This window comes from Arachis hypogaea, chromosome 17, assembly GCF_003086295.3.
Source record: "Arachis hypogaea cultivar Tifrunner chromosome 17, arahy.Tifrunner.gnm2.J5K5, whole genome shotgun sequence".
In the NCBI taxonomy this organism is placed as follows: domain Eukaryota; kingdom Viridiplantae; phylum Streptophyta; class Magnoliopsida; order Fabales; family Fabaceae; genus Arachis; species Arachis hypogaea.
Genome location: NC_092052.1, coordinates 79054336 through 79126424, shown reverse-complemented (window position 1 = coordinate 79126424; position 72089 = coordinate 79054336). Strand labels below are relative to the sequence as shown.

At 38.1% G+C, this 72089-nt stretch overlaps 1 protein-coding gene and 2 non-coding genes across 4 annotated transcripts; all 3 read left to right on the top strand.

Annotated features, from left to right (window-relative positions):
- The first annotated feature begins 13091 nt into the window (after nucleotides 1-13091).
- LOC112767968 (small nucleolar RNA R71) lies at nucleotides 13092-13200 on the top strand. The gene has a single exon (XR_003185408.1). It is a non-coding gene; the product is annotated as a small nucleolar RNA R71 (small nucleolar RNA).
- Nucleotides 13201-26173: 12973 nt separating this feature from the next.
- LOC112765551 (uncharacterized) lies at nucleotides 26174-31375 on the top strand. Of its 2 annotated transcripts, none has more exons than XM_025811448.3 (9): nucleotides 26174-26605; nucleotides 27610-27759; nucleotides 28086-28300; nucleotides 28453-28523; nucleotides 28601-28763; nucleotides 28996-29167; nucleotides 29904-30062; nucleotides 30178-30266; nucleotides 31146-31375. In XM_025811448.3, the coding sequence occupies exons 1-9, from the start codon at nucleotides 26299-26301 to the stop codon at nucleotides 31239-31241; spliced, it is 1422 nt and encodes a 473-aa protein (XP_025667233.1). In that variant the 5' UTR covers nucleotides 26174-26298; the 3' UTR covers nucleotides 31242-31375. The 2 variants fall into 2 exon arrangements, with proteins under 2 accessions (XP_025667233.1, XP_025667234.1); XM_025811449.3 differs by having other exon boundaries at nucleotides 26202-26605; nucleotides 27615-27759.
- Nucleotides 31376-56367: 24992 nt separating this feature from the next.
- LOC112767988 (small nucleolar RNA R71) lies at nucleotides 56368-56476 on the top strand. Its single transcript, XR_003185427.1, has one exon. It is a non-coding gene; the product is annotated as a small nucleolar RNA R71 (small nucleolar RNA).
- Nucleotides 56477-72089: the final 15613 nt, after the last annotated feature.

The window sequence follows — 72089 nt, the reverse complement described above, 5'->3', positions numbered from 1 at the left end:
TAAAGGTGATTTTCGGACTTATTAGGTCTTTCTGAGTCAGAAAATGTGCTTTCTGCGAAAAACATAAAAAATGGTAACCGGCAGTTGAACGATTGAACTGGTTCAAGTCTGCCAGTACCGCAAGAGAAAAGTGAAAATGGAAAAACATTAGAAAAATGTTAGAAATGAAAAATCGGGCGTTAATTTAAAGGTTTGCCGAAGTGGGCCAAACGGGCTAAAAAATGCTAACGGGTTAGACGACCCAAGTTGGGCCCAAGTCCAACATATAAAAGGCTCAATTAATGAACCAACCAGCATCACAACACACTAACAAGCACACACAATCAGAAATTAAAGGAGGAGAAGAGAAGAGATTGAGTACTATTCATCTCAATCTTCAAAGCTCATATCTTGAGCTAGAGAGCTCTGATCGCTGCACCGTTTGTGGCTACGCGTTTCTCGTGGAGAGCTCTAAAAAACCCATATAAGAAATTGGTAAGGAAAGATCGAATGCCTCTCAGTTTCTCTCCTCAAAATTTGGGTATATAGGGTTTTTGATTAAATGAGTTTTTGTGATTCTTGGTGTTTAGGTTTGCTCTAATCCTTGCTTAGCCTTGAATTCTTGCTAGTAAATCTATTGGAGAAGGTAAGGGCCACTAAACCCTTAAGAAATTTGGTTTAGTTGGAACCCTAGGTTGATTTGAGGTGATTTATATGTATATAGTTTGATTATTGTGGCTTTGGGAGCTCTTGGAACTTATTTGTGCTTATTGGAGTGGAATTGAAAGCATGGATTGTGGTTGGAAGCTTGTTTATGCTAAGTTGGAATTTGGGTGCATAAAGAGAATCGACCAAGGTATGGTTTTGGTTTTCTCTATGTAGTATATAATATTCATGGACACTTAGGCTAGTGACCTATAGGATAGGTTTGAAATTAAATGGTTGTTGAGTTGGTAAATGATGATATGTGGTGATTTATGATGAATTAATGATTTTGGGTTTAAGTATGATGAATGATGAGAATATGATAATGATAATTGATTGTGTAAATTGAAAAGGCATAATGATGATATAAGTGATGTTGAATTGGATGACTTGGCATTATGGTTGTAAAATTGTAGTATGATGATATTGATGTTGAAAATGATAAGGTATGATGAGAGATTGGTATAAATTGTGGTTGTGACCCAATAGGGTATTTTTTGGTGAAAAATGGATCTTGGAGTGACTTTAAGTGCTTTGGTATGATTTGAAACGTGTATGGTAAGAAATTGTGTAAATTGGGAAGTTTGGAAAAATTGAGTTTTTGGTAAACTTTGCTCGATCATAACTTTTGCCTTGGTTTTTGAAATTGATTGAAATTTATTTATTATTAAAGATCTTTGAAAACTCTTTAAATCGATATAAAATTTATGAAAATTGGAATTTTCTAGAGGAAGTTATGATCCTTCAAAGTTGGTGTTAAAAATCTGAAATTCTGCAAAGTTGCAGAATTTCATGATTACTGATATGTGCGGGTGCACACCCTCGTGCTAACGCACGCCTTGCAAATATTTTGACCTGTGCGGATTCACACACCCGTGCGCATGCACAGGTAGGGGAGTGCGTTCTGTTCGCAGCGCTAGCACAGCTTGTGTGCGCACTAAGGAAAAACTTCAACCTGTGCAGACACACACATCGGGAAGGTCAGTTTGTTGGGGACGCTGGCACAGGTTGTGCGAGTGCACAGATCCTTGTAAAAATTGACACCTGTGCGTACGCACGCATTTTAAAACTCTCAGGAGTGTGGGAACGCACAGACCCTTGTGCGGCCGCACACGTCCTATTTCTCAAAATTTTATTTATTTTCAACTATTCTACCTTCCCAACAAGGTTGTAAGCTTCTAAAACACCATTTTAGGACTTATGGGCTTAATTTTGAGTATTAGAACATGGGATGTAACTTAAGGTTGCTAGACAACGGTTTTATGATAAATTAGAAAACGGAGGCCTAGGTTTCTGGCGTGCTGAGAATGATTTGCCGATTGGTGGAGGATGAGTGATATATGAGATAAGGAATGATGAACTTTTGACATTGGAAACTGAGTTATGAATGGACAGTGGTTGAGATGAGTCGAGGACTTGGATTGAGATGATGGATCTCTGTATATTGAAATTGTTTTCTAAAAACCACTGAGATATTATTTTTACTGAGATCATGAGACGCTATACACCCAGCAGAGATGGCGGTTGGATCCCGCCTGTCGAGGTAGCGGTGGCGGTGTAAGGGCGGTGGTTCGTCCCGCTTGCGTTGAGATGTGAGGTCTGTGGCAAGAGTATCCCGTTCGCATCCCTTCGGATCTATAGGCGAGAAGGCGCCGGTACCTGGACAGTGATCCAGGCACTATATCTCAGGGGTTCCCATATGAGAAATCCGAAGGGCGACGTCTCCATGGAGATGTGTCGGGTTGGCAGTTGAACCAACAATGTGATATCACAGCCAGTAGGGCAGGCATTCATCATATGCATTTTCTATCTATTGGTATGCTTTGTTTACTTGTGATGGTTTGCCTAATTGAATAACGTGCTTACTTGCTATCTGAACTATTTGCCTTATATGCTTCTACTTGTGTTTTACTTCCATTGTATATTACCTGTGTTTTCTACTGGGATTGAGGAGATTCGGAAGGCGGTGGCGATGGGATCGCATGGAGGATAGGTTGGAGAAGGCTGTGGGACAGCGGTCTAAGGAATATGGCTAGATTAGTGGAGGAGTATGCCAAGACCGTGGCGGCATCTAAGGACACTCATGGAGGGAGCTCTAGTCAGGGGCGTGGCAAGTATTTCCATCTTAGAGGACAAAGCTTCAATAGAGGAGGATATGCGCCTCACGGCCAAGGGGGCTTCAGAAAGAACAATCAGAATCAGTTTCAGTATGCTAAGGGGAGAGGAAATCAGAGTAAGAGTTCTCCGGATTTAGCTTGTAATCGTTGCGTACATTTTCACCCTTATGACTCATGAAAGGTTGGTTTAGGTGGTTTCTTCAAGTGTGGGTTGCCTAGCCACATTGCTAGGGATTGCCCTCGTTGGAGGAATCAGAATGCGGGCCAGAGTCAGCATCAAGGTCGAGTCTTTGTTGTGAATGCCAAGGATGCTTCCAAGACGGATGCATTGATGAGAGGTATATGTCTAATTGGTGATATGTCCTTGGTTGCATTATATGATACTGGAGCTTCGCATTCGTTTATTTTGTTTGCTAAAGTTAAGGGATTAGGCTTGAAAGTGTCAGAGTTACCTTTTGATTTGCATGTACATACTCCGCATCAAACAGTTATGACTAGGTCAGGTTGTAGACAAGTAGGTTTCAAGCTTGAGGGTAGAGACTTTGTGCACGATTTAATCTATTTTCCAATGATTGGATTGGAAATAATTTTGGGGTTTGATTGGTTGTCGAAGTATCGGGTTTTGTTGGATTGCTTTGAATGGACCATTCGGTTTATGCCAAAAGGAGAAAATGGAGCAGTGGTAGCTATAGGATATTACCTGAATTCTGTAATGGTGCATTATAGTGGGAAGGAGTGTCAGGGTTATATTCTGTTGGCTGCGAATACGTTGGGTGATGCCCAGGACTTAGATTAAATATCGGTGGTTAAAAATTTTTGAGAAGTGTTCACAGAAGATATCCCGGAGTTCCCACCTCAAAGGAAAATTGAGTTTGCGATCGAATTAGTGCCGAGAGCTGGGCCAGTGTCAATTGCGCCATATGGAATGGCTCCGATAGAGCTGGCAGAGTTGAAGACTCAGTTGGAAGAGCTTCTGAATAAGAGGTTCATTCGACTGAGTGTATCACCGTGGGGGGCGCCAGTTTTATTGGTGAAGAAAAAAGATGGAGGAATGCGCTTGTGCATGGATTATCGACAGTTGAACAAGGTGATTGTGAAGAATAAGTACCTGCTGCCAAGAATAGATGACTTGATAGATCAATTGTAAGGAGCTTGAGTGTTTTCCAAGATAGATTTAAGATCTGGTTGCCTTCAAATCAGGGTGAAAGAGGATGATATCCCTAAGACGGCATTTAGGACACGCTATGGACACTACGAGTTTGCGGTAATGTCCTTTGGGTTAACGAATGCACCTACTATTTTCATGGATTACATGAACAGAGTGTTTCGTCCCTTTTTGGACAAATTCCTGGTGGTTTTCATAGATGACATCTTAGTTTATTCTAAGGCGGTGAAAGAGCATGAGGAGCACTTCAGGATTGTGTTGCAAATCTTGAAGAAGCGGAAGTTGTACGCTAAGTTGTCAAAGTGCGAGTTCTGGAAGGAGGAAGTGAAGTTCTTAGGCCACGTGGTGAGTAAAGGAGGAATAGCGGTGGATCCTTCTAAGGTAGAAGCGGTGATGGAATGGGAAAGATCGACGACTGTGATGGAAGTTAGGAGCTTTTTGGGTTTAGCCAGATATTACCGGAGATTTATTGAAGGATTTTCCTGGATTGCGCTACCAATGACGAAATTAATGAGGAAAGAGGTGCCATTTGTGTGGACGTTGGAGTGCGAAGACAGTTTTCAGACGCTAAAGCAGAGATTAACTTCAACACCTGTTCTAATCTTACCAGAACCGCATGAACTGTTTGAAGTATATTGTGATGCGTCACTGAAAGGTTTGGGTTGCATGTTGATGCAACACCGAAACGTGGTGGCTTACGCATCACATCAGCTGAGACCGCATGAGGTGGATTACCCCACTCATGACTTGGAATTAGCGGCGATTGTGTTTGCATTGAAGATTTGGAGGCACCACTTGTACGGAGTAAGGTTTAGCATCTTTTCTTATCATAAGTGTCTCAAGTATATCTTTGATCAGAAGGATCTAAATATGCGCCAGAGAAGGTGGATGGAGTTGCTTAAAGATTATGATTTCGAGTTGAGTTATCACCCTGGAAAGGCGAACGTGGTAGCAGACGCTCTGAGTCGGAAATCTCTAACGATAGCTTGGATGAGGATCAAGGAAGAGGAGCTAGTAGATAAGTTTGTGGATGTTAAGCTAGATATTGGTGAAGTTGCTGGGAAAGCTTGTTTGAACCAGCTACAAATCCCAAGCACATTTAAATCAGAAATACAAAGGGCTCAGCAAGATGAGCAGAGGCTTCAGCAATTATTTCAGCCAGTTAGTGATAAGAGGCGCGAAGAATTCACTAAGGATGATGAGGGGTTATAGAGGTACAAGAGAAGAAGTTGCATACCAGATGTGGGGAGTTTGAGACAAGATTTGTTGTCAGAAGCTCACAACAGTGGATTTTCTATTCATCCCGGGAGCACAAAGATGTATTATGACTTGAAGAAAATGTTCTGGTGGCCTACTGGGATGAAGGGTGATGTAGCAACAGTAGTATCCAAGTGTTTGACTTGTCAAAAAGTGAAGATAGAGAATCAAAAACCGTCAGGAATGCTACAACCACTTGAGATTCCTCAGTGGAAGTGGGAAGGAATTGCGATGGATTTTGTGACCGGTTTACCGAGGACTAGGTCGGGATTTGATGCAATTTGGGTGATCGTGGATCGCTTAACCAAATCCGCTCATTTTCTGCCTATCCGAGTAAACTGTTCTATGGAGGAGTTGGTAAGATTGTACATCAGGGAGATAGTAAGGTTGCATGGTGTGCTGTCAAGCTTTCCAAAGAGCTTTCGGTAAGAAGCTATCTCTTAGTATCGTATATCATCCGCAAACCGATGGACAATCGGAAAGGACTATTCAGACATTGGAAGATATGCTAAGAGCATGTGTGTTGGATCAACCCGGGAGTTGGGATCGTTACATGCTGTTGGTGGAGTTTGCATATAATAACAGCTTTCATGCGAGCATTGGGATGGCTCCGTATGAAGCCTTGTATGGACGAAGGTGCCAGTCTCCACTTTGTTGGTATGAATCTGGTAAAGCAAGTGTATTAGGTCTAGATGTGGTAGCAGAGACTACTGAGAAGATTAAGAGAATACGAGAAAGGATTTTGACTGCTCAGAGTCAACAAAAGAGTTATGTGGATCAGAGAAAGAAACTGTTAGAGTTTGAAGTAGGAGAACACGTATTCCTTAGGGTTACACCGACAACTGGGATTGGAAGAGCAATCAAGACTAAGAAGTTGAACCCAAGATATATATGACCATTTGAGATTCTAAAGAGATTCGGGCCGGTGGCGTATCAAGTCGCTTTGCCACCTCATCTATCTAACTTGCATGACGTATTCCACGTGTCACAACTCCGTAAGTACACGTCGGATGCGGCTCATGTTTTGGAGCATGAATCGGTCGAGTTGATAGAGAACTTGACTTTCTAAGTGACACCAGTAAGGATCGATGACAGTAGTATGAAGAAGCTGCGAGGAAAGGATGTCCCAATGGTTAAAGTTGCTTGGGAACGAGCCAGAGTAGAAGAGCACTGGTGCACAAAATTGTGATCTCAGGCAACGGCGACAAAAACTCTGTACGCACGTCTTAATAAATCGTTTTTCAGTCACAACTTCGATACAACTAACCAGCAAGTGCACTGGGTCGTCCAAGTAATAAACCTTATGTGAGTAAGGGTCGATCCCACGGAGATTGTTGGTATGAAGCAAGCTATGGTCATCTTGTAAATCTCAGTCAGGCAGATAATAATTGATTATGGGGTTTTCGAAAATAAATAATAAGTAGATAGAAAATAAAGATAAAAATACTTATGTATATCATTGGTGAGAATTTCAGATAAACGTATAGAGATGCTTTCGTCCCTCTGAACTTCTGCTTTCCTGCTGTCTTCATCCAATCAGTCTTACTCCTTTCTATGACTGGCTTTATGTAAGGACATCACCATTGTCAATGGCTACTTTTCATCCTCTCTGGAAAATGGTCTGATGCGCTGTCACTGCATGGCTAATCATCTGGAGGCATCACCATGGTCAATGGCTGCATCCTATCCTCTTGTGAAAATGGTCCAAATGCTCTGTCACAGCACGGCTAATCATCTGAGGTTCTCGATCATACTGGAATAGGATTCACCCTCCTTTTGCGTCTGTCACTACGCCCAGCACTCGCGAGTTTGAAGTTCGTCACAGTCATTCAATCCCAGAGTCCTACTTGGAATACCACAGACAAGGTTTAGACCTTCTGGACTCTCATGAATGCCGCCATCAATCTAGCTTATACCACGAAGATTCTGATTAAGAGATCCAAGAGATACTCATTCAATCTAAGGTAGAACGGAAGTGGTTGTCAGGCATGCGTTCATAGGGAATGATGATAATTGTCACGTTCATCACATTCATGTTGAAGTGCGAAAGAATATCTTAGAAGCGGAATAAGTTGAATTGAATAGAAAAACAGTAGTACTTTGCATTAATTCATGAGGAACAGCAGAGCTCCACACCTTAATCTATGGAGTGTAGAAATCTACCGTTTGAAAATACATAAGTGAAAGGTTCAGGCATGGCCGGCCAACCCCCATGATCTAAGAACCAGACGTCCCCAAGATGATCCAAAGATGTCTAATACAATAGTAAAAAGTCCTATTCATACTAAACTAGTTACTAGAGTTTACAGAAGTAAGTAATTGATGCATAAATCTACTTCCGGGGCCCACTTGGTGTGTGCTTGGGCTGAGCTTGAATGTTACACGTGCAGAGGCTCTTTCTGGAGTTGAACGCCAGGTTGCAACGTGTTTCTGGCGTTCAACTCTGGTTCGTAACGTGTTTCTGGCGTTTAACTCCAGACTACAGCGTAGAACTGGCGTTCAACGCCCTTTTACATCGTCTAAACTCGGCCAAAGTATGGACTATTATATATTGCTGGAAAGCCCTGGATGTCTACTTTCCAACGCAATTAAAAGCGTGCCATTTTGAGTTTTTTAGCTCCAGAAAATCCACTTTGAGTGCAGGGAGGTCAGAATCCAACAGCATTAGCAGTCCTTCTTCAACCTCTGAATCTGATTTTTGCTCAAGTCCCTCAATTTCAGCCAGAAAATACCTGAAATCACAGAAAAACACACAAACTCATAGTAAAGTCCAGAAATGTGAATTTAACATAAAAACTAATAAAAACATCCCTAAAAGTAACTAGATCCTACTAAAAACATACTAAAAACAATGCCAAAAAGCGTATAAATTATCCGCTCATCACAACACCAAACTTAAATTGTTGCTTGTCCCCAAGCAACTGAAAATCAAATAGGATAAAAAGAAGAGAATATACTATAAATTCCAAACTATCAATGAAACATAGCTCCAATCAGATGAGCGGGACTTGTAGCTTCTTGCCTCTTGAATAGTTTTGGCATCTCACTTTATCCATTGAGGTTCAAAATGATTGGCATCTATAGGAACTCAGAGTTCAGATAGTGTTATTGATTCTCCTAGTTCAGTATGTTGATTCTTGAACACAGCTACTTTATGAGTCTTGGCCGTGGCCCTAAGCACTTTGTTTTCCAGTATTACCACCGGATACATAAATGCCACAGACACATAACTGGGTGAACCTTTTCAGATTGTGACTCAGCTTTGCTAAAGTCCCCAATTAGAGGTGTCCAGGGTTCTTAAGCACACTCTTCTTTTGCTTTGGACCTTGAATTTAACCGCTCAGTCTCAAGTTTTCACTTGACACCTTCACGCCACAAGCACATGGTTAGGGACAGCTTGGTTTAGCCGCTTAGGCCGGGATTTTATTCCTTTAGGCCCTCCTATCCACTGATGCTCAAAGCCTTGGGATCCTTTTTATTTACCCTTGCCTTTTGGTTTTAAGGGTTATTGGCTTTTTGCTCTTGCCTTTTGGTTTTAAGAGCTTTTGGCTTTTTCTGCTTGCTTTTTCTCTTTTTTATTATTTTTTTTTCTGCAAGCTTTGTTCTTTTGCTGCTTTTTCTTGCTTCAAGAATCATTTTTATGATTTTTCAGATTATCAAATAACATGTCTCCTTGTCATCATTCTTTCAAGAGCCAACATATTTAACATTCTAAAACAACAACTTCAAAAGACATATGCACTGTTCAGGCATTCATTCAGAAAACAAGAAGCATTGTCACCACATCAATATAATTAAACTAAGTTCAAGGATAAATTCGAAACTCATGTACTTCTTGTTCTTTTGAATTAAAACAGTTTTCATTTAAGAGAGGTGATGGATTCATAGGACATTCATAACTTTAAGACAAAGTTACTAAAGACTAATGATCATGTAATAAGACACAAACATGGATAAGCACTTAACATAGGGAAAACGAAAAACAGAGAATGTAAGAACAAGGAATGAGTCCACCTTAGTGATGGTGGCGTTTCCTTCTTGAGGAACCAATGATGTCCTTGAGCTCTTCTATGTCTCTTCCTTGTCTTTGTTATTCCTCCCTCATTGCTTTTTGATCTTCTCTAATTTCATGAAGGATGATGGAGTGCTCTTGATGTTCCACCCTTAATTGTCCCATGTTGGAACTTAATTCTCCTAGGGAGGTGTTGATTTGCTCCCAATAGTTTTGTGGAGGAAAATGCATTTGAGGCATCTCCGGGATCTCATGGTGATGAGCTTCATGTGTCTCTTGAGCTCCATGAATGGGATCTCTTGTTTGCTCCATCCTTTTCTTAGTGATGGGGTTCTCTTCCTCAATGGGAATGTCTCCTTTTATGTCAATCCCAGCTGAGTTGCATAGATGGCAAATGAGGTGGGAAAAAGCTAACCTTGCCATAGTGGAGGACTTGTCAGCCACCTTGTAGAGTTCTTAAGGTATAATCTCATGAACCTCCACCTCTTCTCCAATCATGATGCTATGGATCATGATGGCCCGGTCTATAGTAACTTCAGACCGGTTGCTAGTGGGAATGATTAAGCGTTGAATGAACTCCAACCATCCTCTAGCTACAGGCTTAAGGTCCAGTCTTCTCAGTTGAACCGGTTTGCCTTTTGAGTCAATCTTCCATTGAGCTCCTTCCACACATATGTCCATGAGGACTTGGTCCAATCTTTGATCAAAGTTGACTCTCCTTGTGTAGGGGCGTGCGTTCTCTTCCATCATTGGCAAGTTGAACGCCAACCTTACATTTTCCGGACTAAAATCTAAGTAATTCCCCCGAACCATAGTGAGATAATTCTTTGGGTTCGGGTTCTTACTTTGATCATGGTTCCTTGTGATCCATGCATTAGCATAGAACTCTTGAACCATTAGAGTTCCGACTTGTTGGATGGGGTTTGTTAAAACTTCCCAACCTCTTCTATGGATCTCATGTCGGATCTCCAGATACTCATTTCTCTTGAGTTTGAAAGGGACCTCGGGAATCACCTTCTTCTTGGCCACAACATCATAGAAGTGGTCTTGATGAGCTTTGGAGATGAATCTTTCCATCTCCCATAATTCGGAAGTGGAAGCTTTTGTCTTCCCTTTCCCTTTTCTAGAGGATTCTCCGGTCTTGGGTGCCATCAATGGTAATGGAAAAACAAAAAGCTTATGCTTTTACCACACCAAACTTAGAATATTGCTCGTCCTCGAGTAAGAGAAGAAAGAATAGATGAAGAAGAAGAAGAAAATATGGAGGAGAGGAGGGAGAGGTGTATTCGGCCAAGAAGGGGAAGAGAGGGTTGTTTTGTGTGACAATGAAGAAGAGTGGAGGGCTTTATATAGGGAAGGAAGGGGGGTTAAGGTTCGGCCATATAGGGTGGGTTTGGGTGGGAAATTGATTTTGAATTTTGAAGGTAGGTGGAGTTTATAAGGTAGGTTTATGGGGAAGAGTGGATGGATGTGAGTGGTGAAGTGGTGATAGGGAAGAGAGATTGAGGTGATTGGTGAAGAGTTTTGGGGAAGAGTGTTTATTGGGAAGAGAGGATGAACATTGAGAAGAGGGAAGAGAGTGAGTGGTGGTAGGTGGGGATCCTGTGGGGTCCACAGATGCTTAGATGATCCTGTGGGGTCCACAGATCCTGAGGTGTCAAGGAATTGCATCCCTGCACCAATTAGGCATGTAAAATGGCTTTGCATGCAATTCTGGCGTTTAAACGCCGAACTGATGCTTGTTCTGGGCGTTCAATGCCCAGATACAGCATATTTCTAGCGTTGAACGCCAGCCAGATGCTTGTTTCTGGCGTTCAGCGCCAGCTCTTCCTCAGTGTGCATTTCTGGCGTCTGAACGCCAGGATGCTGCTTGTTTCTGGCGTTCAACGCCAGAAACATGCTCTGTTCTGGAGTTGAACGCCAGACAGATGCTCCTTACTGGCGTTTAAACGCCAGTGAGATCCTCCTCCAGGGTGTGATTTTTCTTCTGCTGTTTTTGATTTTGTTTTCAATTTTTATATTTATTTTGTGACTACACATGATCATGAACCTAATAAAACATGAAATAACAATAAAAATAAATTAAAATTAGATAAATAAAAATTGAGTTCCCTCCCAACAAGCGCTTCTTTAATGTCAATAGCTTGATAGTGGGCTCTCATGGAGCCTCACAGATGTTCAGAGCATTGTTGAGACTCCCCAACACCAAACTTAGAGTTTGGATATGGGAGTTCAACACCAAACTTAGATTTTGGTTGTGGCCTCCCAACACCAAACTTAGAGTTTGACTGTGGGGACTCTGGTTGACTCTGTTTTGAGAGAAGCTTACTGTGCCTCTTTTCCATGTTTACAAAAGGATGACCTTGAGTTTTAAACACAAGGGAGTCCTCATTCAATTGAAGGACTAATTCGCCTCTGTTAACATCAATCACAGCTCTTGCTGTGGCTAGGAAGGGTCTTCCAAGGATGATGAATTCATCCTCTTCCTTTCCAGTATCTAGGACTATGAAATCAGCAGGAATGTAAAGGCCTTCAACCTTTACTAACACGTCCTCTACTTGTCCATAAGCTTGTTTTCTTGAACTATCTGCCATCTCTAATGAGATTTTAGCAGCTTGCACCCCAAAGATTCCCAGTTTTTCTATTACAGAGAGGGGCATGAGGTTTATCCCTGAACCAAGGTCACACAGAGCCTTTTCAAAGATCATGGTGCCTATGGTACAAGGTATTAAGAACTTTCCAGGATCCTGTTTCTTCTGAGGCAATGTCAGTTGATCCAGATCACTTAGTTCATTGGTGAACAAGGGAGGTTCATCTTCCCAAGTTTCAATACCAAATAATTTGGCATTCAGCTTCATGATTGCACCAAGGTACTTGGTAACTTGCTCCTTAGTAACATCCTCATTCTCTTCAGAAGAGGAATACTCATCAGAGCTCATGAATGGCATAAGGAGGTTTAATGGAATCTCTATGGTCTCTAGTTGAGTCTCAGATTCCTTTGGTTCCTCAGAGGAAAACTCCTTATTGATCACTGGACGCCCCAGGAGGTCTTCCTCACTGGGATTCACGTCCTCTCCCTCCCTTACAGGTTCGGCCATGGTGATCAATTCAATGGCCTTGCACTCTCCTTTTGGATTTTCTTCTGTATTGCTTGGGAGAGTACTAGGAGGGATTTCAGTGATCCTTTTACTCAACTGGCCCACTTGTGCTTCCAAATTTCTAATAGAGGACCTTGTTTCATTCATGAAACTCACAGTGGCCTTAGATAGATTAGAGACTAAGTTTGCTAAATTAGAGGTATTTTGTTCAGAGTTCTCTGTCTGTTGCTGAATGGATGATGGAAAAGGTTTACTATTGTTAAACCTATTTCTTCCACCATTATTAAAGCCTTGTTGAGGCTTTTGATCCTTCCATGAGAGATTTGGATGATTTCTCCATGAGGGGTTATAGGTGTTTCCATATGGTTCACCCATGTAATTCACCTCTGCTATTGCAGGGTTCTCAGGATCATAAGCTTCTTCTTCAGAAACTGCCTCTTGAGTACTGTTGGATGCAGCTTGCATTCCATTCAGACTCTGAGAAATCATATTGACTTGCTGAGTCAATATTTTATTCTGAGCCAATATGGCATTCAGAGTATCAATTTCAAGAACTCTCTTCTTCTGAGGCGTCCCATTACTCACAGGATTCCTCTCAGAAGTGTACATAAACTGGTTATTAGCAACCATGTCAATGAGTTCTTGAGATTCTGCAGGCATTTTCTTTAGGTGAATGGATCCACCTGCAGAAGTATCCAATAACATCTTAGCTAGTTCAGACAGACCATCATAGAATATATTCAGGATGGTCCATTCTGAAGGCATGTCAGAAGGACACTTTTTGGTCAGTTTCTTGTATCTCTCCCAAGCTTCATAGAGGGATTCACTTTCTTTCTGTCTGAAGGTTTGAACATCCACTCTAAGCTTACTCAGCTTTTGAGGAGGAAAGAACTTGGCTAAGAAAGCCTTGACAAGCTTATCCCAAGAGTTCAGGCTATCCTTAGGTTGAGAGTCCAACCATATTCTAGCTCTGTCTCTCACAGCAAAAGGGAAAAGCATGAGCTTGTAGACTTCAGGATCTACTCCATTAGTCTTAACAGTATCACAGATCTGCAAGAATTCAGTTAAGAACTGAAAAGGATCTTCAGATAGAAGTCCATGAAACTTGCAGTTTTGCTGCATCAGAGAAACTAATTGAGGTTTCAGCTCAAAATTGTTTGCTCCAATGGCAGGAATTGAGATGCTTCTTCCATGTAAATTGGAATTAGGTGCAGTGAAGTCACCAAGCATTCTCCTTGCATTATTATTATTTTCGGCTGCCATCTCCTCTTCCTGTTCGAAAATTTCTGAAAGGTGCTTGCTGAATTGTTGTAATATAGCTTCTCTTAGTTTCCTCTTCAGGGTCCTTTCAGGTTCTGGATCTGCTTCAACAAGAATATTCTTGTCCTTGCTCCTGCTCATATGAAAAAGGAGGGAACAGAAAAATAATAATAGGGATCCTTTTTGCCCAGGTATAGAGGTTCCCTTAGGTGAGTGGAAGAAGAAAAGAATGTAATGTAAAGAAAGAAACACAAGGGTGAGGAGAGCAGAGATGTGAGATGAAGAGAAGTGTTAGTAGATGAATAAATAAATAGAAGGAGATGAAAGAGAAAGAGAATTTTTGAAAATTATTTTTGAAAAATGGTTAGTGATTTTCGAAATTAGTTTTTGAAAAAGGTTAGTAATTTTTGAAAATTAGGAATAAAATTAAAATCAAAAAATAAAAATAATTAGTTAATTAAAAAGAATTTTTGAAAAAAAATGAGATATTTTCGAAAATTAGAGAGAGAGGGTTAGTTAGGTAGTTTTGAAAAAGATAAGAAACAAACAAAAAGTTAGTTAGTTAGTTGAAACAAATTTGAAAATCAATTTTGAAAAGATAAGAAGATAAGAAGTTAGAAAAGATATTTTAAAATCAAATTTTTGAAAAAGATAAGATGAAAAGATATTTTTAAAAAAGATTTGATTTTTTTAAAATCACAATTAATGACTTGATTCACAAGAAATTACAAGATATGAATCTAGAACTTAAAGTTTGAATCTTTCTTAACAAATAAGTAACAAACTTGAAATTTTTGAATCAAAACATTAATTGATGATGTTATTTTCGAAAATTATGTGGTAAAGATAAGAAAAAGATTTTTGAATAATATTTTAAAAATTTTCGAAAATAAATAAGAAAAGTGAAAAAGATATGATTTTTGAAAAAGATTTTGAAAAAGATAAAATTTGAAAATTTGATTTGACTCATAGAAAACAACTAAATTTTAAAAATTTTTGAAAAAGTCAACTCAAATTTTTGAATTTTATGAGAGGAAAAAGGGAAAGATATTTTTTTTATTTTTTTGAATTTTTTTATGATGAGAGAGAAAAACATGAAAATGATGCAATGCATGAAAATTTTTAGATCAAAACAATGAATGCATGCAAGAATGCTATGAATGTCAAGATGAACACCAAGAACACTTTGAAGATCATGATGAACATTAAGAACATATTTTTGAAAAATTTTTGATGCAAAGAAAACATGCAAGACACCAAACTTAGAAATCTTTCATGTTCAGACACTATGAATGCAAAAATGCACATGAAAAACAAGCAAAGATGCAAAACAAGAAAACATCAAGATCAAACAAGAAGACTTACCAAGAACAACTTGAAGATCATGAAGAACACTATGAATGCATGAATTTTTCAAAAATTTTATGCAAGAATTTAAAAAAAATGCAATTGACACTAAACTTGAAATTGACTCAAGACTCAAACAAGAAACACAAAATATTTTTTTTTATTTTTTTATGATTTTATGATTTTTTTTTTGGATTTTTCGAAAATTAATGTGAAAAAGAAAAATAAGGATTCCAAAAATTTTTAATATGAATTCTAGGAATCGTGTACTCTTAGTCTAAAGCTCCAATCTGAGGGTTAGGCATGGCTTACTAGCCAGCCAAGCTTTAGAAGATATTGATACTTTCCATGTATAGAGCAACTAAGTGTGTGAAGATCAACAAGCTCTTGTGATGATAAGTTGAAACCCCAGTCCAAAAGATTAGACATGGCTTACAGCCAGCCAGGATTCGACAAATCATCATGAAACACTAGAATTCATTCTTAAAAATTCTGAAGAAAAATATATTTTTGAAAACATTTATTTTAAAATTTTTTTTTTCGAAAACAAAGGAGAAATTTTTGAAATTTTTTTTTTGAAAATATTTTTGAAAATAAAACAAAAAGAAAATTACCTAATCTGAGCAACAAGATGAACCGTCAGTTGTCCAAACTCGAACAATCCCCGGCAACGGCGCCAAAAACTTGGTGCACGAAATTATAATCTCAGGCAACGGCGCCAAAAACTCTGTACGCACGTCTTAATAAATCGTTTTTCAGTCACAACTTCGATACAACTAACCAGCAAGTGCACTGGGTCGTCCAAGTAATAAACCTTACGTGAGTAAGGGTCGATCCCACGGAGATTGTTGGTATGAAGCAAGCTATGGTCATCTTGTAAATCTCAGTCAGGCGGATAATAATTGATTATGGATTTTTCGAAAATAAATAATAAGTAGATAGAAAATAAAGATAAAAATACTTATGTATATCATTGGTGAGAATTTCAGATAAACGTATAGAGATGCTTTTGTCCCTCTGAACTTCTGCTTTCCTGCTGTCTTCATCCAATCAGTCTTACTCCTTTCTATGGCTGGCTTTATGTAAGGACATCACCATTGTCAATGGCTACTTTTCATCCTCTCTGAAAAATGGTTCGATGCGCTGTCACTGCATGGCTAATCATCTGGAGGCATCACCGTGGTCAATGGCTGCATCCTATCCTCTTGTGAAAATGGTCCAAATGCTCTGTCACAGCACGGCTAATCATCTGAGGTTCTCGATCATACTGGAATAGGATTCACCCTCCTTTTGCGTCTGTCACTACGCCCAGCACTCGCGAGTTTGAAGTTCGTCACAGTCATTCAATCCCAGAGTCCTACTCGGAATACCACAGACAAGGTTTAGACTTTCTAGACTCTCATGAATGCTGCCATCAATCTAGCTTATACCACAAAGATTCTGATTAAGAGATCCAAGAGATACTCATTCAATCTAAGGTAGAACGGAAGTGGTTGTCAGGCACGCGTTCATAGGGAATGATGATGATTGTCACGTTCATCACATTCATGTTGAAGTGCGAATGAATATCTTAGAAGTGGAATAAGTTGAATTGAATAGAAAAACAGTAGTACTTTGCAATAATTCATGAGGAACAGCAGAGCTCCACACCTTAATATATGGAGTGTAGAAACTCTACCGTTTGAAAATACATAAGTGAAAGGTTCAGGCATGGCCGAATGTCCAGCCCCCATGATCTAAGAACCAGATGTCCCCAAGATGATCCAAAGATGTCTAATACAATAGTAAAAAGTCCTATTTATACTAAACTAGTTACTAGGATTTACAAAAGTAAGTAATTGATGCATAAATCCACTTCTGGGGCCCACTTGGTGTGTGCTTGGGCTGAGCTTGAATGTTACACGTGTAGAGGCTCTTTTTGGAGTTGAACGCCAGGTTGCAACGTGTTTCTGGCGTTCAACTCTGGTTCGTAACGTGTTTCTGGCGTTTAACTCCAGACTACAGCGTAGAACTGGCGTTCAACGCCCTTTTACGTCATCTAAACTCGGCCAAAGTATGGACTATTATATATTGCTGGAAAGCCCTGGATGTCTACTTTCCAACGCAATTGGAAGCGCACCATTTTGAGTTCTGTAGCTCCAGAAAATCCACTTTGAGTGCAGGGAGGTCAGAATCCAATAGCATCAGCAGTCCTTCTTCAACCTCTGAATCTGATTTTTGCTCAAGTCCCTCAATTTCAGCCAGAAAATACCTGAAATCATAGAAAAATACACAAACTCATAGTAAAGTCCAGAAATGTGAATTTAACATAAAAACTAATAAAAACATCCCTAAAAGTAACTAGATCCTACTAAAAACATACTAAAAACAATGCCAAAAAGCGTATATTATCCGCTCATCAAGCACACTTGGGAATTGGAGTCTAAGATGTGAAAGAATTATCCCAAACTTTTCTAAGGTAATTCAAATTTTGAGGGAAAATTTTCTTATTTGGTGAGGAGAATGTAAGAACCGCAACTAATCAACCGGTTAATTAAGTGATTCATTGCCCAAATTAGGTTCCAAAAAGTTGAAAGAGAATTTGAGGATTTAAAGGGGATTTTCGGACTTAGTAGGTCTTTCTGAGTCAGAAAATGTGCTTTCTGCGAAAAACTGTGAAAAACTGCGAACCGGTAGTTGACCGGTTGAACCAGTTCAAGTCTGCCCGGTACCACAAGAGAAAAAGTGAAAACCGGCAAAAACCTTAGAAAAATGTTAGAAATAGAAAACCGGACGTTAATTTTAAAGGTTTGGCCCGAAGTTGAGCTAAACGGGCTAAAAAACGCTAACGGGTTGGACCGGGCCGAAGTTGGGCCCAAGCCCAACATATAAAAGGCTCAATTAATGAACCAACCAGCATCACAACACACTAACAATCACACACAATCAGAAATTGAGAGGAGGAGAAGAGAAGTGATTGAGTACTATTCATCTCAATCTTCCAAAGCTCATATCTTGAGCTAGAGAGCTCCGATCGCCGCACCATTTGCGGCTACGCATTCCTCGTAGAGAGCTCCACAAAATCCATATAAGAAGCTCGTAAGGAAAGCTCGAATTCCTCTCAGATTATCTCCTTAAAATTTTGGGTATATAGGGTTTTTGATTAAATGAGTTTTTGTGGTTCTTGGTGTTTAGGTTTGCTCTAATCCGTGCTTAGCCTTGGATTCTTGCTAGTAAATCTGTTAGAGAAGGTAAGAGCCACTGAACCCTTGTGAAATTATGTTTAGTTGGAACCCTAGGTTGATTTGAGGTGATTTATATGTATATAGTTTGATTATTGTGGCTTTGGGAGCTCTTGGAACTTATTTGTGCTTATTGGAGTGGAATTGAAAGCTTGAATTATGGCTGGAAGCTTGTTTGTGCTAAGTTAAAATTTGGGTGCATAAAGAAAATCGGCCAAGGTATGATTTCGGTTTCCTCTATGTTGTATATAATATTCATGGACACTTAGGCTAGTGACCTATATGATAGGTTTGAAATTAAATGGTTGTTGAGTAGGTAAATGATGATATATGGTGATTTATGATGAATTAATGATTTTTGGGTTTGAGTATGATGAATGAGGAGAATATGATAATGATAATTGATTGTGTAAATTGAAAAGTCATAATGATGATATAAGTGATGTTGAATTGGATGACTTGGCATTATGGTTGTAAAATTGTAGTATGATGATATTGATGTTGAAAATGATGAGGTATGATGAGAGATTGGTATAAATTGTGGTTGTGACCCAAGAGCGTAGTTTTTGGTGAAAAATGGATCTTGGAGTAACTTTAAGTGGTTTGGTATGATTTGAAAGGTGTATGGTAAGAAATTGTGTAAATTGGGAAGTTTGGTAAAATTGAGTTTTTGGTGAACTTTGCTCGATCATAGATTTTGCCTCGGTTTTCGAAATTGATTGAAATTTGTTTATAATTAAAGATCTTTGAAAACTCTTTAAATCGATATAAAATTTATGAAAATTGGAAGAAGAAGAAGAAGAAGAAGAATAATGAAGAAGAGGCGGCGGCGGGCGGTGGTGCGGCAGGTATGGCGGAAGAAGAAGAAGAAGAACAAGAAGAGGCGGCGACGGGCGGTAGTGCGGCGGGTATGGCGGAAGAAGAAGAAGAAGAAGAGGCGGCGGCGGCGAGCGGACAGTGGCGGTGTGGCGGTGAACTCGTCCCCCTTCTCTCCTCCCTCCTCCCTCCCCCCTTGTCGCGCCCCAACCCCCCTTCTTTCTCTCCCCACTCCCGCTTCTGTACCATTTCTTTCCTCTTTTTTATTTATTTTATATTTAGTTTATATTTATTTTATTTTATTTTATAATTTTTTAATGAGGGGTAATTTGGTAATAAAAAAATAAAATTGGTGAAAGGGATGGTTTTAAAACAAACTGAAACTTTGGGGACCATTTTGTAGCAAAAAAAAGTTAAGGACAAAAATCGAACTTAACCCATCCTTTAAAGTTGGTATTAAAAATCTGAAATTCTGCAAAGTTGCAGAATTTCATTATTACTGATATGTGTGGGCGCACACCCTCGTGCGGACGCACACCTTGCAAATATTTTGACCTGTGCAGGCACGCACAGGTAGGGGAGTACGTTCTGTTCGCAGTGCTAGTACAGCTTGTGCATGCACATATCTAAGAAAAAAATTTAACCTGTGCGGACGCACACGTCGGGAAGGTCAGTCTGTTGGGAGCGCTGGCACAGGTTGTGTGAGTGCACAGATCCTTGTAAAAATTGATAACTGTGCGTATGCACACCCTGTGCGTACGCACGCATTTTAAAACTCTCAGGAGTGTGCGCACACACAGACCCTTGTGCAGCCGCACACGTCCTGTTTCTCAAAATTTTATTTGTTTTCAACTATTCTACCTTCCCAACAAGGTTGTAAGCTTCTAAAACACCATTTTAAGACTTATGGGCTTAATTTTGAGTATTAAAATATGGGATGTAACTTAAGGTTGCTAGAGCACGATTTTATGATAAATTAGAAAACGGAGGCCTAGGTTTCTGGCGTGCTGAGAATGATTTGCCGATTAGTGGAGGATGAGTGATATATGAGATAAGGAATGATGAACTTTTGACATTGGAAACTGAGTTATTAATGGACAGTGGTTGAGATGAGTCGAGGACTCGAATTGAGACGATGGATCTCTGTATATTGAAAATGTTTTATGAAAACCACTGAGATATTGTTTTTACTGAGATTATGAGACGCTATGCGCCTGGCAGGGACGGCGGTTGGATCCCGCCTATCGAGGTAGCGGCGGTGGCGTAAGGGCGGTGGTTCGTCCCGCTTGCGTTGAGATGTGAGGTATGTGGCAAGAGTATCCCGCTCGCATCCCTTCGGACAGTGATCTGGGCACTATATCTCAGGGGTTCGCATATGAGAAATCCGAAGGGCGACGTCTCCATGGAGATGTGTCGGGTTGGCAGTTGAACCGACAATGTGATATCACAGCCAGTAGGGCAGGCATTCATCATATGTATTTTCTATCTGTTGGTATGCTTTGTGTAAGACCTCTAAATTTTTTAAAAGTTATTAATTAATTATTTACGATGCATTATATTTGTTTAAGACTATATTTTGGAGATTTTTATATAAAAATTGAGTAAACTCTTATTTTTGCTTAGAGTTCTTATAATTGAAAAAAAATAGTGAATATTTTATATGCCTTAATTTTAAATATTTGTATTTTTAACTTTATGTTATAAATGAAGGAGAATTAATTTATCTATCTCCAATTTTTATTTAATTAGCATTTAATTGAAACTAATTTACAAATTTGTAATTGAAAGGTATTTTAAAGATGGATATTTTATATTTAATTTGATTTTTAATTATTATCCTATCTTTTATTTATTTTATAATATTACACCACTACACCTAAAATTTTAATAAAATATCTAACCTAACCCTAATTTTATCTAAACCTAATTTTCTACCCTTACCCACACTAACACACACACGTCGCACCCTCTCTCACTCACGGTTACCCACTCAACAACTGAAGAAAGAAAGAAAGAAAGAAAAGAAAGGAAGAAAAAGAAAGAAAAGAGGAAGAGGGAAGTGGGAAGTGGGGCCGCAGAGAGCAAGGAGAGGGGGAAGAAGGGAAGGCGGCGCGGTGGGCGTCACTACCACAGTCACCGCCGCTGCTGACGGAAAAGAGAGAAGATCTGAGAGGGAAAGAAGGAGTGCGGGGTTGAGGGAGCAGAGAAGTCGCGTCGCTGCTGCACCGCACCTCACCGCCATCGTCGCGTTGTCGTCGGACCTTGGAGGGGGACCGCGCCACCGAGTCGTCGACGCCGAACCACCCGCGAGTAACAGAACCGCAAAGAGGAAGAGTGCACGAAGAGAGAGAGGGAGTCGATTCTGCTATCACCGTCGCGTTCAGCCGCCGTTCCCCGTCGCCGCTCGTGTCGCCGGTGCCATCCTCATCTGAACTGTCGCCAGATCCGCCGCTGCTGTAGCTTCTGGCTGCGCCTCTGCGTCGCCAGAGCTCCACGCCACCGCTGCCACCGCCAAAAACCATCTATGAAGCCTGTTTGCTTGGTAAACTCTAAACCTTGCTTTAGCTTCCTTGTCTATTAAGTCAATTTTCACCGTTAGAGTGGTAGCTTGGGTTGTCTATGTCAAGATATACGGTCACCGCGAGTTTCTCTGCCGCCGTCCAAGCTGCCACCAGAAGGATCCACCACAGCCTCCTCTGTTCTTGTTTTCGAATCAGAACTGCCCTTTTCCACTTTTAATCTCAATTCTGCTATTTCTGAATATGTAACTCCTCTATCCTTGCTCTGCTGCCATTTTATTCCTCTATTATGATCTTTTAATTATGACCTTGTATGTCTCTGTTTTAGTTCTGCTAAGGTAAGTCTGAGAAATTAAAATTGGTGCTGCTGCCACCGTTTCGGTCACATTGGAATCACTGCTGCTGCCATAAAACAAAAAGGGAAGGGAGTTACTATGTTTAACCTTTGTGAATTCAGCTAGTTGAGGTAGGGGCGTCTTTCTTAAACTTGTTTTTCTTTCCAGAGTTGTTATAAATTGATATTAATGCGTGAAATACATTTTTGTGATTTCGTAAGTCTTATGAATTGGATTGAGTTGTTTTGGATGAACGAGATTATTAGTTTGATCGATAGGTTGATCGATTGAGAAAGTTGGGTGTTTTGATTAGTTGAATGATATTGTTAAAATAGTTTTCCCTGAATTATCGGAGGAAATATATTATTGGCATTTAGTTTAACTTTAGAAATGGTTTGATTTTAGAAAAGATTTAATATTGAAATTTTGATTTGATGTTGGAATCCGATTTTAAAATAAATTTGGAAAGGATTTGATATTTGAAAACGGTTTGTTTACCGAGAATAATTTACTATTTTGAAGATGGTTCAAACAGGGTTTGAGGAATGGTTTGGTTTGAAACTGTTTGAGAAAAACGAGAGTTCTTAATCATTGACTGGATTCTGGATTTTATAGTTTCCTTGGATTGAGTATGGTTGTTGTGAAAATGGTTATTAGAAATGGTTTGAATGATTAAAAGGCGCTTGGTTTGATTTGGTTGGGACCCGGAAAGGGTGGCAGAGTCTGAGTTTTAAAGGAGATGCTGCCGAAATTTTATAAAATTAGAAGTTTTGTTTGAAGTAATTGTTTAAAAAGATTTAGTTCTTAAACGTTATTTATTTGAGATTGATTTATTTAGAAAAGAAAGAATTATGTTTTGGATTGAGTTGTTGATTAACGGAAAGAAGGATGATGAGGATTGATTTGAAATATGATTTTTGAATGAATTTGGAAATGGGATATGGATTGACGAATGATGATGATATTGAGAATGACTTAAATATTGATGAATGATGAATGAATTATTTATATGGCTTATGAATTTGAAATATCTGAGATACGAGGTTCCCTGGATTAAGTGCCGTGACTTGCCAACACGTGTACCAGGTTGAAAACTCGATACTCTGTTGACCCTACGACGTAAGTGTGTGACCGGGCACTATATAAATTCCCAGGAATGTTACCCCCATTGAGTAATATTGATTATTTGAGAAAAAGCTATGCATAGACTCTTGGGGATGCACGTCGGGGGACAGTCTAAGTACAATTCAGACTTGTCGGGTTGGCTGGATAACCGACAGATGAGCCTCATCAGTCATAGGACAGGCATGCATCATATGCATTTGTATGCTTTGCTTGGGTTTGAACTTGTTTTGGTTTACCTAATTGCTAAACTGTTCGTAACTGCTACTTGAACTATTTGCTGTAACTGCTGCCTACTTGTGCTTTCCTTGTCTGCCTTGCCTGTGTTTGTCCTGGTGTGCTACATTTGAGATTGAACTTTGGTGCTGAATTAATGATTGTGTTGTTTGATTGTGTGGTTGGTTTCTGATTGAGATTTTCTTATAAGAAAGGAAATATTTTGGATTTCTGAAAGATTAAACATTGTTTCTTTGAAAAAGTTTTGAACGATTTCTTATTGGTTTTAAAAGATTCATAAGGCAATGATAATCACTGAGCTTGAAAACAGTTTTCTTATTAAATATCTTCTTATGACAACTTTGAAACTCCGTGGTGAGACCGTGTGGTTAGGTTCTCACCCCCTACAGCTTTACCTTTTCAGGAACTGGATGAAGAAGCATTAAGAAGAGTTATACTGCGTTTGATTTGTATGCTGTAGTATTAATTAGATTATTTTTTTCCCTCGTCTTTGTTATTACAAGTTTGTAAGAGGGATAGGAATTGTATGTTTTATATGTATAGTATATTGAATTATTATGTAAGGAGTCTTGTATATGAATCTATGCCTGTTTGTATTTTTCTTAAGATAAAGTATTTATTTCTGGTTTTCAAAGAAATCAGCGATATAGTGTCGAATCACAGGGTCCTATTTTATTATTTAGTATGTAAAGTAGTCGTAATACTTCTTGCTATCAGAGTAGTGCAGCCGGAAGCGTGACTTTTGATAGTGAGGGTGTTACACTTTGTTTACTTGTGATGGCTTGCCTAATTGAATAACATGCTTACTTGCTATCTGAACTATTTGCCTTATATGCTTCTACTTGTGTTTTACTTGCATTGTATATTACCTGTGTTTTCTACTGGGATTGAGGAGGTTCGGAAGGCGGTGACGATGGGATCGCATGGAGGATAGGTTGGAGAAGGCTGTGGGACAGCGCTGTTTGGTTAGAATAGAAATCCCTTAAGATAGATTACCCGGTTTAATGGTGATAAGGTTTATATTATGCTCATATTGTTTTAGAATGCTTTAAGCTTGAATCTTGTGATGGATATGGAGCTTAGGATTGCCTTTGGCGTCCCGGGGTCTTATATCCTACATCCCATACTGAGAACCTCCGGTTCTCATACCATATCTTTGTTGTGTTTTTCAGATGCAGGTCGCAACCCACCTCGGTGAGTTTCTTGGGATGGTGACAGAAGCGGAGGATCCTGGATTATTTTGTCGTCTTTTTGGTTTATCTGTTTATACATCTCTCTTTTGTATTTTGTTTAGCCTAGAGACTTGTATTATGAGAGAAAAACTTGTATAAGTTGTTTTTAAACTGTCAGTTTTCTATATAATTCTGTATACTTGTGTATGGCTAGCCGGCTTAAACTCCGCGAGTCGAGGCTAGTTTCCTATGATATTATATACTTATTTTGTTGTATCTTATCTGTTTCTTGTGCCTTAAGCTAGTAGCTCGATAGTACGGTTTGCGCTTTTCAAATCCTGTTTTTGAGCTATATCTTTCATCGGGCTTCTAGATTATACTATTCTTTCTATATATGTTATGTATGAGCTTAGAACTGTCGTAACCTCTGATTTACCTTTGCTTTATGACGCGAGGTAAGGCTTAGGCTAATTAGGGTGTTACACTCAACGCATAAGAAGCAGAAGCAATGGCAAGTACTTAATCTGAAGAAATGAAAACGAAAAGGCTCAGCAGAAGAAAAATATACATAACAGGAAAGCGGTTCGCAAGGGGGAAGTACGAAGGCTGGAAGGAGAACGATCGCAGGGAATAGGCCAATGCAAGCAAATCCAGGAAACGCGAGAGGGAGTAGAGAATGCAGTGCAGGGGTAGTTTAGAAGCAGGGAAAAAATGGAAAAGAAAGGGAAGGAAGTAAAAACGAAAGAATAACTGCCCTGGATAAGCGTGAAAGTCAGGGGCAAAATAGATCTTTTCCCCCCTGCTTTCAAATCAGCAATAAATGCGCTTAATGGCAAGCGCGAGGAACGAGGTGACAAACAGCGCTTCCTTGAAGCGACGAAGCCCGCACACGCGTAAGAGGCGCGTTCTGACCATGAGCGACCGACAAAGCGACGACATGCGAAAGACAGAATAGAACGTGCCAACAACGGCGCTCACGGCCATAGCTGGCGCGTTGGGGGTACTGTTACGGCCCAGCCCAGCTGGCATGCGGACTCGGTCCTGCGCACGGGACGACCCGACCCGAGAGGACGTCCCGCATCCGGGCAGAGATCCGGACACCTGCCCCCATGCTACCAACCACATGATAACTGGGAGAGGAAGCTTCCTGGAAGGATACCTCTTCTGTGGGGCCGTCCTACTGACAGGGTATATATGGGGAAGGTCTTACCCCTTCCCCAAGGTACATCACTACCACCTTTACCCTTACCACCACCTGAACCATTTTTGACTTGGGCGTCGGAGTGTCATTGCAGGTGGCTCCCCCCCCCCCCCCCACTTCACAAAGAACTTAGGAGGTCGTCAGTCCGCACGTCTCGCTCCCCAGACCCAGATCCAGACCGATTCCCATCACCTCACCCAAGAAACGTCTTCGACCCTTTCGAAACCTGAGCAACCGAACACAATTGAAAATATTTGTACAAATACTTATAAAGATAATATTTTAAAATTTGCATGTAATGCAAATCAAGTCATTTATAAAGTCAAATTTATAAATTTTACTTAATTACAAAGATAATGTGGATAATTTATAAAATTTTAATATAATATAAAAATTTCTAATATTTTATAACATTAAAAAAAATGTCTTAACAAATTCTTGTGTTTTTTTTTTTTTTAAGTTTTAGAATTTAAGTATACGATCAACGCCTACATATGCGAATTAAGGGGCTACATCAATAATTACCATTAATGATTAAGGACTTAAGGTAGAAGGAATGTAATGTCCAAATCTGATAAATTAAAATATTGAATTTTAAAAATTTCATGGACCAATTTGAATAATTAGTTAATTACTTAAGAAAAAAAAGAAAAGAAAAACCAAAATCCATAACTAGTGCAATGTTAGGTCCGCTGCCCACTGCCCGCGACTTCTGACTTCTGTAGAGTAACGCCGATGGCTACACACTGCTTGTTCTTCCCGACCCCTAACTTTTGCAGGCGCAGCATCACTCACCGTTCCGCATTTTCCTCACGCTCCATCTTCTTTGGCGCTTCACTTAAAGTCCATACCAATAGAAACCAGCTGGGTCGGTTCTCTCGCAGCCCCACTCCCATTTATTGTTCTTCTCAAGAGTTTGATGTTGTGATTGTCGGCGCTGGCATCATTGGTTTGACCATTGCTCGTCAGTTCTTGACCTCTTCCGACCTGTCCGTAGCCATCGTTGACAAAGCTCTCCCTTGTTCTGGTGCCACTGGCGCAGGTTTTTCTTTTCTTTTCTTCTTGTAGATTTCAGCTAAGCCAAAAATATATGTTGAAATTTCACCCTATGTGGTTTGGACATGTTAGGACAGTGGATCACATGGGAGATAACCGTGTGGTTAAGGGTTTTTGAACTCTAAATGAACTGATTAGAACTTTAGATTTTGGGTTTGTTCGGGTGGACTTTTAAGAAAAGATCTTTTTTCGAGTAAAAGTAATTTTATGTTTAGATATCTTATGTAAAAAGGTCTTTTTTATCTATCAATTATGTTTGGATATAACAATATAAAAGTATTTTTTTGTTTATTTATTACATGAAAAACATCTTTTTTTTTTTTTTTTAAGAAAAAAAGATCTTTTAAAAAAAGATGTAAATTACAGCTTTTCAAAAAAGATCTTTTTTTTATTTTACTAGTGCTTTTACTTTTACTACTAGAAATTTTTCAAACACGTTAAAAAATAAAAAAAAAAATGAAAAAAGATCTTTTTTTAACAAAATAATGGCGCCCAAACATGCACTTAAGCATAAATGAGTTGAGTTGAATTAAGATTCATGACATGGAACGATGCTGTTGTTGTTTGGTTCATAAATGAATTGAGTTGAATTATGATACATGACATGGTTTGAAACAGGAAATCATCACTTTATATATCTTTAGAAGTTGTTCTTTGATTATTTTCTTCAATTGCCTTACTCCATTTTCTTGTGTCATTTGAAACATGCGTTTATAGTGTTCACTTAACTGCTTAACGGACTTGCTTTTTGACATTTACATTTGTGACTAATATTTTTTAATTATCATAGTGAAAGAACTTTTCTGAAATTTAACTAATCAATCACTTTTTAGACACTTTTTTATCAAATCGACTAGTGAATGTAATATAGGTTTTGTATTTTTTATATGTATATTTTTGGATAAAAAGTTAGCAAATTTATTTTATGATGTATTTTGGTTAGTTATAGAATCTTTTCCCTCTTTGTTTTGTAATTTGAGCTACTTCTAGGGCAGGGATATCTTTGGATGGCACACAAAACTCCTGGGAGTGATATATGGGATCTAACTTGGAGAAGCCATCAATTGTGGAAGATGCTGGCAGAAAGCCTAAAAGAGCAAGGCCTGAATCCTACGGTGGAGCTGGGTTGGAAGAAAACAGGTGCTATAGTTGTGTATTTACCAATTTTTATTTTGTTCGTTATGCTCTTAACCAAGTGTCTGATTTAGCTTGAAGTTGCTTAAGAGAATTCATAATAACAGATTGAAATACCATGTATGCTCCGACTAATATCAAATCCTTTAGATGCTCACTGGTTGCTATTAAATATCCTGAAGTAGTTAAGGGGTGGCTGGCTTTGAACTCTTTGGTCTCTGTCTAACTGTCATGAGAAGGCTTTGGTGTTTGTAGTCATGAATGTATGATGCTGTGTATTCTGAATGATTAAAACTACAATATTGGCATATGATATGTCTTTTGATCCATAGGAAGCCTTTTAGTTGGTAGAACAAAGGCTCAGTTAGACATGCTGAAAGGGAGAGTGAAACAGCTTAATGAAGCTGGGTTGAAAGCAGAGTACTTGTGTAATAGTGATTTGTCCGAGCTGGAACCTGATCTCTTTGTGGACAAAGACAGTGCTGGTGCATTTCTACCAGATGACTGCCAATTGGATGCTTATCTTACAGTTTCATATATTGAAAAGGTGATATTTTTGTTTCATTTCTTTTTGCATATTTAGTTTCCAACTTGGAATTAATGTTTGATAAGTGCATTTTTACTTTTGGACTCAATCCTTGGCATGGTGCTGCCAGTTGACTTTTGATTCATAATCACGAATTTATCATTGATATGTAGGTTAACAGGAGTTTTGCATCAAAAGGAAGATATGCAGAATTTTATAATGAGCCAGTAAAACGTTTCATCAGGTTGAATTCTCTCTTTCTTGCTGTTGTTTTGAAAATAAGATGGTAGGGAAACAATGATGTCTTTGTTTTGTCCTTAGGTCAAATAGTAATGGAGAGGTTAAAGCTATTGAAACTTTGAGTCATACATTACACAGTAAGAAGGGAATTATTGTTGCAGCTGGTTGTTGGACCGGTTGTTTGATACAGGATTCGTTTAGAAATTGGGGAATGGAATTAGACGTTCCTGTAAGGCCCAGAAAGGTATGTTCTTTTTGTCCATCCTTCATGGCTTTTCCATATAATTTCTTTTACAATTCTAGGGAGGGCTTTAGAAAGAATGATATTGAGTCGTCTGATATCCATAAGTTTGTTGATTAATTGTAAAGTCAACCTTATTAATTTTTCTTAAATGCGCATGATTCTTTTATGCTGATCTTGTAAATAGTCGTTTGAGCGAGACTCGAATTCCTTTTAAACATCCCTTTTTGTGTAGGGTCACCTACTTGTGCTTCAGAACTTTGATTACCTTCAATTGAATCATGGGTTGATGGAGGCAGGTTATGTTGATCATCCAACACTTTCTGATATAGAATCCTCTGAAGATGGACGATCTTTATCTGTTTCAATGACGGCAACCGTGGATGCAGCAGGAAATCTTCTCATTGGTATGCTGCCTTTTTACAACCTACATGAATTTGTCCTTATATTGCCAATCTACACATTGGTTATTACGTATGTTTCTTTCACATACTATTTATAGTGGATAACTTTATCTTTTGAGGGTTTTAGTTAACAATCATGTGTTTGGTAGTAGTCGTTCAATCACTTGTAATTGTGTGATTACTATTAGTATTTTGTTCTCTCTCCGATCTAAAATAATGGTTCACTTTTAAGTGTTGAGATAGCTTAAGAAAATGATTGAAAAAAGTATTGAAATTAGAAAAAGTTAACAGGTATTTTACAAAATTTGCCATTAATTAAATTTACCACTTGTTCTCTCGTTTCTACTATTCTACTGAGATATCTCTCCTTCACTTTTTCCAATCATGAAGTTATTTTGAATATGGGTATAATTGAGAAAAATAATTAATGTTGCATAAGTTTTCGAAAATAGAAAATTATTTTCGAACAACAATATTTTAAAAGTGAACAACTGTATATTATGGTTATTAAATGGTTATGATAAGAATGAGTTTAGAATTCTTGATTGCAGTAAACTTATTTCTTTTTTCTTTTCTTCTCTAAATACTTCTCTTTCTAGTTGTAAATTAGTTTCATAGTATCCTGAAATAGATAACTGTTTGCAATTAATGCCATTGCTTCATCCAATGTTCTAGAATTTTGACGTTGTTTGCCTGTTTTGTGATAACAAACCAAAATCTTATCCGATTCGATACCAAGGGAGTAGCCGTGAATTTGTTGGTTTCAGCACAGAATTGGATGAATCTGTTGTCAGATATATATGGAAGCGGGTTGCAGAATTCTTTCCCAAATTGGAATTGCTTTCCCTTTCTGATCTAAGTGCAAATAGAAAAGTCAGAATAGGATTACGACCCTACAGTGAGTCACTACATTTCTTCGCAATGTTATGCAAATGAACTATTTATATTTTGGTTACATTTCCAGAATATATTTCACTTTCATCAAAATATTTGACTTGCATAACATTCTGCAGTGCCTGATGGGAAGCCAATGATTGGGCCTGTGCCTGGCCTCTCAAATGTTTACCTTGCCGCAGGACACGAAGGGGGAGGGCTTTCGATGGTGAGTTCTCTGTAGCAGTTTTTGCTTTGAGAGTGTTAAGTATCTCAGGGAAGTGGAAAACCACACCTTAAATTTAGCTATTAAGAGGGAAGAACCACTCTCCTTAAATACAACCTCAAGTATCCATACTAACCGATTTGTGATATTGGGCACCCCATAATTACCTAAGTCCCTAACTATAAAACAATACATCACCCCTAGAGAGCCGACGTCCACAGCGGCTTCACTCTATCGACATTGACCCAGCGGCAGCTACTTTCCTACTGGCTAACAGTATTCAGTATTCACCTTAATCAAGCCTATAGGTAACTCTTTTGATGGCCTTGACAACCAGGTTTTGATACCATTGTTAAGTATCTAAGACAAGTGGAAAATTACACCTTAAAAGTTAGCTGTTAAGGGAAAAGAACCACTCTCGTTAAATATAAAATCAAGCATCTTATATTTCCGAATGTGGCACTCCCCCCCAATAATATCTAAAGCCCCTGACGGAGTGACGAGACAGAAAGACAACCTATCTTTGTATCTTGTTTGGAATAAGAAACAATGTCCCGAAGAAAGACTTCTTGTGTTTTCTGCATCTTCAAAATGTAGGGGCACTGGAGACAGGATTTCATTGTGCTTTTTCTGTCGCTGTCCCACGCTACTACTGAACAGGATATAGACAAGTTTATTTTTGTCCCTGTCTCTGATATCTTTGTCCGTAAACTATTTAAACGCTACCTATAAAGATTTCAAATTCTCAAAACAGGATTTAAATAGCTTTGCCTATTTAAGCTAAAGCTACAGTCATCATGCTTTCTGAATTTGCATTATATCTAAGCAAATGCAATTGTTTTGGAGTTATTGACGAGTTTTATATTTATGAGATTATTACAGGCTCTTGGGACTGCTGAAATGGTTGCTGATACGGTGTTGGGCCATCCAACAAAAGTTGATTGTGCACCTTTCGCTGTGCATCGAGTACTTGATTAAAATTATTAGTTACTGTGGTCTAGGATGTATAGCAGTTTAGGCATAAATGTTGCTTTCTGACATGCAATTTCAATAACCCAAAGTTGTCTAATAATGTTACTTCATTTTTTATAATATTACTCTTTTTTTATGCATTTTTATGTTTATATAAATTTGTAAAATAAATAAAATTATAAAAATATGAGTGATATTAATATACCCTTTTATATGTATAAAAGATAATATTACTTTGTTTTAAGCATTGTATGTTTGAGTTTGTAAAAGAAAAAAAATAGAATTTGTTTTATGCATTGTATGTTTATATAAATTTGTATGTTGTCCTATTGCCGCATGTTGCTAGTTCACCACAAGTTGATGTAACCCCATTTTGGTGATCCGATGTTCCATTCTTTATATCTTCTGTAATGTGCTAAAGGCAGGAGTGGCTAATGCAATTTTTCACTAATCACTAACTAGTGGGTGACACTTGGTATTGGTCTTATCATTGAGAAATATATGAACATTATTGTGTAGAGAGATTATTACTTGCAGGATGAAGATTTCAATTTTTCGGAAGGCTTCATTATTAGAGCACTTACAAAAAAGTACAAGGAGAGTTTTAGGAAATTGGTAGTACTCATACATAAGAAAATTCATCCATTGTTGATTATAGCCATTTCTGTATATTTAATGTACTCTACGGATAGAGGACTTGAACATATTAAAATAAGAAATTGAAAGATTTTGTTGAAATTGTTCGTTTGGAAATTTTCAGAAAAGCTAATTGTACGTTCTTCTTCCCATTGAAACAATAAAGCCGTTATGTTCATTACTAAATTTGTTGAAGAGATCAAATAGAATTAAGATAGATCTTTTTAATCAGAGGTTGAATCGATCATCAGAAGAAGAATTAGGCCAAAAATTGGGAGAAAAGACAAGGTTAGGCTAATTAGGCTAAATGAAGACATCAAAAAGTCTAAGAGTACTCTTCAAGTTCATTGGAAGTCATATATTTAGCATTAATTTTTAAAATTATGTAATCCATATTTTAGTTTGATTGTTGTTAAGATTTGTGAAAGACTTGATTTAGTATTGATTTGTTTAGTAGTATTTTTAGGTGTTTTAAGTTTAAATTAAATCTTATCCAATCCAATGAGATCAAATCTGATTTAAATTAGTTATCATATTTTTTAGGATCTTTAATTTAAATCAGACTTGATTTAAATTAATAAGGTTAATGTTAGAGTCATATATAAGAAGATTTGGCCCATTTTTAGGCTAATCTGTTAGGGGTCAATTTAAACACTTTTTGTTAGACAATTTAAACACTTTTGATTAATAAAAATGTTTGAGTTGTTTTATGCATGTTTTGCATTGTGTGATCAAGTGAGGTGAGTGATTTGCTTTGCTTGTTGCATAAAGAAATTTGAATGGTCTAGTTTAAGGTAATTCTTAGTGTTTCTTCTTTCAATTTCAACCCTTTGATCTAGGATATCAAGGACAAGTTCGTTCAAGGCTTAGTAGGGAAAACTCTTTTGGTGGCCTAGATTGCTAAGAACAAGTCTTTTAGAAGTCTAGTAGAAAAATTTCTTTTTCTATTAGTTTTATTTTCGCATTCTTTTTGTATTTCTGCTGTGTCCTTTCTTGTTCCTTTCAATTTCGTCTATATTTTCTTTTTATTTGGTATTAGTTATAGGTCGTAGTTAAGTTCTTATTTATCTACATGTTCTATGATTTTTATTTAGTCTCTTTGTTTTATCTTCTGGTTCTGGAAATTTACTTTAGAGTTACATTTAAAAAAGAAAAACTAAAAAATTTCAAGAAAAAACACAAACAACAAAAAAAGAGAAGAATTCGAACAAAAAAAATTTAAAAAAAAAAAGAAGAGGTGTTCTTAAATTATGCAAGGTCATTGCTTTTAACTTTTCGAAATCCATATTTTAGATGTGTTTCATATTACTTTAGGACATGGAATTCAAAATTTTCGTTTCTTTTTTGTCAAAGTCTAAATTTTAGTATCATGTCAATTTACTTTGAGTATCAATTGGGAGTAGAAATCTTCTATTTTCTGTTAAACTTAGAAAAGTATCTATCCTTGTTTTATTTGTCACATACTTTGAGTATTCTTCTTGTCAAGTTGAAATTTTGTAGCATTAAGGTTATCTTAGTTTAGTCTTTCTTTTCCTTGATTTCTAAAGGCAATTTGTTTAAAATCAATCCAAGAGTGAAAAAGGGTAAGAGTGGGAAGCTTAAAAGAGGGAAAAAAAAGTCACAAATTGAGTGCAAACACAAGTATTCTCATTCGAGTGATACACGTAAGGAGAGTGTGAGAGGCCCTTTTGTTCTTGCAGGTTGTTCACTGGCATCAAACCCAAACCAGTCTGTGACAGGTGAAGAGTAAGCAATTCGGGATCCAAAACTGATGTTCCAACTCCAAGCCATCACTGGTGTACTTGAAAGAGTTCAACAACCTCATAATGACATGGATTCGAGGTTTAATTCTTGAACCTCTACTAGAAGAGTGTATTCCCGAGAATCTGTTCACAATCATTCTGAGGAGTCCAAGGGGGAGGCGTCATGCAGATCCAGGCAGTATAAACAACAGGAAGATTTTGATAGTAACATCAATACTATAAAAATACGAATCCTAAAATTTACATCCTGAGGCGTACTAGAATGAAAACAGAAGGTGGAGCTAATCTTTAAGTGTTATAACTATTCTGAGGTGAAGAAGGTGAGGTTAGTAGCTGTAGAATTTTTAGATTATGCTCTTATTTAGTGGGATGAGTTAGAGAAAAATAGAAGACGGATTGAAAAAGCAACAATTCAATATTAGGAGAAGATAAAAAAGGTTATGTGCTAGTGGTTCGTACCATCCTTGCTACTACAGAGAGCTACATCAACAGCTCCAAAGTTATACCAAGGCTCTAAGTTAGTGGAAGAGTATCATAAGGAGATGGAGATTGTAACACCCTATCACCTTAAGCCTTACCTCTAGCGGTAAAGCAAATGATAACAAAGCGTCATGGCAGTTCTAAAGCCCATACAATAATATATAATCAAAGGATATAATATACTAGAAGCCCAATGAAGAAATAAAGCTCAGGGACGCAAAAAACAGAGATACAAAAGTGCGAAGAATTGCCACATGATAACTAAAAACGTAAAGGTAAAAAAGGATCATAGATACAAAATAAATACAAAATAGATAAATGGACTATAGAATAGCAATATCGTACAAAGGACTTAGGCAAAAGTTAATAGATAAATGAGGTGTAGATGTCGGCTGGTCTCACGGTATATATCTATAAATAGAAAACGAATCTTGCTCTAGACTCAGAAGACTACCAATAGCAGAATCCTTTTAGAGAACGATCATCAATGGACTACGGAAGGATACTCTTGCTTCCATCTAGAGGGGGGAAGGGAGAGAGAAGGGGTAAGAACTGGGGAGTTCTTAGTAGGGTCAGGATTATTAGTTAAGTTCATTAATGCTGTGATGATACGTGTCCAAGAGGGAATTTTCGTCATTTTAGAGTTAAGGGATAGAATGGTAATCTCGTCACATTCAAAGATCTGAATACTAGAAGAATCATACCATGCTGCTCTTGGACATCAAGGAGACCAAGAGTTCGTCTCAAAAACAGTGGTGCTGAAAGGGCGACAACTCATAAGGACCAATAGGCTAAGTCAGGACAGCAAGAAGCCCAATAATGCTTTTCAAATTCAGTGGGAGGCATATTTTATTATTAATTTTGAATTTATTAGGCCTTTATTTTAATTTATTTTTCTGTTAGAGTTTGTTAGAAGATTTGATTTAGTTATAATTTGCTTAGTAGTATTTTCAGGAATTTTAAATTTAAATCAAATCTGATCTAACCCATTAAGATCAAATTTGATTTAAATTAGTTATCATATTTTTAGGAATTTTAAATTTTAAATCAGATATGATCTATTCCATTATGATCAAATCTGATTTAAATTTTAAAATCTTATTTTTATCTTGTTGTTGGTTTGTTAGTGGCCTATTTAAACACCTTTGGTGAAACCATTTGGAACAACTTTTGATGAATAAAATTTTCTTAGTGCTTTATGCACGTTTTTTTAGTGTGATTAAGTGAGGTGAGTGATTTGCTTCGCTTGTTGCATGGAAAAACTTGAGTGATTCAATTTTCATCCCTTTGATCTAGGTTGTCAAGGACAAGTTCTTTGAAGGTCTAGTAGGCAATCCTTTCCGGTGATCTAGGTTGCTAAGAACAGGTATCTTAGAGGTCTAGTAGGAAAAACCTTTATCTATCGTTTATGTTTCCACTGTGTCTTTGGGTATGCCTTTTACTGAATAATCCTTATCTATTGTAATAAAACCCCTAAGTCCCAAGCTATTTCTTATCATCTGGTATCAAAGCCAGGTCGTAGGTAAATTCTTATATTTCTACACGTTCCATGGGTCTTGTTTAGTCTCTTTATTTTTTACTCTTTAGTTTCTGTAAATTCACGTTAGAGTCCAGAAAAAAACAAAAAAAAATTTCTTATTTATTTTGGTTTTGCAATTATTCTATCTTTACGCCAGTTTTTGCAAAAAAAAAATTAATTAAATTATGAAGAAAATTATAAGGAACCAGTTTGTGCCATCATCATACTACAATGATTTTTTTGGAAGATTTTGTAAGTTGCAACAAGGTTCACAATCAGTGATGGAGTACCACAAGGAATTTTTATATTTGATGGATAAGGCTAATATCAAAAGGAGTCTTAAGATTCTGATGGAACGATTTTTGTTTGGATTATGTGAAGAACTTGCTGATAAAGTCCAACGTTACCATTACGCAACTATGGAGGATTTGGTCAAATTGGCCATTGACAGGGAGCAGGTGCAACAAATGATAGATCGTCATAACAAGAGGATTTCTTCTACGCCTATCTTTCATTTTTCTTCAAAGCCAGAGATGGAAGAATTTGTTGAGTATGCTGTAGAGGGTGATGTGTCCTTGGAAGACTCAAAAGTGCATAATTTCTCAACTGGGTTCTTGGGATGTGAGGAATTTAAAAATCCAGAGAGAAAAGAAACAGAGAAAGAAAGTGAGTGTTTGAGTGAAAAGGATCAATGTTTAATTGAAAGTGAGAGTTTTGAGAGAAAATATGAGAATAGTGAGAGGGAGGAATCAATGAGTGACAAAGAAACTGAGAGCAATAAACACATTTGTGCGAGAGATCTAGAAAGTTCTAATTTAAACAAGAGTGCATTAGTCTCATTAAAATCCACGGAGTCCTTAGTTTGTCATACATCTAACCATAAAATTCCTAGTGTTTTTATATCAACTATCCCCAGCTTTGTAGATTCACTGGTCAATTATGGAGGCATTAATATGGATAAAAGGGAAGAAAGACAAATTGCACACTTTGGAAAATATGGTGAAAGCATGGTTGGAAAGATTGAACTTGCACACATGAAGAACATAGCCACAATTCAGTGGATAGAGAAGAGCCATCAAACAATGGTATTTGAACCCGGAGATTGGGTTTGGATTCCTTGGAAGGAAGAAGAGCTACTCATACAAGATTCGAGGACGATCTTTTTGAAGAGGGAGACGATGATACGTGTCTAAGAGGGCATTTTCGTCATTTTAGAGTTAAGGAATAGAATGGTAATCTCGTCACGTTCAAAGATTTGAATATTAGAAGAATCATACCATACTAGTCTTGGACATCAAGGAGACCAAGAGTTCGTCTCAAAAATAGTGGTGCTGAAAGGGCGACAACTCATAAGGCCAATAGGCTAAGTCATGACAGCAAGAAGCCCAATAATACTTTTCAAATTCAGTGGAAGCATATTTTATTATTAATTTCGAATTTATTAGGCCTTTATTTTAATTTATTTTTCTGTTAGAGTTTGTTAGAAGATTTGATTTAGTTATAATTTGCTTAGTAGTATTTTTAGGAATTTTAAATTTAAATCAAATATGATCTAACCCATTAATATCAAATCTAATTTAAATTAGTTATCATATTTTTAAGAATTTTAAATTTTAAATCAAATCTGATCTAATCCATTATGATCAAATCTGATTTAAATTTTAAAATCTTATTTTTATCTTTTTGTTAGTTTGTTAGTGGCCTATTTAAACACCTTTGATGAAACCATTTGGAACAACTTTTGATGAATAAAATTTTCTTAGTGCTTTATGCACGTTTTTTTAGTGTTATTAAGTGAGGTGAGTGATTTGCTTCGCTTGTTGCATGGAGAAAATTGAGTGATTCAATTTTCATCCCTCTATCTAGGTTGTCAAGGACAAGTTCTTTGAAGGTCTATTAGAAAATCCTTTCTGGTGATCTAGGTTGCTAAGAACAGGTATCTTAGAGGTCTAGTATGAAAAACCTTTATCTATCGTTTATGTTTCCACTGTGTCTTTGGTATGCTCTTTACGGAATAATCCTTATCTATTGTGATAAAACTCCTAAGTCCCAAGCTATTTCTTATCATGTGTTGTTTAGTGGACAAATAGTAAAATACCGCGAAACAGTAAACAGAAGAAACAGCTAAATAGAGAAAATAGAAAGTTGAGCACAAATAGAAGAATACAAGTGAATAGAACACAAACACAAAGAATAGAATACAAACATGAAAAGAATACATTCATACAATAATCATAACAGAAGGAATGCCACAACCAAGTATGATGCACGTCTGTCCTATGTAGGTGGTGCACGAAATTGACCCCGCAATATTCACACAGATAAACCGGCAAGTGCACCAGGTCGTCCAAGTAATACCTCAGGTGAGTGAGGGTCGATCCCACGAAGATTGTTGGTTTGAACAAGCAATGGCTATCTTGTAGATCTTAGTCAGGCGGATAGAAAATATGATAGTTTTCACGAAAAATGCATAAAATAGATAAATAAATAAAACGTTACTCGATAAGTGTGAAGTCAATGATGATGGAACGGTTGAGGCTTCGGAGATGCTTCTTCCTTCTAGATCAAATTTTCTCACCATCTACTCCAACTTCTGATTGATTCATTCCATGGCAGGCTATAAATGATTAACGCCGGGTCAGCGGTCATTAATCTCCTCTGCTTCAGATCAAACGCCGGGTCAGTGGTCATCTAATCTGAACAAAGGTGAAGCTCTAGTAGTCCATTCCCTTCATGATCCTACTCAAAATGCCACAGACAAGGTCGGATCTTCGGATCAGAGAACGCTGCTCCTTAGATTCTAGCCTATACCACAAAGGCCCTAATCGCCCCGTACTTCGGCTGCACTGATGTCTCCAAGTACCCAACAAAGTCATGGATTAGCCGTCTAAGAGATGTATAATCAAGCTTGTGGTTCAGTACTATCCCGTCAAGGACTCACATGAACCCATGTAGAATAGGGATGATGGTTAAGTTACACTCCCAATTCATTAGGATGAAGAACAAAGATACATCTTAGAATGGAATCGAGCATAGATTGAAATAGAATAGTGATATTATTAATCCATAAGAATCATCAGAGCTCCTATCCTTAACCTAGGAGGTTAGTGACTCATACTGTACATAGAATAGTGTTCGAATGTAAAAGTAGGGGAAGAAGATTGGCGGATCCCCTAAAGAAGGGTGATCTCCTATAAATACTAATCTGCTAACTAAGAATTACAGAAATAAGATAAAATAGTCTTGTAGTGCGAAAATCTACTTTCCGGGCCCACTTGGTGAGTGTTTGGGCTGAACTAAGGGTGTCTCCACGTCCTAGGACCCTTATTGGGCGTTGAACGCCAGCCTTGGACTCCTGAATGGGCGTTGGACGCCAACTGCCCCCTTTTGGGCGTTGGACGCCAGGAATGGAGTTGGTGGTTGGCATTGAATGCCAGTTTTGAGCCTTTATTTCCTAAGAAAAGTATGGACTATTATATATTTCTAGAAAGCCCTGGATGTTAGCTTTCCATATCTATTGAGAGCGTGTCCGTTTGACTTCTGTAGCTCCAAAAAGGCTCCTTTGAGTGCATGAAGGTCAGAATCTGACAGCATCTGCAGTCCTTTCTCTGTCTCTGAATCAGACTTTTTCCAAAGCTCCTCAATTTCTACTAGAAAATACCTGAAATCATCATGAAACACAAAATCAAATTAGAATCCAAAAATATGAATTTTGCACTAAAACCTATGAAAATGGAATAAAACTTAAACAAAACCTAATGAAAACTATATGAAAATGATGCCAAAAAGCGTATAAAATATATACTCATTAAAACACCAAACTTAAATTATTGCTTGTCCCCAAGCAACCAAAAACAAAGTAGGATAAAAAGAAGAGAAGGATACAATAAGTCTCAGAGTTTTCAATGAAACTCAGTTTCAATTAGATGAGCGGGACTAATAGCTATTCACTTCTAAATAGTTTTGGCATCTCACTTTCCTTTGAAGCTCAGAATAATTGGCATATTTAGGAATTCAGAATCCAGATGATATTATTGACTCTCTTAGTTTAGTTCTTTTTTATTCTTGAACACAGCTTCTTTTGAGTCTTGGCCGTGACCCTAAGCGCTTTGTTTTCCAGTATTACCACCGGATACATAAACGCCACAGACACTTAATTAGGTGAACCCTTTCAGATTGTGATTCAGTTTTGCTAGAATCTCCAGCAAGTGGTGTCCAGAGTTCTTAAGCACACTCTTTTGCTTTGGATCACAACTTTAACTGCTCAGTCTCAAGCTTTTCACTTGACACCTTCACACCACAAACATATAGTTAGGTGGTGCGCGGAATTACACTTTGCACAACTGAACTAGCAAGTGCATTGGGTCATCCAAGTAATACCTGAGTGAGTTAGGGTCGATCCCACGAGGATTGTGATTTGAAGCAAGCTATGGTTATCTTGTAGATCTTAGTCAGGCGGATAGAAAAGTTGGTTAGTTGTTTAGAATGCATAAAAGTAAAATAAAGATAACGTTACTCAGTTGATGGTGAATGCATTAATAAGAAGATGGTTAAGGCTTCAGAGATGCTTTATTCTTCTTGATCAATTCGGTTTTACTGTCTCTTCCAACTGTGAATGATTTCTTCTATGGAAGGCTGTATGTGATCAACGCCTTTCTTGAGAGGTTGTCAATTCTCCTCCAAGGCTGAACACCAAGGTTAGTGCACATCCGGTCTTATTCAGGGCGAAGCTCCTGCAGTCCATTCTCCTTAGTGATCCTACTCGAAACATCAAAGACAAGGTCGAATCTTCCGGATCAGAGATTGCTGCGCCTTTGATTATAGCCTTTAACACAAAGACTCTAATCTCCCCATACCTCGACTGAACTGGTGTCTCGAGAAGTCCCCAACAAAGTCGTGGATTAGCCATCTAAGAGATGTATAATCAAGCTAGTGGTTCATCATTGTCCGATGAAAGACTCACTCTGAACCCATGTAGAATGAGATAACCTTGTGCCGGTTCAACGCATTCATAATGATGAAGAATGAAGATACATCTTAGAATAGAGAATCAAACACAGATTGAAAATAGAACAGTAATACTTTTATTAATTCATAAAACTCAACAGAGCTTCTCCCCTCAACCTAGGAGGTTTAGAGACTCATATTGATAGAAAATACAATGTAAAACGTGTAGAGTATCAAAAGTCTCTCAAAAGTATATAAGTTCTCAAATAAATACTAGACTAGTAACTAAGGATTATATAAGAAGGGTAAAACAATCTTTTAGTGCGAAAATCTACTTCCGGGGCCCACTTGGTGAGTGTTTGGGCTGAGCAAAAGAGTAAGCCACGTGCTAAGAGGGCTCTAAGGTGTTGAACACTGGCTAGGGGCACCTTTTTGGGCATTGGACGGTGGTCTCTCCTCCCTTGGGCGTTGGATGCTAGAATAGGGTAGATGGTTGTCATTGAACGCCAGTTTGGGCCTTAAATTCTAAAGCAAAGTATGAACTATTATACATTTTTGGAAAGTCCAAAATGTTATCTTTCCATAGCCGTTGAGAACGCTCCATTTGGACTTCTATAGCTCCAAAAAAGCTCTTTCGAGTGCAAGGAAGTCAGATTCTGCTCTGCCTCTGAATTAGACTTTTGGTCCAGCTCCTCAATTTTGGCTAGAAAATACCTGAAATTGTATAAAAACACACAAACTCGAAGTAGAATCCAAAAATGTGAATTTTGCACTAAAACCTATGAAGACTTAATAAAACTTAAACAAAACATACTAAAAACTATATGAAAATGATGGCAAAAAGCGTATAAAATATCCGTTCATCACAACACCAAACTTAAACTGTTGCTTGTCCTCAAGTAACTAAAAATAATGTAGGATAAAAAGAAGAGTAAGATACAATAAATCTCAGAGTTTCCAATGAAGCTCAGCTTCAATTAGATGAGCGGGACTTACTAGCTTTTTGCTTCTGAATACTTTTAGCGTCTCACTATCCACTGAAGTTCAGAAGTGTTGGTTTCTTTAGGAACTTAGAATCTATATGATATTATTGACTCTCCTAGTTTCGTTCATTTTTATTCTTGAACATAGCTTTTTAGAGTCTTGGTCGTGACCCTAAGCACTTTGTTTTCCAATATTACCACAGAATACTTAAATGCCACAGACACTTAACTGGGTGAACCCTTTCAGATTGTGATTCAGCTTAGCTAGAATCCCCAGATAGAGGTGTCCAGAGTTCTTAAGCATACTCTTTTTGCTTTGGATCATGACTTTAACTGCTCAGTCTCAAGCTTTTTACTTGACACCTTCACACCACAAGCATATAGTTAGGGACACTGTCCATTTAGAGTGCTTGGGCCAAGATTTTACACCTTTTAAGCCCTCCTAACCATTGATGCTCAAAGCCTTGGATCCTTTTACCCTTGCCTTTTAGTTTAAAGGGTTATTGGCTTTTTTCTCTTGCCTTTTGGTTTAAAGAGATATTGGCTTTTTCTGCTTTTTATCTCTCTTTTTTTTTCGCATGCAAATTTTTTTCTTTTTATTGCATCTTACTTTTTTACTGCTTTTTCTTGCTTTAAGAATAAATTTTTTTGAATTTTTTAGATTACCAATAATACTTCTCCTTTTTTATTATTCTTTCAAGAGCCAACATTCTTAATTTCAATTTCAAATATGCACTATTCATTCATATATTCAGAAAACAAAAGCAATGCCACCACATCAAAATAATTGACTATTCTTATTATAGAACTCGAAATTCATGTATCTCTCAATTCTTTTCAAATAAAATTTTCTTTTAAGAAAGGTGAGAGATATATGGAACATTTTATAGCTTTGAGACATAGATGATCATGCAACAAGAACAAGAGAACAAACAATAAAACATAACAAAAAACAGAAAAATAACATAAGAAAAGGGGATTAAGAGAACGAATCCACCTTAAAGATGGCGGCTACAACTCCTCTTTGAGGATCAAATGTAGTGCTTGATCTCTTCAATGTCACACCTTTATCTCAGTTGTTCTTCCCTCATAGCCCTTTGATCTTCTCTTATTTCATTGAGGATGGTGGAATGCTCTTGATGCTCCAACCTCAATTGCTAAACATTAGTGTTCAATTCTCCAAGAGAATTATGCAATTGGTCCCAGTAGCCTTGATAAACCCCATTTGTAGGGTTTATCTTGTGTTGAAGTTAGAGGGTTTTATCATCTTTTCCTACATTTATCCAATGAAATAGCATAGTTTTATAACTTCTCCTTTAATTGTGCTTAAGAGTGAAAACATGTTATTTTTAAGATTTAAAATAGCTAAATTTAATTCACCTTGATTCTATTAGATGCCTTGATATGTTTGTTAGGTAATTTCAGATTTAGGGAGCACAGATTGGATAAAGGGAATGAAGAAAAAAAGCATGTAAAAATGGAGAACTCATGAAGAAATGAAGGAATCGCAAAAGCTGTCAAGCCGACCTCTTTGCACTCAATCGACCATAACTCGAGCTACAGAGGTTCAAATGATGCGGTTCTAGTTGCGTTGGAAAGCTAACATCCGGGGATTTGAAATAATATAAGATTTGTCATAGTTGCATTGCACATAGGGGCACGCACGCGTACAGTACACATACACGCCGATGGTTGCACATGCTTCACTTAATGCAACTCGTGGCCAGCGATTTTAGAAGCCTTGTAGGCCCAATCCAACTCATTTCTGATGCTATTTAACCCAAGGATTGAAGAGGGATGACACATCTAGTCATTAGTTTAGTTTTATTTTTGTTTTATCATGCTTTAGTTAGTTTCTAGAGAGAGAAGCTCTCTCTTCTCTCTAGAATTAAGAGTAGGTTAGATCTAGTTTAGAATTTCTTAGATCTAGGTTAATTTCATGCTTTGATTTACTTTTCCTTTACAATTTCTTCTTCTTCTACATCTCTTCTCTCTAGTTTAGCATTTAATTCTTGTAATTCTCTACTTTTATGTTAATGCACTTTTATTCTTTCCTTTTCCTTTTAATGCAATTTATGTTTTCATATTCCTTTATTGTTCATTTGATTTGTTGTTGTTTAAATTCCTTGCAATTGAGTAGAGTAGATTTACATTCCTTGTAATTTTACTATGCTTTTCTTGTGTGCCTTCCAAGTGTTTGATAAAATGCTTGGTTGGATTTTAGAGTAGGATTTTATGCTCTTGGCTTAGGAAGGTAACTTAGGAACTCTTGAGTCACTAATGTCCAAGTGATTGACGATTGGGAGCCATTAACCCTAGATCTCACTAATTGATTTGGTGGAGAACTAGGACTTATGGACTTGGATTGATATAGCTCACTTGACTTTCCTCTACTATTAGTTAGGGGTTGACTTAGTGGGATTGATCCTTGCCAATTCTCATGTTGTGGTTAGTGATAGGGATAGAGATCCTTGACCACCAACCTTTGCCAAGACCTTTTTATCTATTAGTTTATTTCCTTGCCATTTACATATCATGTCTTTTATCCTAAAACCCCAAAACAACTCAAAACCAATAACAAGACACTTTGTTGCAATTCCTAGGGAGAACGACCCGAGGTTCAATACTTCGGTTTATAAATTTAGGGGTTTGTTTTAGTGACAAACAAATTTTTGTATGAAAGGATTAGTGTTTGTTTAGAAACTATACTTGCAACGGGAATTCATTTGTGAATTTCTAAACCGTCAATAGTCCTCTCATCAAAATGGCGCCGTTGCCAGGGAATTGCAATGGTGTTGTGTTATTGGTTGTTGTATATATGTGAATATTGTGAATACGTTGCCTTTTGCCTCTTTGTTAGTTCTTGCTAGTTTTAGGATTTAATTTTCTTTCTTCTTATTTGATTTTGTTTTCATTTTCTCTTGCTATCATGAATTCTCACTTTGGCTATGAGTTTGGTCCTAATTGTGTTGTAGGAAATGTGAACTTCAATGATGACACTCATTATGGATGGAACCAACAAAGATGGGAGGAGCCTCAAGGAATTGATCACTCCTATTGGCAACAACCTCCGGATACTTATAGGTATAATTACCATCCTAATACATGTCAATTTAATGGCTATGGTGACTCTTTTTGTGATAATCAAGTACCACCACCATATCCTTATGAACTTTATCCTCAACATGAATCTCAACCATACTCACAAGCCTTTCCATACCAAGCATCTTCCTATGATCCATATCCATCATATGACCAACCACCCATACCATATTCTTATGACCATTATGAGCAAGAACCTTTAGAACCACCACAACCCTATCAAGATTACTACCAAGAACCACCTCAATGCACACCATCTCCATACTCTTACCAAGAAGAACCACCTTCCTACTATGAACCCTTTCTCCAAAATAATGAAGCCTCTTATCCACCGCAACCCCCAATAGATGACTCTCTCACATTGCTACTTCAAGGCCAAGCGGATATGCAACGGAACACCCTAGAGTTTGTGACTAATTTGACTAAGGTAGTGCATACTTTAGCCTACCAATGCTTGAACACTTAAGGTGTTTCCGTGGTCACATGTGAAAATCAAAAGAAGAGCAAAGCATGAAGGAGAAATTGGAAAATCCAGTGCACAAGGACGAGTCAAGCTTTGTATTGGAGCAATTGAAGAAGCCTAGGATCATTGAAAAAGAGAAAGAAGTGGTTGAAGATTTAGGAGATGCAACACCACCATGTGAATCCCAACACCCTCTAGAGCGTATCGAAATTGAAGAATATGAAAAGGTTGATCAAGAGATGGATTCAATCATCAATGAATTTTTATCAAAAGTGGAATCCTCTCCTTTGGGACATGAAAATGTAGCTATTGAAGACAACTCCACACCAAGTGCAATTGGTAACCTTGTTGAAGACTCTCTCAATAAGTGTGAAGTTGATGCGGAAGAAGATCTCACACAACCTCCCGAGTTCGACTTGATTGATAATGGGGAGGAATTGGAAGAGGTCAACAAACAAGAAGAAATTGAAAGGAGTTGTCAAGAGGTGGAAACAACTAAAGAAGAGCCTAAAGAAGTAGACCTCGCATTGTCTAAATGTGGGGAAGTTTCCCTCCCCAAGCCACCATCCAACGCACCATTCAAGTGGGTAAGACTCTCACCCTTAAGCTTCACTTTCTCACTTGAATATGGCTTGATTGAAAATGATGGACAACTTAGAGCTCTTTGTGAAATTAAGAGTAGAAAGAAGTTGCGTAGTGGTTGGATGTTAGGAATTAGGCTCATTGAGGTCAAGTTTTTAAGATATGGGAATTATGATTGGATGAATGCTACTTTACATGGGTCTAAGAAGAAGGCTTGCTATGCTAGAGAGAATTCTACTTGTTCTACTTGTCAACTACCCGAACAGAAAGTTCATGAAGATCAACTAGAAGACGGGTGCGAAAATAAGATATGGGACCCCAGATCAAAGCACGTAGACCAACTATGGGAGCTCATATCTTGGGTGGAACTCTATCCAAACTTGGTGAAGGTTGGAATCTCTGTCAACCATTTAAGAAGCAAAAATCCTTGGAGATTCAAGAATGAGCACAAGCATAAGCCACCATGAGAGGAGCTCCCCATAAGTCCAACTTAAGGACAATAAACAAAAGTGCTAGGTGGGAGACACCCCACCATGGTAAACTCTTTTTATTTTTCTCTTTTGTACATATTAATAGAATTAGTTTAATTTCATGTTTTGATTAGTTAGTTGAGTATATTTGGTAGTATAATATGTTAAATAAGGTTTTAGGGTGTTTTGGTAGCTATTTGGAGGTTTGGAAGGCTTGGTTTGGTGCAAGAACTTGGAAAAATTTTGAAAAACAGAGCACCATCTACGCGTACGCGCACTTGGTGCGTATGCGCGCCTCAAGCATTTTCGACCATCCATGTGCACGCGTACATGGCGCGTACGCGTGGATGCAAAAATTCTACCCGCAGCCAAAAACCCGAGAGTTAGGCATGCACTGTGCGAAAATTGGGCCTAAGGCACAAACCAACTACGCGTCCTTGATGCTAATTTCGCAATGTGTGCGCATGCACGCTGTGCGCGCGTGCGCCGATAGCGTCACCTACCCACCTGGTACATTCTCCAGAGAGTTGGGCCAACCCTGAGCTGACATTGTGCCCTGCGCCTAACCTGACCCACGCGTGCATGCACCTGGCGTGTATGCGCCCTTCGGCCAAACTGCGCATCGGCGTGTAAGCGTGCATGACGCGTCCGTGCCGCTAAAAAAAAAATAAAAAAAGAGTTTTTTTTCCTCCTCTTCCATTTTCTTTTGTTTATCGCATTCGTATACTTCTATTCTTTACATTTTAATTTTGTTTTTATAGCTTGTTTTTACTTTATTTTTTTTGAGTTTCTTATTTTAATAATGGTGTTGAATTTTCTTACTCAATTATTGAGAAGTTCTTGCATTATTTTGGTGCCCCTTGACTTGTTGATATTGATGGGTGATGAAACTTTTAAATCAATGCTTCATCTTTTTTGACTCTTGTATCCCTTGTGCATTGATATGAGCTCATATTGTCTTTCATGACCCACTTTTTCTTATTTGAACTTGATGCTTTTGAGTGCTTCTCATGCTCTGATTTTACTCTTGCATTAAGTATTAGTTGATATGCCATTAGTTTACATTGTTTTCTCACTCACATGTTGTAGCTATCATGTGGTGAGAACCTTACTCTTATTTGGCATTAGCCCCCGCCTATGTTCTATTTGCTTTGCTATCTTCTTTGTAGGCTTAATTTTCTTTCTTTTTCTTTCCTTTTAGGTTGGCCACCGATGGAAGAACAGGAAAAGCTTTTAAACGGGACAACAAACAAGTCCATCCGCACAATTTTTTGAAGAAGCTCATAAGTTGTTTCAACCCATCCACCTTGCTCTTCTTTGCGTGCACCGAGGACGGTGCAATCTTCAAGTGTGGGGAGGTTGTCTGACCGATCTCCATGGATAACAATTTTCTTTTTCAACACCAATATTAGCTAGTTGTTGCATCGCATGATAGGTTGCATGTAGTTATAATTTGTACATATTTTACCACTTCTTTCTTATTAGGACTACTTAGTTAGGTTGCATGTAGTTATAATTTGTACATATTTTACCAATTCTTTCTTATTATGACTACTTGGTTAGGGTGATGATTTCTTTTCCAAGAAACTGTTTTTAGGGCACCCTACCAATTTGAAAATTTTTTGTTGAACTTGCTTGAAAGGATTTATTTTGGAACATGACTTTTGAGCTAAGAACACAAGCTTGTGAGATTTAAGCCTAATGGTGTGGTTACATCTTATAACCACTTACTTTCCCTTCTTGTGTGCATTATTCTCTTTCTATGATTGTAATCTTTGATTTGTTTGATTCTCTATGTCCATTATTTTGTGTATTTGTGCATTTATATGATTGAGGCCATCGTTTCATTTAGCTCACTTTCCCAAATAGCCTACCTTTTACTCTCCATTGTTAGCCAATTTGAGCCTGCGATTTACCCACTTGTTCTTAATTTTAGCACATTACAAGCCTTTAAGTGAAAAAAAAAACAATAAATGTCCTAATTTGGATCTTTGATTAGCTTAAGCTAGTGAGTGTGAGTATCATTCAAGTGTGGGAAAACTTGGGACATTTGGTGAATAAAAGGGTGTTTTTGTTTTGTATTTCTATATATGGGAATTGGGTACATGCTCATGTGTTAATTAAATGTAAAACCATATGCATTGACATTTTTGTATATACTTTTTTTTGCAAAAAGAAAAAAATGGGAAAATAAAAAGAAAAAAAAGAGAAAGAAAAATATATGTAGATATCAAAAGAAAAAAAATAGCAAGAAAAGAAAAAGAAAAGAAAAGTAATAAAAAGGGGACAAAATGCTCCAAGTGAAGCTCAATAATAATCAATGCATATATGTTGTGATCAAGGAAAAAATGCATGAGTATATGAAAAAGTGAAGAATGGGTAGTTAGCTTAGCTTTTAATTGTATAGGTTGTCATAGGTTAGGTGGGAAGTTTAAGGTAATCAAAGATTCAAATTCTAGTCCACTTATCCATATACAATCCTACCTTGACCTTAGCCCCATTACAACCTATGAAAAGACCTCATGATGAATGTATGCATGAATTAAATAAATGTCGATTGTTAGATGAAAAACAAATCTTGGAAAGCATGATTAGGGGAGAATTGAGAGAATCGACTCCATACACTTGAGCGACTAGAGTGCAAACACTTCTGGTGAGGGTTCGATGCTCAATTCCGTGATTCCTGGCTTTCATGAGCGTTCTTCTTGCAAGTCTATTTGAACTTCATTTTTTATACTTCAATTGGTAGGACTCATGAATCGTTATATGATCTTGGCCCTAATTGTGCATGTATGTCTTGGAGGATTGATTTATTTTTAACCAAGTTGGTAGAATCATTTTGCATTTAGTTGCATTCATATAGATAGATGCATGTAGTTAGTTTCCATTGAATAAATGTTGCTATCCTTTGCTTTCTCTTAGTTTAAGCATGAGGACATGCTTGGTTTAAGTGTGGAGAGGTTGATAAACCCCATTTGTAGGGTTTATCTTGTGTTGAATTTAGAGGGTTTTATCATCTTTTCCCACATATATCCAATGAAATAGCATGGTTTTATAACTTCTCATTTAATTGTGCTTAAGAGTGAAACCATGTTTTTTTTAAGACTTAAAATAGATAAATTTAATTCACCTTAATTCCATTAAATGCCTTGATATGTTTGTTAAGTAATTTCAGATTTAGGAGGCAAAGATTGGATTGAGGGAATGAAGAAAAAAAGCATGTAGAAATGGAGAACTCATGAAGAAATGAAGGAATCGCAAAAGCTGTCAAGCCAACCTCTTCGCACTCAATCGACCATAACTTGAGCTACAAAGGTCCAAATGATGCGGTTCCAATTGCGTTGAAAAGCTAACATCCAGGGCTTCGAAATGCTATAAGATTTGTTATAGTTGCATCGTGCATAAGGGTGCGCACGCGCACAGTACATGTACGCACCGATGGTTGCACATGCTTCACTTAATGCAACTCGTGGCCAGCAATTTTAGAAGCCTTGTGGGCCCAATCCAACTCATTTCTGATGCTATTTAACCCAAGGATTGAAAAGGAATGACACATCTAGTCATTAGTTTAGTTTTATTTTAGTTTTATCATGCTTTAGTTAGTTTCTAGAGAGAAGCTCTCTATTCTCTCTAGAATTAGGATTAGGTTAGATCTAGTTTAGAATTTCTTAGATCTAGGTTAATTTCATGCTTTGATTTACTTTTCCTTTGCAATTTCTTCTTCTTCTACATCTCTTCTCTCTAGTTTAGCATTTAATTCTTGTAATTCTCTACTTTTATGTTGATGCACTTTTGTTTTTTCCTTTTCCTTTTAATGCAATTTATGTTTTCATGTTCCTTTATTGTTCATTTGATTTATTGTTGTTTAAATTCCTTGCAATTGAGTAGAGTAGATTTACATTCCTTGCAATTTTACTATGCTTTTCTTTTGTGCCTTCCAAGTGTTTGATAAAATGTTTGGTTGGATTTTAGAGTAGAATTTTATGCTCTTGGCTTAGGAAGGTAACTTAGGAACTCTTGAGTCACTAATGTTCAAGTGCTTGACGATTGGGAGCCATTAACGCTAGATCTCACTAATTGATTTGGTGGAGAACGAGGACTTATGGACTTAGATTGATATAGCTCACTTGTCTTTCCTCTACTATTAGTTAGGGGTTGACTTAGTGGGATTAATCCTTGCCAATTCTCATGTTGTGGTTAGTGACAGGGATAGAGATCATTGACCACCAACCTTTGCCAAGACCTTTTCAGCTATTAGTTTATTTCCTTGCCATTTACATTTCATGTCTTTTATACCAAAACCCCAAAACAACTCATAACCAATAACAAGACACTTTGTTGTAATTCCTAGGGAGAACGACCTGAGGTTCAATACTTCGGTTTATAAATTTAAGGGTTTGTTTTAGTGACAAATAAATTTTTGTGTGAAAGGATTAGTGTTGGTTTAGAAATTATACTTGCAACAAGAATTCATTTGTGAATTTCTAAACCGTCAATAGTCCTCTCATCAAGTCTTGAGGAAGAAATTACATCCTTTGAGGTATCCCGGGGATTTCTTGCTGAGTCGGTTACACAGGATCATGTGCATGCTCTCTAGTTTGCTCCATCCTCTTCTTAGTGATGGGCTTGTCCTCCTCAATGAAGATGTCTCCCTCTATTACAATTCCAGCTGAATTGCATAAGTGACAAATGAGGTGAGGGGAAAGCTCACCTTGCTTTGGTGGAAGACTTTTTCAGCTATCTTGTACAATTCTTGAGTTATCACCTCATGTACTTCCACCTTACTCCCAATTATGATGGAATGAATCATGATGGCTCCGTCAATGGTCACCTCTGACTGATTGCTAGTGGGGGTGATAGAGCGTTGGATGAATTCCAACCATCATCTAGCTAAAGGTTTGAGGCCTAGCCTTCTTAGTTGAACGGGCTTGCCTTAGGAATCCCTTTTCCACTGTGCTCCTTCCACACAGATGTCTGAGAGCACTTAATCCAGCCTTTGATCAAAGTTGACTCTTCTAGTGTAAGGATATGGGTCTCCTTGCATCAAAGGCAAGTTGAACGCCAACCTCATGCTTTCCGGACTAAAGTCCAAGATTTTCCCTCGGACTCTGGTGCTCTAATTCTTAGGATTTGGGTTCACACTAATGTCATAGTTTTTTGTGACCCATGCATTGGCATAGAACTCTTGTGCCATTAAGATCCCAACCTCTTGGATGGGATTGGTTACGACTTCCCAACCTCTTCTCCGGACCTCTCTTCGGATTTCTGGATACTCATTCTTCTTAAGCCTAAAAGGGACCTCAGGGATCACCTTCTTCTCTGCCACTACATCATGGAAGTGGTCTTGGTGGGCTTTGGTGATGAATCTCTCCATCTCCCAAGATTTGGAGGTAGCAGCGACGGCCTTTCCTTTCCTCTTTCTAGAGGGTTCTCCAACCTTGGGTGCCATAAGTGGTAATAGAAAGCAAAAAAAGCAACGCTTTTCCCACACTAAATTTAAAAGCTTTGCTCATCCTCGAGTAAAAATAAATAAAAGAGAAGAATAAAGTAGAAGAAGAAAAAAATTGATGGAGATGGAGGGAGAGAAGGAATTTGGCCAAAGGGGATTTAGAGTGTATGAATGTATGTATGAAGAGTTAGCAAGAGGGGTTATTTATAGGAGTGGACTAGGTTATGGTTCGGTCATGGGTGGGGTAAATAGGAGGGAAATTTGATTTTGAAGTGGGTGGGGGTTGGTGGGGATTATGATGGTTTAAGGGAAGTGATATGGATCTGGTTGGGCTAGGGTTTATAGGAAAGAGTGTATGGGGAAGTGTGAAAGAGAAGAGGGAAGAAGTGTGGTAGGTTAAGATGCTATGGGTCCCGCTGGTCTTAAGACGCTAGGGAGTTCAGATTCCCTACCCTTCTTCATGGGCATTCAACGCTCAGCACTATGCTCTTGGCTGGCGTTCAACGCCAGCTATGCTGCCAATTGGGTGTTGAACCCCCAGGCTATGCCCGTGGCTGCCGTTCAATGCCAAAAATTTGATAGAGAAATTATTGTTGGTCTAGAATTTTGCCAATAGAAAATCATGTCATAGTATAGTCCTAAACCAACAAATAATCCTTTTGATCAAATTTTGACATGGTTGTCACAAAGTTCAACCCTAATAAAAAGTAACCGAGAGTATTGGTCTCGGGTCGTCCTCAAGAGAATGGGCGTTACATGTGCATCAATATTGGTTAGAATTCCGGGGTTGGGAGTCATAAACAAGAATTTAAACAACTAAAGCTTAGCATGCAAGAATCTTAAAGTGCAAGAGACTAAATCAAGTAATTAAAGCAAAGTAAAAGTAGATGCAATCTAGCAAGGGAACATATAAATCTATTTCTACTCTAGACCTAAGTAAACAACTAAACTAACTATAACAAGAATCAAGCAATTGGGATTTTTGGGTTTCAAATATGAATTATAGAAAGGACTCTAGGCTAAGGCATAGGAATTGAGATCACCATCCTTGTCTAATAACCATATATTGACAATTATGAGGAACCGAGCTCATTAAATCTACTTCTACAAGTGAAGTACGTCAAATAGCTTGATAATTTTCAACTCATAAGTCCCAATCCAACTACTAATTGGCTTAATAGTAGATTGGCGTCAATGGGTTTCAAAATGACCACTAAGGATTCTCAAATCACCAAATCAATTAGACCCAATGACTCAAGATCACCTAATTCTGTTAGCCTAGGCCAAGAGTATAGAAAACTACTCCATAATCAAAGGAAACATTTCATCAAACGCATAGCATGCACTAACTAAAGACATAATTAAATTGCAAAATTACTTGAAAATTACAAGTACCCACTAACAATTATCAAGAGAAAATAACTCAAATAACACTATCAATCATAGAAAACATCAATGCACTAAGAGAAATTCAAAATCAACAAAGTTCATAAAATGAGAAGAAAAGGGGAAATGATAAGAAAACACAATTCCAACACAAGATCTGAACAAAATTATAACTAGAGAACTCAAATTAAGTAATTGAAACAAAAATTAACAAGACCTAATTCAGAAATTCAACAAAGGAAGATCAAAACAAACTAAACCTAGAGAGAAGTAAGAGTTTCTCTCTCTAGGAAAATAAGAACAAAAACTGGCTAAAATTATGTGTATGGTGTTAATGAGTGAGTCCCCTTGGTTCCTTGGGTCTTTTCCATGCAGAATTCAGCTCAGATTGGGCCTGGAGCCTTGCAGAAATCGCCGGTCACAATTTCATTAATGAGGTCACGTGCTAGGCGTCACGCGTGCGCGTCGGCCATGCGTGCATGTCATATGAGTTCTGTGAGACATGCGTACGCATCGAGCATGCATACGTATCGGTGGGATTTCACATCACCACGCGAGTATGCCAACTTATGCGCGCCAGTCTCAGCTACACACTGCCACGCGTGCGCGTCGGCACCAATTTTCCAAAGCTTTATTCTTCATGTTCCTTCCACTTGTGCATGCTTTCTTTCCATCTTCTAGGCCTTTCTTGCCCTATAGATCCTGAATCCACTTAACAAACACATCACGACATCGAATAGTAATAGAAGAAGATTAAAATTTGGCATTTTTAGGGTTAAAGAAGCATGTTTTAAACCATGAAGCAAAATTAGGAAGGAAACACAAAAACATGCAATTTATGTGAATAAGTGTGAAAAATATCGATAAAACCCCCCAAATTCTACACAAGATAAACCCTAAAATTGGGGTTTATCAGCCAGCAAGTCTGCCAATTTGGGAGTTGAACGCCCAGCCAGTGCTCCCTGGCTGGCGTTCAACGCCAGCAAGACACTCTATCCAGAGTGGTCTGTTTTCATTGCTGAACCTTTCTGTCTCTGTTCAAACTACTTCACATGATTATAAACCTAAAGAAATAACTAAAAAAACAAAAACAAATTTAAGGAATTAGAAGAAATAGAAATAACTAAATAGGTTTGGGTTGCCTGCCAATAAGTGCTTCTTTAACGTCACTAGCTTGACGGTTAGCTCCTTACGGAGATTGATATGGGCTTAGAATTTTGCCCCATACTGTGTACTTTTTTCCTGTCTTCTCATGGATGAGCTCCACATGCTCTAGAGACAAGACACGACTTACTGTATGTGGTATGACTGGTTTCTTGGTGAAGACAACTCTTATGCCAGGTGAGAGGCCTTCAGTGGGGACTTTCTTGTCCCTCCAGCCTTTAAGTACTTTCTTCTTAGTACCTTTGTTCTCAGTGCTTGTTGATAGTTGCCCAACACCAAACTTAGAATTGTTGTTTAGGGGATTATTAAAGCTCTGCATTGAAAGAGATGGTTGGAACACTAAGTGTTGCATAGTTATCTCTCCTTTTTCAGACGGAGAGTTCGGGTGAGGTATTTTGAACAGATTGTAATCCTCCCCTAGTTGTAGAATCAGTTCTCTCTTAGCTACATCAATGATTGCATTGGTACTGGCTAGGAAAGGTCTTCAAAGGATGATGGATTCATCCTCATCTTCCCCACTATCTAAGATTATAAAGTTTGTAGGGATGTACAGGTCTTCAACCTTTGTCAATACATCCTCTACTAAGCTATATGCTTTCTTCATTGATTTGTCTACCATCTCTAGTAAGATATTTGCAGCTTATACCTCAAAGATTCCCAACTTCTCCATTACTGAGAGTGGCATGAGATTTATACTTGACCCTAGGTCATACAGAGCCCTCTCAAAGGTCATGGTGCCTATGGTGCAAGGAATTAGGAAGCGTCCGGGATCCGGAAGCTTCTGAGGTAGCTTCTGCTGTACCAAAGCATTGAGTTCTTTGGTAAGCACTGGAGGTTTTTCCTCCAAAGATTTTGTACCAAATAACTTAGCAATTAGCTTCATGAGAGCTCCTAGGTACCGCACAACTTGCTCTTCCTCTGTTTCTTCATCCTCATCAGAGGATGAGTATTCATCAGAACTCATGCACTGCAGGAGTGCATGCAAGGGAACCTCTATGGTCTCTATATGAGCTTTGGCTTCCTTTAATTCTTGGATAGGAATTTCTTCAGTGGGTGCTGAATACTCAGTAGGTGAGCCATTACTGGCATTCAACGGCAGTTCTAGTGGTTCTTCAGGCATTGAACGCCCATCATCCATCCCTTCACTAGCATTCAACGCCAGTTCCTTTGCCAAGTTGGGCGTTGAACGCCTAGTAAGAGCTTCCTTACTGGCGTTCAACACCAGAATCCTTGCCAGTTTAGGCGTTGAACGCCCAGTGAGGGCTTTCTCACTGGTGTTCAATACCATCTTTGATTCCTGTTTGGGCGTTGAATGCCAGTGAGGCAACACCAGCTTCTGTGGCAACTTGGGTGTTGAACGCCTAGTGAGGTCTTCCTCACTGGCGTTCAATGCCATCTCGGTTTCTCCATATTCGGCCTCATCCTTAGTGTTGATGGCCTTGTACTCTTCTTTTGGGTTTACTTCAATGTTACTAGGAAGAGTGTCAGGAGGGGTCTCAGGGATTCTCTTGCTCAATTGACCAACTTGTACCTCCAAATTTCTAATGGAGGATCTTATTTTAGTTATGAAATTGAGTGGTCTTAGAGAGGTTGGAGACTATAGTGACTAAGTTAGAAAGGCTCTGCCTAGGGGTCTCCATATATCCCTGAGAAGATGGGAATGGTGGTCTATTGTTGAACCTATTCTGGGTTCTTCCACCTTGATTATTATTGAAGTCTTGCTGAGGCTCTTGTTGATCTTTCCATGAAAGGTTAGGATGATTCCTCCATGAGGGGTTGTAGGTGTTTCCATAGGGTTCTCCCATGTAATTCACCTCCTCCATCATGGGTTGTTCAGGATCATAAGCTTCTACTTTAGAAGAAGCTTCTTGAGTGCTGCCAGTTGCAGGTTGCATTCCAGTCAAATGCTGAGAGATCGTATTGACCTGCTGGGTAAAGATCTTATTCTGAGCCAATATGGCATTCAGACTATCTACTTTAAGAACTCTTTTCTTCTGAGTTGCCCTATTGTTCACAGGGTTTCTCTTAGAAGTGTACATGAATTGGTTGTTTGCAACCATCTCAATGAGTTCTCTTGCTTCTACAGGTATTTTCTTCAAGTGGAGTGATCCACCTACAGAGCTGTCCAATGATATTTTGGACATCTCAGATAGACCATCATAGAAGATACCTAGGATAGACCATTCTGAGAGCATGTCAGGAGGATATCTCCTGATTAGTTGCTTGTATCTTTCCCAAGCTTCATAGAGGGATTCACTTTCTTTTTGTCTAAAGGTTTGAACTTCCACTCTGATTTTGCTCATCTTCTGAGGAGGAAAAAATTTGGCCAAGAAAGCATTGACCAACTTTTACCAAGAGTCTAAGCTTTCTTTAGGTTGAGAATCTAACCATATTTTAGCTCTGTCTCTAACAGCAAAGGGAAAGATCATAAGTCTGTAGACCTCAAGATCCACTCCATTGTTAACTGACTGGTCGTAGGTTCGAATCCTACTTGGGGAGGTTTGGTCATTCCGAATTCTTGAATTCGAAATGAAAGGGTTGGGTTCGCTTTGACCGTTAAAAGTAGGTAACCCGTTCCCCCTGTCTTTTGTCTTAACAATGTCACAGATTTGCAAAAATTTTGACAGGAATTTGGTGTGGATCTTCCAGTGAAAGTCCATGAAACTTGCAATTTTGTTGCAGAAGAGAGACTAACTGAGACTTAAGCTCAAATTTGTTAGCTCTAATGGAAGATATGGAGATACTTCTTCCATAGAAATCAGAGGAAGGTATGGTGTAGTCACCAAGAACCTTTCTTGCATCTCCTCCAATATTAGCATTGTCTGCCATGTCTTCATCTTTTTGTTCGAAATTTTCTGAGAGGTTTCTTCCGGAGTATTGCACTTTAGCTTGTTCTAAACGCCTCCTTAGAGTTTTCTCAGGTTTAGGGTCAGGTTTAAAGAGAGGTTCTTTATCTCTATTCCTGCTCATAAACAAGAAAAGAAAACAAAGAAAGAATAAGGATGGGAGCTCTATGTTGAAGAACAGAGGACTCCCTGTGAGATGTGAAGAAGAAAAAAAAGAAGAATGAAAATAGAAGAGGAGAGAAAGATAATTCGAAAAGAGAGGGATAGAAATTCAAAAATTAGAAGTAAAAAGAGAAAATATTTTTGTTTTTATTTTATTTATTAATTAATTTCAAAAATGAAGGCTAACTAACTAAAAAGATTTGAAAATTAAATGATGAATTTCGAACAGAAGAGAGAGAAATAGAGAAGATATTTTTGAAAATTAGAAGAGAGAAGAATTAGTTAGGAAGTTTTGAAAAAGAAGAAAGAGAAAACAAGTAACTAATTAAGAAAGATTTGAATTTAAAATTTAAAATTAGAACAGATAAGATAGAGGTTAAAAATATTTGAAAAAGATCTGATTTTAATATTTGAAATTAGAAAAGATAAGATAAGAATTTGAAAATATTTGAAAAAGATTTGAAAGACATAAGATTTGAAATTTGATTTTTGAAAAAGATTTATTTTTGAATTTTGAAATTTGAAATTTGAAATTGAATTTGAAAATTTAAATTTGAAATAAGATAAGATTTTTGAATTTTAAAGAAAGATAAAAAGATAAGATAGTAATTTGAAAAAGATTTGATTTTTGAAAAGATTTGATTTTGAAAAGATTTGAATTTGAAATTTAAAACTAAGATAAGATAAGATTATGATTTTAAAATTAAAGATTGAAATCTTTTTGATATTTTCGAAAATTAAGATAAAAAAGATAGAAAATATATTTTTTGATTTTTTTTTGAATTAACGAAGAAAAAGAAAAACAACCAAAAGACACCAAACTTAAAATTTTTAGATCTGAGACACCTAGAATTTGAAAATTGCAAAGAAAAACACAGAGACACCAAACTTAAAAATTTTAAGATCAAAACAAGAAGAAAAACAAAACAATTTTGAAGATCAAGAAGAACACCAAGAACAAAACTTAAAGAATCCAAAGAAAATAAAGAACATGCAAAGGACACCAAACTTAAAAATTTTGAAAACCAAAGATACCAATCTCGAAAATTAAAAACAAAAGACACAAGAAGACACCAAACTTAAAGATTGACACAAGATTCAAATAAAATATATTTTTGGAAATTTTTAGAAAAAAGACTCAAGAAATTCGAAAATTCAAGAAGAACAAGAACAAAAGACTCAAACCGAAGATAAAGATTGATAAAGAAAAGTAAAGGTTTTTGAAAAAGTTTTGATTTTTTCAAAAAAGAGAAACAAAAGACTCAAACAAAATTAAAAAAGGCACCTAATCTAAGCAACAAAATAATCCGTTAGTTTGGTCAAACTCGAACAATCCCTGGCAACGGTGCCAAAAATTTTGTGTGCGAAATTACACTTCGCACAACTGAACTAGCAAGTGCACTGGGTCGTCCAAGTAATACCTGAGTGAGTCAGGGTCGATCCCACGAAGATTGTGATTTGAAGCAGGCTATGGTTATCTTGTAGATCTTAGTCAAGCGGATAGAAAAGTTGGTTGGTTGTTTAGAACGCATAAAAGTAAAATAAAGATAACGTTACTTAGATGATGGTGAATGCAATGATAAGAAGATGGTTAAGGCTTCGGAGATGCTTTATTCTTCTGGATCAATTCGGTTTTATTGTGAATGATTTCTTCTATGACAGGCTGTATGTTATCAACGCCTTTCTTGAGAGGTCGCCGATTCTCCTCCAGAGCTGAACACCAGGGTTAGTGCGCATCCAGTCTAATTGAGGGTGAAGCTCTAGCAGTCCACTCCAGTAGTCCATTCTCCTTAGTGATCCTACTCAAAATGCCATAGATAAGGTTGAATCTTCTAGATCAGAGAATGCTGCGCCTTTGATTCTAGCCTTTACCACAAAGACTCTAATCTCCCCATACCTTGGCTGAATTGGTGTGTCGGGAAGTCCCCAACGAAGTCGTGGATTAGTCGTCTAAGAGATGTATAATCAAGCTAGTGGTTCATCATTGTCCGATGAAAGACTCACTCTGAATCCATGTAGAATAAGATAACCTTGTGCATGTTCAACGCATTTAAAATGATGAAGAACGAAGATACATCTTAGAATAGAGAATCAAACACGGATTGAAGATAGAACAGTAATACTTTTATTAATCCATAAAACTCAGCAGAGCTCCTCCCCTCAACCTAGGAGGTTTAGAGACTCATACTAATAGAAAATACAATGTAAAACGTGTAGAGTATCAAAAGTCTCTCAAAAGTATATAAGTTCTCAAATAAATACTAGACTAGTAACCAAGGATTACATAAGAAGGGTAAAACAGGCTTTTAGTGTGAAAATCCACTTTCGGGGCCCACTTGATGAGTGTTTGGGCTGAGCGAAAGTGTAAGCCACGTGTTAGGAGGGCTCTAGGGCGTTGAACGCTGGCTAGGAGCATCTTCCTAGGTGTTGGACGCTAGTCTCTCCTCCCTTGGACGTTGGATGCCAGAATAGGATAGAAGGCTGGCGTTGAATGTTAGGTTTGGGCCTTAAATTCTAAAGTAAAATGTGAACTATTACATTGCTGGAAAGCCCTGGATGTTAGAGTTTCATAGCCATTGAGAACGCTCCATTTAGACTTCTGTAGTTCCAGAGAAGCTTTTTCGAATGTAAGGAGGTCAGATCCTGACAGCATTTGCAGTGCTTTCTCTGGCTTTGAATTAGACTTTTGCTCCAGCTCCTCAATTTCAGCCAGAAAATACCTGAAATTGCATAAAAACATACAAATTCATAGTAGAATTCAAAAATGTGAATTTTGAACAAAAACCTATGAAAACTTAATCAAACTTAAACAAAACATACTAAAAACTATATGAAAATGATGGCAAAAAGCGTATAAAGTATCCGCTCATCATTAGGGGAGGAGTTCATATGAACCTTTTAGGCCAAGATTTTGTTTCTTTCAGGCCCTCCTAACCATTGATGCTCAAAGCCTTGGATCCTTGCCCTTGCCTTTTGGTTTAAAGAGTTATTGACTTTTTGCTCTTGCCTTTTGGTTTTAAGAGCTATTGGCTTTTTCTTCTTTTTATTTCTTTTTCTGCTTGCTTTTTTTTCACATATATATATATTTGATTGCTACTTTTTCTTGCTTCAAGAATCAATTTTCAAATTTTCAAGTAATATCATAAGAATAGTTCAATTATTTTGATGTGGTGGAATTGCTTTTAAGTATGGTAAGAGATGCATGGAATATTTCACAGCTTTAAGACATAAATAAAGATGATCATGCACTAGAAACAAACAATAAGATAAAACACATAGAAAAACAGAAAAATAACATAGGCAACAGGGGATTAAGGGAACGGGACCACCTTAGTGACGGCGGCTACTACTCCCTGATTGGAATCCAATGGAGTGTTTGATGTCTTCTATGTCACGCCCCTGTCACTGTTGTTCTTCCCTTATGGCTCTTTGATCTTCTCTTATTTCATGGAGGATGGTAGAGTGCTCTTGGTGTCCCATCCTCAGCTGATCCATGTTGGAGCTTAATTCTCCTAGAGAAGTATGCAATTGGTCCCAATAGCCTTAGGGAGGAAAATGCATCCCTTGAGGCATCTCAAGAATCTCTTGTTGAGGCAGTTCCACATGCTCTTGTTGAGGTACATGTGTAGGCTCTATAGTTTGCTCCATCCTTTTTTTAGTGATGGGCTTGTCTTCCTTAATGGGAATGTCTCCTTCTATGACAATGCCAGCTGAATTGCATAAGTGACATATAAGGTGAGGAAAGTGGAGGCAAGTGCCTTTCCCTTCCTCTTCCTTGACGTTTCACCAGTCTTTGGTGCTATACTTAAGAGTGGTAGAAGTAAAAAAAAAAACAAAGCTTTTGCAGCACCAAACTTAAGAGTTTTGCTCATCTTCGAGCAATTATGAACAATTGGGAAGAAGAGAGTTGAAGAGGAAGAAAGAGGTAGAGATAGATGGAGGAAAGGGAAGGGGTGAATGATAGGTGCGGTAGGTGTAGAATATGTGGGACTCACTGATCCTGATAGGCTAGGGAATCGATTTCCCTGCCCCCTTGTGGGTGTTGAACGCCCAGTTGCTACTAACTGGCGTTCAACGCCAGCTTGCTGCTCCATATAAGGCATTGAACGCCCTTGAGGGTCTCCCTTCCTGTCGTTCAACGCCAGGTCTTTGCTCCCTGGCTGGCATTGAATGCCAGCTTCTTGCTCTATTGTGGGCGTTGAACGCCTTCTAGGGACTCCTCGCTTGGCGTTCAATGCCAGCTTCCTCACCTATTGGGGGCGTTGAATGCCCCCTTGCCTCCTTGTCTGGCATTGAACGCCAGCAAGGGGTCTACTCCAGGGTGTTCTGTTTCCATGTCTGAAAGTCTCTGTCTCTGTTTTAACTATTACACATGATCACACACATTAAAAAGCAAGGGAAAACTAAAGGAATTAAACTGAAATGAAATCAAATGAAAATAAACAAAAGAAAAACAAAAGTACTCTATTCATGGTTGGGTTGCCTCACTATAAGCGCTTCTTTACCGTCATTAGCTTGACGGACAGCTCCTTTCAAGGAGGAAGGTAGTTGATAGACCACTATTTTATGGTTTATCTTGTGCTAATTTGAGTGGTTTTTATCAAACCTTTGCACAGTTATTCATATGATTTTCAGGATTTTACAATAACTTCCCAGATTTTGTTCTATGATTGAAAACTTGCTTCCTAGACCTTTAAATTGCATATTTTTAATCCCCCTTTATACCATTCAATGTCGTGATCTGTGTGTTCAGTGTTTTCAGGATTTATAGGGCAGGATTGACTTAGAGGATGGAAAGGAAGCTTGTAAAAATGGAAGGAGCACAAGAAATAAAGGAGACAACCAGCGAGAAGCGACGTGAACGCATGGCTCACGCATGCACATGAATTGGAGTTCGCACGGCGATGCGTGCGCGTACCTGACGCATACGCATGACTAGCGCGGAAGACAAGCAACGTGTATGCGTGACTAACGCGTACGCGTGACGTGCGTCACCTGCAGAAAACACAGAAAATGCTAGAGGCGATTTTGGACTGAGTTTGGACCCAGTTTTCGGCCCAGAAATGCAGAATAAAGCGAGGGGACAAGCAGAGACTCAAGATGGATTGACACAACTTCTCATTATTAATAATTTTAGATTTTAGATGTAGTTTCTAGGGAGAGAGGTTCTCTCCTCTCTCTAGGTTTTAGGATTTCTCTTAGTTTTAGGTTTATTTCTTCTCACTTCCAGGTTCAATGTTCCTTTAATTTAGTTTCTCTTCTACTTTTATTTGTTCTAGCATTCTAGTTTAATTCTTTTCCTTTGTGCTTTTCCTATTTTGACAATTTGGTTTATGAACTCCATGTTAGATTTGATTTTCTATTTAATGCAATTTGAGGTATTTTATATTTATGATTTTAATTTAGCTTTTTTACATTCTTAGCTTGAGTTGAGTAATTGGAGACTCTTGAGTTATCAAACTCCTTTGCTGATTGATAATTGAAAGTTGCTATTTGACTTGAATTCCACTAGCTCTAGTCTTTTCTTGGGAGTTGACTAGGACTTGAGGATTTATATTGATTTATCCATTTGACTTACCTTCATAATTAGAGGTTAACTAAGTGGTTGCAATGGACAATTGATATCACAATTGATAAGGACAAATAGGATAGGACTTCTAATTCTCATACCTTGCCAAGAGCTTTATTAATTATTAGTTCATTTTCTTGTCATTTACATTCTTTTATCCTTATTTCAAAAACCCAAAAAAAAGATACTATCTCATAACCGATAATAACTACACCTCCCTGTAATTTCTAGAGAGACGACTCGAGGTTTAAATACTTCGATTTATTTTATTGGGTTTGCTTTAGTGACAAACAAGTTTTTGTATGAAAGGATTCTTTGTTGGTTTAGAAACTATACTAGCAACGAGAATTTATTTGTGAACTCTTTACTGGCAAAAATCCGTTCAACAAAATGGCGCCGTTGCCGGGGAATTGCAAACGTGTGTCTTATTATTAGTTATTGTAAATATTTGCTTTTTACTTGTTTGCTAGTTTTTTTTGTTTAGGAATTAGTTGCTCATTCTTACTAGTTTTTGTTTTTATTTTCTTTAGCTACTATGAACTCTCACCCCTTTGGCTATGAGTTTGGTTACAACTATGTTGCAGGAAGAGGAGATTACAATGAGAATATGCATCAAAGATGGGAGAATCAAAGATGTGAGGAGCCACAAGGATTTGATCAACCCTCTTGGCAACAACCTCCACCAACATACTATGACCAAGAGCCATTCCAAGAGGCATACCAGGACAATGGTTATGAGCCACACTATACCTATGAGCCCCCTCCTCAACATAGTTTTGAACCACCATACTCACAAGCCCCTTACCACCAAACACCCCCATATGACCCTAATCCTTACCCACCATACCAAGAGCCTTATGAGCCATACTTAGAACCACCACCTCAATATACACCATCTCTATATCCTTATCAAGAAGAACCACCTCCGTATTATGAGCCCTTTCTCCCAACACATGAACCCTCTTATCCACCCCAACCTCCATTGGATAACAACACTCTTAGTGTTATTCACCAGGGGCAAGGAGAGCTTCAAACCACACTTATCTCTACTCTCATTGGTCTCACCTCTAAACTCCAATATCTTATATCCCGTAGGGACCAACCCTCTACCTCTAATATTCAACCCTCAAGCTTTAGCGCACCACCACCTCCGTGCAAGAATACCCATATCCATCAATCCAAGAGCAACATGATCGCAATTATGCTATTGACATGGAGCAAGAGAGAAGGGATCGTCTTCGTGAATCCATACTTCATAAGAAGCTAGAGGAGGCCCTAAAGGTGGAGGTAGTAGAGACCCTTGAAGGCGAAGGAGTGGTTAAAGAATTAGTGAAGGAAGACATCAAGGAGGAGTTTGATTTTGTATTAGAGCAAGTAGAGAAAGCCGAAATTATCACAGAAGAGGAAGTGGTTAAAGACTTGGGAGATGCGGAACCTCCAAGGTATATCATGGTTGAAGATTTTGCAGAGGTTGATCAAGAGATGGAGATTAAAGAAGAAGAGGCACAACCTCCCATGCCCTTGGTAAGAAATGAAGAAGAGATTGAATTGGAAGAAAGCTACTAAGAGGAAGAGGTTGAAATTGAAGAAGCTTGCAAAGAGGTGGAAGTTGTCAAGGAAGAGCTCAAGGGAATGGAGTTGGAAATCACCTTGCCAAAGTTGTTGGAGACCTCTCCCCCAAAGCCATCACCATCCATTCCTTCATTCAAATGGGTAAATCTTTCATCTCTAAGCTTAATTAGCCCGCTTGAATATGCTTTACTGAAAACGGATGGTTAACTTAGAGCTCTTTGTGGCTTTAAGAGTAAAAGGGAGATGGCTAGTCGTTGGAGTTGGCAGGCAAGGTTCAATATGGTTGCATACCCCAAGTTGAAGTACAAGGATTGGTATAAAACCAAAGTGAATGGGTCCAGGAGGCTGTTTGGATGTCTCAGTGAGAATTCGTCCTGCTTACCACCCAAGTGGAGAAATGATGATCAACAAGAAGACGGGTGCAAAAGCAAGGTTTGGGACCCCGAAATTCATTCTAGAAATCAACACTCTTGCGGTCTTGTCACTTGTTTTAACTTGCTTGAAGGCTTTATGCGCCTAGTTTGGAACCCCGGAGGCTATTGGAATATCAAACATTGGTGGAGATTCCTAGATGAGTTCAAGCACAAGCCACCATGACAAGGAGCTCAACAAATGTCCAACTTAAGGACAATAACTAAAAGTGCTAGGTGGGAGACAACCCACCATGGTATGATCGTTCTTTTTCAGTCTCAGTTTTATTTTACTTTGTTTTATTCTTGGTTTTATTTTATTCTATTTTTATTAGTGTTCATTTATAATGTCTGCATCAGCATCTACATTTTGCATTCTGCACTTCATATAAAAAAAATGCACGACGTGCAAGCGTCGCTGACGCGTACGCGTCATATGTGCGTGCGAGACAAAGAAGAATTGAACAAAGAGTTGCGTGGGAGCAGGGCTAGAAGCGTGCTTTAGGCACAAACAAGCCCACGTGTATGCGTCCCTGACACGTACGCATCGCTTGCGATTTCACCAGTCCACGCGCACGCGTCCCTCACGCGTACGCGTGACCTTGCAAATCAGCGTAAATGGGTGTTTGACCCGAGAGTTGTGCTGCCCTCGCGCTGGAACTGTGCTAGAAGCACAAAATCACCCCCACGCGTATGCGTCCCTGACGCGTGCGCGTCCTTTCGCTTTCAGACCACCCACGCGTACGCGTGGGCGACGCTTACGCGTCGAATAGCCAACTCAGTTTTCACGCGTACGCATGATGCCCGCGTGCGCATCGCGCCCTGTTTTTCATTCTTTGCTTCTTTCCCCTCTCTTACTCCCTCTTCTTCTTTTCTCACTTGCTTCTCATCCTTGTTCTCTTTCATTCTCTTTTACATACTGCATTTGCATACTTTCTTTTATTGCATTTTAATTTTATTCATATTTTTACCCCCTTTTCTAATTTCCTATTTTACTATTAGTGTTAAATTGTTCTTATTCAACTGTTGCATCTCTTCTTCCTTTATTTTGGTGCTTCGTGACTTGTTTTATATTGTTGGGTGATATTATTTATCTGTCAATGCCAATCTTTTATGATACCTGTGTTCCTTTTGCATTGACATGAGTTTATCTTGTCTTTCATTACCTACTATCTCTTCTCCATTATTGCAATTTTTGCACTATTGATATGCCATTTGCCTCTACTATTTTCTCACTCACATGTTGTAGCTACCATATAATTAAGACCCTCATTATTTGGCATTAACCCACCCATACTTTAATTGTTTTCTATCTTTATTTTTGGGTTACTTTTCTTCTTTTTCCTCTTCTTTCAGGATGGCCATCGAGAAGGGAAAGGAAAAGCTTCTCAATGGGACGACAGACAAGTCCATCTGCACAGCCTTTGGAGAACAGCATCAGTTGGAGCAACCCGTCCACCTGCACATCTTAGCATGCACCGAGGATGATGCAATCTTTAAGTGTGGGGAGGTCGATACCAACTTTCGTGGGTTAGTATTTCCTATTTCAACACCAATGTCTAATTTTCCTTGTTAAATTAGTTGTTACATTTGCATGTTTGTTTGATTTTTTTGCATGTTCTTCTACCACTACTTGGTTGGAGTGATAAGTTCTTTTTCAAGAAACCTTTTATAGCATTTCACTAATTTAAATTGAAAATTTGTGTTAAACTTGTTTGAAGACTGTAATTTGGAACATGAATTATAGCTAAGAATGCACAACCTGTGAGATTTGAGCTTAATTACATGGTTACACTATTTAACCATAATATTGTATTCTTGTGTGTTTCCTTCTCTATGATTGTAATCTATATTTTGTTCTAGTCTATATATCCATTGTTTAGTGTATTTACATGCTTGCATATGATTGAGGCCATCATTTGTTATTAGCTCACTTATTCCAAATAGCCTACCCTTTCAATCACTTTTGTTAGCCACTTTGAGCCTTTTAATCCCATTTGTTCTATACTTTACCACATCACTAGCCTTAAGCGGAAAAACAATTAATTACCCCAATTGAATCTTTAGTTAGCTTAAGATAGAGATTTTGTGTCAATTAAGTGTGGGGAACTGTGGGAACTTGGGTTGATGAAAGTGTACAGTGTTTCATTGATAAAATATTGAGAATTTGGATACCTACTCATGTGAGACCAGAAAAAATTAAAAATCCATGTGCATTGATATGTTATGTTTACTTTTATATTTTTGCTAAAAAAAGAGAATATAAATAAATAAATAGGGGATAAAATTACCCCAATGCTAAGTTTAATAAAAGATCATTGCATATGTGGTGAAACTAAAGAAATATTTGATACATGAGTATGTGATACAAAAGGTGGAAATTATGGGTAGCTAGGCATAAATTTTGGAATTACATAGAGTGTATGTGTATGTTAGGTGAGAACTTAGGCTAGTCAAAGATTCATATTTTAGCTCACTTGGCCATACATATATCCTCACCCTTACCTTAGCCCCATTCCAACCTTGAAAAGACCTCATGATGTTTGCATTGGTACATTAAATATTTGTTGATTGGTTAGATGAAGAACAAAGTTTTAGAAAGCATGACTAGAGAAGAATAGAGTGATCAACCCTAGACACCTAAGAGATTAGAATGCATATACACTACCAGTGAGGGTCAATGCTTGATTCTATGTTCCCTGCTTTCATGAGCTGTCCTCTTACAAGTTTACTTGTCTTTACTGTACGATTTGAATTAGTGGAATCCGATTTATGCTTGTCTTGAAGAACTTATTTACTTTCAACTAAGTAGACAGAATCATCTCAGCATATAATTGCATTCATAGGTTGCATCTCATGAGTCTTACTTTCCCCCATTCATTCCTTTTATCTCCTTGAGCTTAGCATGAGGACATGCTAATATTTAAGTGTGGGGAGTTTGATAAACTATTATTTTATGGTTTATCTTGTGCTAATTTGAGTGGTTTTTATCAAACCTTTGCACACTTATTCATATGATTTTCATGATTTTATAATTCCTTCCCAGATTTTGTTCTATGATTGAAAACTTACTTCCTAGACCTTTAAATTGCATATTTTTAATCCCTCCTTCATACCATTCGATGCCGTGATCTGTGTGTTCAGTGTTTTTAGGCTTTAAAGGGCAGGAATGGCTTAGAGGATGGAAAAAAGCTTGCAAAAATGAAAGGAGCACAAGAAATAAAGGAGACAACCAGCGAGAAGCGACGCGAACGCATGGCTCACGAGTGTACGTGAATTGGAGTTCGCACGGCGACGCGTGTGCGTACCTGATGCGTACGCGTGACTAGCGCGGAAGACAAGTGAGGCGTACACGTGACAAGGAATTTTGCCAAATGACGCGTACGCGTGACTGACGCGTATGCGTGACGTGCGCCACCTGCAGAAAACACAAAAAACGTTGGGGGCAATTTTGGGCTGAGTTTGGACCTAGTTTTTGGCCCAGAAACGCAGACTAAAGCCAGGGGACAAGCAGAGACTCAAGATGGATTGACACAACTTTTCATTATTGGTAATTTTAGGTTTTAGATGTAGTTTATAGGGAGAGAGGTTCTCTCCTCTCTCTAGGTTTTAGGATTTCTCTTAGTTTTAGGGTTATTTCTTCTCACTTCCAGGTTTAATGTTCCTTTAATTTAGTTTCTCTTCTACTTTTATTTGTTCTAGCATTCTAGTTTAATTATTTTCCTTTGTGCTTTTCTTATTTTGACAATTTGGTTTATGAACTCCATGTTAGATTTGATTTTCTATTTAATGCAATTTGAGGTATTTCATATTTATGATTTTAATTTAGCTTTTTACTTTCTTAGCTTGAGTTGAGTAATTGGAGACTCTTAAGTTATCAAACTCCTTTGCTGATTGATAATTGAAAGTTGCTAATTGACTTGAATTCCACTAGCTCTAGTCTTTCCTTGGGAGTTGACTAGGACTTGAGGATTCATATTGATTTATCTATTTGACTTACCTTCATAGTTAGAGGTTAACTAAGTGGTTGCAATGGACAATTGATATCAAAATTGATAAGGACAAATAGGATAGGACTTCTAATTCTCATACCTTGCCAAGAGCTTTATTAATTATTAGTTTATTTTCTTGTCATTTACGTTCTTTTTTCCTTATTTCAAAAACCCAAAAAAAAGATACTATCTCATAACCGATAATAACTACACCTCCCTGTAATTTCTTGGGAGACGACCCGAGGTTTAAATACTTCGGTTTATTTTATTGGGTTTGCTTTAGTGACAAACAAGTTTTTGTATTGAAGGATTCTTTGTTGGTTTAGAAACTATACTAGAAACGAGAATTTATTTGTGAACTCTTTACTGGCAAAAATCCGTTCAACAAAATGGCGCCGTTGCCGAGGAATTGCAAACGTATGTCTTATTATTAGTTATTGTAAATATTTGCTTTTTACTTGTTTGCTAGTTTTTTTTGTTTAGGAATTAGTTGCTCATTCTTACTAGTTTTTGTTTTTATTTTCTTTAGCTACTATGAACTCTCACTCCTTTGGCTATGAGTTTGGTTATAACTATGTTGCAGGAAGAGGAGATTAGAATGAGAATATGCATCAAGGATGGGAGAATCAAAGATGTGAGGAGCCACAAGGATTCGATCAACCCTCTTTGCAACAACCTCCACCAACATACTATGACCAAGAGCCATTCCAAGAGGCATACCAGGACAATGGTTATGAGCCACACTATACCTATGAGCCCCCTCCTCAACATAGTTTTGAACCACCATACTCACAAGCCCCTTACCACCAAACACCCCCATATGACCCTAATCCTTACCCACCATACCAAGAGCCTTATGAGCCATACTTAGAACCACCACCTCAATATAGACCATCTCCATATCCTCATCAAGAAGAACCACCTCCGTATTATGAGCCCTTTCTCCCAACACATGAACCTTCCTATCCACCCCAACCTCCATTGGATAACAACACTCTTAGTGTTATTCACCAGGGGCAAGGAGAGCTTCAAACCACACTTATCTCTACTCTCATTGGTCTCACCTCTAAACTCCAATATCTTATATCCCGTAGGGACCAACCCTCTACCTCTAATATTCAACCCTCAAGCTTTAGCGCACCACCACCCTCCGTGCAAGAATACCCATATCCATCAATCCAAGAGCAACATGATCGCAATTATGCTATTGACATGGAGCAAGAGAGAAGGGATCGTCTTCGTGAATCCATACTTCATAAGAAGCTAGAGGAGGCCCTAAAGGTGGAGGTAGTAGAGACCCTTGAAGGCGAAGGAGTGGTTAAAGAATTAGTGAAGGAAGACATCAAAGAGGAGTTTGATTTTGTATTAGAGCAAGTAGAGAAAGCTGAAATTATCACAGAAGAGGAAGTGGTTAAAGACTTGGGAGATGCGGAACCTCCAAGGTATATCATGGTTGAAGATTTTGCAGAGGTTGATCAAGAGATGGAGATTAAAGAAGAAGAGGCACAACCTCCCATGCCCTTGGTAAGAAATGAAGAAGAGATTGAATTGGAAGAAAGCTACCAAGAGGAAGAGGTTGAAATTGAAGAAGCTTGCAAAGAGGTGGAAGTTGTCAAGGAAGAGCTCAAGGGAATGGAGTTGGAAATCACCTTGCCAAAGTTGTTGGAGACCTCTCCCCCAAAGCCATCACCATCCATTCCTTCATTCAAATGGGTAAATCTTTCATCTCTAAGCTTAATTAGCCCGCTTGAATATGCTTTACTGAAAACGGATGGTTAACTTAGAGCTCTTTGTGGCTTTAAGAGTAAAAGGGAGATGGCTAGTCGTTGGAGTTGGCAGGCAAGGTTCAATATGGTTGCATACCCCAAATTGAAGTACAAGGATTGGTATATAACCAAAGTGAATGGGTCCAGGAGGCTGTTTGGATGTCTCAGTGAGAATTCATCCTGCTTACCACCCAAGTGGAGAAATGATGATCAACAAGAAGACGGGTGCAAAAGCAAGGTTTGGGACCCCGGAATTCATTCTAGAAATCAACACTCTTGGGGCCTTGTCACTTGCTTTAACTTGCTTGAAGGCTTTATACGCCTAGTTTGGAACCCGGGAGGCTATTGGAATATTAAACATTGGTGGAGATTCCTAGATGAGTTCAAGCACAAGCCACCATGACAAGGAGCTCAAGAAATGTCCAACTTAAGGACAATAACTAAAAGTGCTAGGTGGGAGACAACCCACCATGGTATGATCGTTCTTTTTCAGTCTTAGTTTTATTTTACTTTGTTTTATTCTTGGTTTTATTTTATTCTATTTTTATTAGTGTTCATTTATAATGTTTGCATCAGCATCTACATTTTGCATTCTGCACTTCATATAAAAAAAAATGCACGACGCGCAAGCGTCGCTGACGTGTACGCGTCATATGTGCGTGCAAGACAAAGAAAAATTGAACAAAGAGTTGCGCGGGAGCAGGGCTAGAAGCGTGCTTTAGGCACAAACAAGCCCACGTGTACGCGTCCCTGACACGTACGCATCGCTTGCGATTTCACCAGTCCACGCGTACGCGTCCCTCACGCGTACGCGTGACCTTGCAAATCAGCGTAAATGGGTGTTTGACCCGAGAGTTGTGCTGCCCTCGCGCTGGAACTGTGCTCGAAGCACAAAATCACCCCACGCGTATGCCTCCCTGCCGCGTGTGCATCCTTTCGCTTTCAGACCACCCACACGTACGCGTGGGCGACGCTTACGCGTCGAATAGCCAACTCAGTTTTCACGCGTACGCATGATGCCCGCGTGCGCATCGCGCCCTGTTTTTCATTCTTTGCTTCTTTCCCCTCTCTTACTCCCTCTTCTTCTTTTCTCACTTTCTTCTCATCCTTGTTCTCTTTCATTCTCTTTTACATACTGCATTTGCATTCTTTCTTTTATTGCATTTTAATTTTATTCATATTTTTACCCCCTTTTCTAATTTCCTATTTTCCTATTAGTGTTAAATTGTTCTTATTCAACTATTGCATCTCTTCTTCCTTTATTTTGGTGCTTCGTGATTTGTTTTATATTGTTGGGTGATATTATTTATCTGTCATTGCCAATCTTTTATGATACCTGTGTTCCTTTTGTATTGACATGAGTTTATCTTGTCTTTCATTACCTACTATCTCTTCCCCATTATTGTAATTTTTGCACTATTGATATGCCATTTGCCTCTACTATTTTTTCACTCACATGTTGTAGCTACCATATAATTGAGACCCTCCTTATTTGGCCTTAACCCACCCATACTTTAATTGTTTTCTATCTTTGTTTTTGGGTTACTTTTCTTCTTTTTCCTCTTCTTTCAGGATGGCCATCGAGAAGGGAAA

What these genes read in the sequence shown, in the direction of transcription:
- LOC112765551 (XM_025811448.3), top strand. Translation starts at nt 26,299, where the DNA reads ATGGCTACACACTGCTTGTTCTTCCCGACCCCTAACTTTTGCAGGCGC. An exon ending in CAGTTTCATATATTGAAAAG is followed by an intron (nt 28,301 to 28,452) that starts GTGATATTTTTG and finishes ATTGATATGTAG; the next exon opens with GTTAACAGGAGTTTTGCATC. An exon ending in AATAGGATTACGACCCTACA is followed by an intron (nt 30,063 to 30,177) that starts GTGAGTCACTAC and finishes AACATTCTGCAG; the next exon opens with TGCCTGATGGGAAGCCAATG.